Source organism: Ornithodoros turicata, unplaced genomic scaffold (genome assembly GCF_037126465.1).
Source record: "Ornithodoros turicata isolate Travis unplaced genomic scaffold, ASM3712646v1 Chromosome33, whole genome shotgun sequence".
In the NCBI taxonomy this organism is placed as follows: Eukaryota; Metazoa; Arthropoda; class Arachnida; order Ixodida; family Argasidae; genus Ornithodoros; species Ornithodoros turicata.
In genome coordinates, this window is record NW_026999359.1 from 929,946 (window position 1) to 1,002,034 (window position 72,089).

Consider the following 72,089-nt stretch of genomic DNA (forward strand, 5'->3'; position numbering starts at 1 on the left):
CTGACAGCGCACACTTTCACCCCTCCGAGACAGTGAACTCACCCGCTTCCGGCAGTCGTTAGGGTGTCGCACGGAAGAGAAAGAAAAAGCACGTCGCTCGCGTGTTCCGTAAACTTTTGTCCCAACCTGTGCAACCTACTTGAGAGTACAATTCGACATGTGTTCACTTCATTCATACTTGATTATTTATGCAGCCGTCGACGGATAACGAAAGTGACACGGCGCGTATCGCTTAGAGGCATAGTAATGTGCAACATATTTGAGAATCATAAGGCATTGAGAGATACAGACTGATAATAGTGAGCAGTATACCATGTGCTCTCGCAATGTTCCATGTTCAGTTTGTTAGGAAGATTTATTTGCAAGTACAGCTGTTCCAGATATTCAGAAACTGGAATACACACAATTACTTCTCAAAGGAAAAGGTTGCTTGCTCGTTATCTGCAGTTCCCCATGCAGAAAATTAAATATTTCTCACACCCCGAAGCTTCTTTTCGGCTGTCAACAGAAAGAGTGTCCTCTCACCCCGGCATTTGCTCGGAAAACTGCCCCACGGATGGTGACATGCGATTTAAGCAAATTCACTTACTAGTTGGTTCAGGCAGCGAGGCGTTGAGATGCCTGAGGCGGCGAGGAGATGCCTTGACATCTGTGTCGTTATCCTCAGGTGTATCCAATGCCCGCGTTACGTGACCTACTGTTGACTTCAATTGAGCCGCCGAATGAGCTGCCGGATGAGCATCGGTCGTAATGTGCTCCTCATTTCCGCGTACTTCTGTGCTTGTGGCAATCTCGTTCTTCGATAATATCTGTGATACTGATGACATTGAAAAAAATGAAATCAATATATGCCCATATATTTATATATTTATATCCCCATGAATTTAAGGACAGCAAAGGCATACAGTGTAACATCGCCCTTTAGAGTGACCTCGTTCTCTCTTCCTACGTGCTCCAATACGCTAAAACAGTTTGAACTGGCGCAAGGGAGAGTGAAGGGCTTGTAGAGACCACTTAAAGGAGCAGTCTAGAGGCCCACAACTTTTTTTCTGTTTTTGGTCAGTATGGAATGTTGGGCGGCCGAAAACAGTTTTCCCACAATTAGTGCAACCGTAGCTAAATTGGGACGCCTGCAATAGCTCCCCGAACCTCCCGCGCGCGAAACACCCTCCTTCGCCTTCACGATAGGCACGTGGTGAGCGCCACCACACACGTCACTATGTGACGCAAGTGGTGAGGACGCTCCTCATTGGACTTGGGATCACATGATCGAGGTGAGCAACATCGCCCAGGCCGGAGCGTCTGCTACCGCTTGGGAGACGCCATGCGTTCTCCGGCTTCGTGATGTCCGAAACGGAGGGTTTGAAAGCTGTCAACGACATAACCACGACTTTTTGGGACCGCAGGCACCACGGGAAGAACGAGTGGTGCAGCCCGAAATTAACTGCGTTTGTACAGCAAAAACCCCGAGCTTCTCGACAGTGTGCAGCCTGTCCGACAGTTTTCACCGTGCAGTTCGTTCAGTGGCTAACAGGTGGCGCCACAATACCGCTTCCACAATACCGCTTCGCAATAGCTTTCTGCTGCTGTGAATTCTGAGATTGCACAGAAGCCACGGATATATTACTCTTGTGATCGTAATCTTATTTTCTCAGGTTGCGTATATGCTTCTTCTTTTAAAGAAAACGTGATATAAATCATATAAATAATAGAAGTAAACAAGAAGCAGCTAGCAATGTTCGTAGCAGACGGTTTTTCCTACGAACGAATGAGGGGCTCTCAACCACGAACGTCACACTAGAGTGGGTGTGGTCTGCAGTTGGAGCGCTCCGGCCTGTCACCGCGGCAGCGATTTTCCAAATTAATTGCACCGTGGTGATACAACTTTGGCCAGAAATATTTTGTGGGAATGCTTTTCACATACTGCTTTACAAGATGACAGCAGTTTTGGGCCATGTTAGATACCACTTTAATGCTCCTTTAACCAAGTGTCTGTGCACTCACAAAGCAGAAATAATGGGGCATTTGAAGATCGTCGTGGATGTGCCCACGAAAGCGTGTGAATCTCACCCTGAGAAGATACAGTCTTGTTTGTGAAAGTGAAGAAGGACTTGGCTTCACGGCCAGTAGGGAAGAAAGGAAGCCCAAGGATCTGCGCCGTCAACTAGACAATTTGCATTCGCGTAACCGTAGGCCTTTTACGCAAGTTCGGAAGTATTCGTGCAAGTTCGTCGGCACAGACATGCCCCGTGATAGCGGTTACAGGGTTTCCAACATGCGTTATGTTGTTCCGTCAAGTTATATTTGTAATATTTACTATAGGCCTAGGCATCAGTAGGAGCACTAAGTCATTCACTGAGGCCGCAAACAAAAATCAATTCACCGTCGTAACAAAACACATTAGCTATTAAGATTTTGTGAACTAAGGTTTCTTACATGCTCTGAAGATTCCAGCCATGATGATGATGATGAGAATAGCGCCCACAATTTCTAAGAGTAGAGACTGCAATGCAAAGACAGAACAGAGAACAAAATAAAACATTTCACCTGCATCTCACACTATCTAAAATACCATACCATACTCTGTTCTGGGGCTTAAATTTATAAATCAGGGCGTAGTTTTTGAGCGTACAGGTGACATCTCCTTCAGTACGAGACGACACTAAAACAGCGGACATGATGGGGAACTCAAATTAACAGAATGGAATATTTATGATGAAAGGTGGAAGTCACTAAAAAGGTTAGCCAGCTGTAGAACTCGAACCTACATCTTCTGGATTACCCGTCCAGGGCTCTACCAATTGAGCCAAGCTAACACACCTCCCAAGCGACCTCTCTCTCTCTCTCATCCCTCTTCCACTCGTACATTTTTCTCCCTCATACACAGATTCATACGACGGGAATGACACCAGCGGCAACTGTTGAAGATGAGAGAACCGATGCTCTGAGGCTGGAACACGTACAAGGGGTGCTCAAGTTAAACCGGAACTTTTAACCTTTTTTTTAACTTTAACCTTAACCGGGAAACTTACATGTGAGAAATTAGTTTTATTTTTCAACGCAATCTTCAGCTGCACTAATGCACTTGTCCCAGCGTTTCATGAGGGCTTGGATGCCAGCAGAGTAGAAATCTTTACCGGTGCGTAGCATACATGATCTAACCGTAATCTTGACTTCGTTGACGCAGCTGAAGTGGCGACCCCCAAGGAACGCCTTCAGTGGACCGAAGAGATCGAAATCGATCGGGGCGAAGTCTGGAATTTGGAGGCTTTCGGAATGTCGAACGTAAAAAGGACATCCTCACCACTGGATCCCGGAAGCAAGTGCCAAAGAGCGGAGAGCGTGGACGAAGGTACAGACAAGCGGTTGGGGCACTATTACCTCTCTGGCGGAAAAAGGCCGGAACTAGCGTTCGCAACTGCCTGCATGAGTCAATTTAGCGACAATCCGAGCGGGGAGCACTGGAGTGGAATAGAACACATCCTTCGCTACATGAGGCAAACAATCAATCACGGGCTGCTTTACCGCCGAAGCCTTTCAGTGGATACGAAATCACGTTGGCAGGTTCTGCTATCTCATCGAGCAGGAAAAAGCAGCGAACTGCCGCCCTGTCAACGATTGAAGCGGAATACATGGCAATGTGCCATGCAGCAAGGGAGGTGCTATAGCTTCAGCATTTCGCAGAGGAAATGGGGTCCCAAGAATTGACATGGAAACCGCAAGTGTTCTTCGCCGACAACCAGGTAGCAATCTCTCTTAACAAAAACCAGATCACATCTGAACGGAGCAAGCATACAGTACTGAGATCAAAAACCAGTAATTACTAATATACAGACTCAATTATTAGATGATGGCATACCTTATACCAATTTTATATCACGTGTTTTTGTGAATCAAAGTTGAAGAAGATATCATTTTAGCGTCACTGACGGTCGGCTTGACGAGGATGTTGGCAATATACCACGGTCTGCAAATGGCAGACTGGAATTTGTAGATAGGGTAATGTTCCTAAGAAAAAACTTCGGAAATTGAAAGGTTCGGTGAGCTGAAATGGCGCGAAACTGGGAAATTTTTTTCCTTTTTTACTGTTTGTTTTCTTTCTCTCTCTCTTTTTTTTTTTTTTTTTTTGTCACGGCTGATGGGTGGTTAGTTTTAAAAGACGTTTTCGTCTGGCTTGGCAGCCGTTACACCGAATTAAGTAGACAACGTTAGAGGGGCTGTAGTATAGATGTGCTTTGATGTTTGACGGAAAAGTTGGAGTGTGTGTTCTTAACTGATTGAGCCGTTTGCATTAGTTTGCGAATCTGACATCTACGGCCGTTGCATGAATGGCAGCCAGATGGTGAATTCTCTTGTTCTGTTACTTGACAGCGAACTAAGCTATCTTGTAAGCTGCGTTTAGTTGGTGAAGATTCCTTCCCATGACATCATCGCTTGAGCAGATTTTCTTGTTGATGATGATGATGATTGGAGTTTTAATGGCGCATTAACTACATAGGTCATAATGCGCCAACACTGTGATTAAAATATGACTAGCAAGAAGTAGGTGCAGTACTTAAAAAAGAAGAGAAGTAACATCTAAAATACAAAACTAAAACTACACAAGACTTTTAATTCCCTTCTTAGAAAATTCAAAATTCTACTGAAGGGGATAATAGCCTCATCGCCAAGCAAGAGCGCTGTATGAAGAGGCAAAAAATGCGTATAAAACTCTCTGAAATGATGCTGACGATGGATTTCGTGGTGTGGGCAGGTGATAAGAATGTGGATGACAGAGAGGAGTTCGCCACAGTGCTCACACAGTGGCGGCTCTTCTCCACAGAGTAAAAATTTGTGCGTGAGGAAGGTGTGGCCTATCCGCAACCTTGTTCTCAGAACACTCAAGAGACGATTTTCCTGGCGATCTCCGTAACTTTGGATGTGTTGCCTAACTAAGTGTAGTTTGTTGTGTATCTGAGTGTTCCAGAAACTCTGCCATTTTGAATACAGTGATTTCCTAAGTGCTGACCTAATATCATGCATCGGTATCTCGAAAGAACTGATGTCTTTTGAAGCTGCAGCAGCAGCAGCGCGGTCAACAAACTCATTGCATTGTACGCCTGTGTGGCTAGGCACCCAGCATAAAATAACTGAATATCCCCTCTTTTGTGCCACACTCACTAAGGACTGTGCGCGCTGAATCAGAAAATTCTTTGGTTTGCGTATGCAGCAAATAGCATTTACAGAACTTAAAGAATCTGTATATATAACTGCAGACTTGATACATCCTTGAAGAATGTGCGTAAGTGCAAGGATGATTGCATAAATCTCTGCGGTAAAGATAGATGCTATATTGTTTAGACCATGTGACCTCACACATGTGCCAGAAGTCACGGCAGAGGTCACACCTGCACTAGACTTTGATCCGTCAGTGTAAATTTCTGTGTGAGTCCCAAAAGTATCCCTCAGGTGTGCAAATTCTTGCTGTAGTACATGTGTAGAGGTGTTGTGTTTGCTGTATTTAGTCAAAGAGGTATCATGCCTTGGAAGTGGTTCCCAAGGTGGGACCACCTTCCCATATTCAACAACTTGCCAATTATAGGAAGAAAAATTGTGATCCCCAATATCTCGTTCAATTCTCATTGAAAGAGGGGGGACTACTGAAGGCCTGTTAATAAACAGCTGTTTGAAACGTGTACTTTTAACAAGAGTCAGTGCAGGGTGTTGTGCATAACTCCTTACTCTTAGAGCATACGACACTCCAAGATAAAATCGTCTTCTATTCAATGAATATTCATGGGATTCACGTACAGACTTTCGACTGGAGATGTTCGGAACGCACCAAGGACAAGTCTGAGCCCTTGGTGATGAACAGGGTCTAGGGCTCTCAATACAGATTGGCGGGCTGAGCCGTAGACGATAGACCCATAATCTATCTTGGAGCGAATGCAGGCACTATATACACGGCGGAGTGTCTCCTCGTCTGCACCCCAAGATCTATGAGAGAGGAGTTTCAGTAGATTCAGTGACTTCTCACATTTTGCCTTCAGGTTTTGAACATGGGGCTTGAAGGTGAGCTTTGAATCGAACGTAATGCCAAGAAATTTGCATTCTGATTTCACAAGAATGTCGTGTTCATTAAGTTGCAGCGCAGGGGACGGAAACACTCCTTTGATTCTCGAGAAATGAACGCAGATTGTTTTTTCAGGAGAGAATTTAAACCTATTATGTGAGGACCATTTTGCCATTTTATTTATACAGAGTTGCATCTGTCGTTCACATCTGGGTTATCTTGCTGAACAACAAGATATCTGGATGTCATCCACATACAAGGAAAAAGATATAGAGGGTGGGATGACACTGGCTATAGAGTTGATTTTGATAAGGAATAATGTGACGCTCAAAACAGAGCCCTGCGGGACACCATTATCCTGCACGAACAAACGGGATAAGGTAGTTCCCAGCTGAACTCTGAATGTTCTGTGTTGTAGGAAATCAGCAATACATTTAAAGAGACGACCCCGTATACCGAACGAATGGAGATCCTGTAGGATGCCATATCGCCACGCAGTGTCGTATGCTTTCTCCAAGTCAAAGAAAACTGACAAGCAGTGTTGTCTCCTGACAAAAGCTCCACGGATGGTTGATTCTAGACGAACGAGGTGGTCCATGGTGGAGCACCCCATTCGAAACCCACACTGAAATTCTGATAGGCACTTATTCATTTGAAGAAAATAAACCAGTCGGTTATTCACCATTCGCTCGAAGGTTTTTCCTATGCAGCTTGTCAGCGCGATGGGACGATAACTGGCAGGACAAGAGGCTTCCTTTCCGGGTTCCAGGACGGGGATTATGGTGGCAATTTTCCATGCAGAAGGTAGTGTCCCCTGTATTCAAACGAGGTTGAAGAACTGAAGTAAACATTTTTTTGATATGTCAGACAAGTTCTGTAGCATTGAGTATGCAACACGGTCTGGGCCAGGAGCAGTCGCTTTTGCTGACAACAAGGAGCGTGACAATTCTACCATGGTGAAAGCCTGGTTATATCCAAAACAGTCTCCGCCATTTACTGGAATCTTTTGTTTTTCGAATCTTTGTTTAATTTTTAGAAATTCACTGCTATAATGGGAGGAACTTGAAATGCTTTGGAAGTGTTCCCCAAGTGCATTAGCCTGTTATTCGAAACTTTCACATAACTGACCATTAACTTCTAAAAGAGGGACTGAATGACTGATATGTTCTCCTCTCGGATTTTACAAAGTCTGTCCCATACGATTTTGGACGGGGTATTACAAGATAAAGAAGATACAAAAATTCGCCAAGAGGATCGTTTAGCCTGTTTTCGTGTCCACCTGGCCTTTGCTCTTGCCTTTTTGAAAAGTAAAAGATTATCTGAGGTGGGGTATCTCCGAAATGTACCCCATGCACGATTTTGAAGTTTGCGAGTTTCCTCGCATTCATTATTCCACCAGGGTTTAGGTCGCTTTGGGAGGCGACCAGATGTCTGGGGAATGGATACTGTTGCTGCATCAAGTATGATATTGCTGATAAGACAATTACCTTCTTGTATTGTTACACTATCAATAGGAATTAAAGATAGGTCACTTCTTTCTGAAAACTGCCTCCAGTCGGCCAGTTGGAGTTTCCATCTAGGGAGGCGTGTTGTCAGAGTGTTCACTGGCGTAAGATATTCTAACACCACTGGGAAGTGATCACTCCCAAGTGGATTTTGTTTTACAGTCCATTCTATCTCCTGAGACAAGGATGGACTGCAAAAAGACAGGTCTAAGGTTGAGAGAGACTGACTTGAAGAATGTATGTATGTAGGTGCCCCTGTGTTTAAAAGACAGGTGGATGTTGATAATAAGAACTTCTCTAACATTTTCCCTCGAGTGTCAGTCCTCGTACTGCCGCAAAGTGGATTGTGAGCATCAAAGTCACCTAGAAGTATAAAAGGACTTGGAAGTTGGCTGCATAAATCTTCTAATTCTTTTTGTGTAGTAGTGTCTGACGGTGGCAAATAGATTGAGCAGATGGTGACAATTCTGTCTAGACACATCCGCACAGCTACGGCTTCCAAGTCTGTAACTAGGTGTACTGCTTTGGTTGGGACAGATCCTCGTGTGACGATCGCAACACCACCAGATGCTCGGGTGGCGTCAGTCCGATCTTTTCGAAAGATATTGTGTCTTCGCAGTGGATTTTGTGTTTGTGTATTCAGATATGTTTCTTGAAGACAAAAACATGATGTGTTATACTTCTCGAAAAGATCGTTGATGTCATCTAGATTAGAGAGTAACCCTCGGCAATTCCATTTGAGGATCGTGTGTTGCATAATGATTGCAGTAAGAAGAAAGACGCCTGTCAAGAACTTTTGTCGACTAGGAAGAGCTTCCATTACCTATTTTTTTTTGTTGGGGGTGTGTCCCGCGGCCTTGTGGTTTTCTTTCCTGCAGTCGCAAGCTCCTTGTCAGATATGTCAGGGAGTGACCCGCTCCCCGACAGACTAGACCTATTCTTTTGGGGGGCTTGGGAGCTCGTGCTCGCAAAGGAGTGCTCAGAGCTGGTCTCGTCCTCGCAATCCATGGATCCAATCACAGTCCACGGAGGTGACCTCCGTGGACTCTGAAGACAGGAGTGGCGCCGGTGTTAGCGACGCCACAGGAATTTCGGGAGTTGGAGGTGGATCTGCACCTCCTTGGATCTGACTTGCGTTGGTCTGGGTGAATATTGACTGCTCGGTCTGGGTGTACTGTGTGACTAGTTTTACTTTCTGTTTTACAGCTGTGGCAAAAGATTTCTCGAAAAAGATGGGAGCTACTTTTTTCCTGGCTTCTGGGTAAGTGAGGTTATGCGTGACTTTAACATGCAAAACTTCCTTTTCATATTTCCATTTTGCACAGGATCTCGAGTAGGATGGGTGGTTAGAAGAGCAGTTGACACAACAGTCTGGCCCTTTGCATTCTTTTGTTTCGAGGTCAGACTTCCCACACCGTGCGCAACAGGCGGAGCCACGGCACGAGTCGGCAGCATGACCGAAAATGTTACAACGGAAGCAGCGCAACGGATTTGGGATGTATGGGCGAACTTCGACTGACAGATATCCTACTTTTAAATTTTCAGGCAGAGTAGGGCGATCAAAGGTAAGGATAATATTGCGGGTTGCAATGTACTTATTGTTCTTTCTTATTTTTATTTTTCGTACATCTATGACGTCCTGGTCTTTCAGGTTTAGAAGAATTTCCTCAACGGGCACGTCGATGAGTTCAGATAGGGCGATGACGCCTCGGCTGGTGTTCAGTGTCGTGTGTAAGGAAGCTGATATTCTTTTTCCCAACATTTCATTTGTGTTCAGAATGGCCTCACAGTCTGTTTCAGAAGTGCACTTTATTAACAAGTCGCCAGATCGCATGCGCTTGATCTCAGGTATATGTCTAGAAGAAGATGCCACCGCCTTCTCAATGAAGAACGGCGACATCTTACCCAGGGGGGCTATCTTTTCTTTGTCATTTCCTGTTGCTGAAAGCACTATCTATTTTGCTATGAAGTTGGTAGACATTCTTGTTTCAGATACTTCGGTCCGGGGACGTTTGCCGCCCCCGATCGTAGAGGAAGAAGAATTTTTAACCATGCGCGGTTTTAGGAAATGGACGCTCCTACGAGTCGCTCACGTTTCACGTCCATACGCGTGAGAAGGTCCCGGAGTTTTAAGGAAAACCCATCGGCCGAGGCTTGACCAAGACCCAGAACGCCACCGTTCAAGGCTTCTACCCTTCGCCTTTCATCCCCTCGGCACGGTACGGATAATACCTTGGTACTGGGGGCTAGGGTCCGTGGTGGCGCCACTCACCAAACATCAGCGTACGCTGATGCCCCCTGCGGGGAGATTTTCTTCTCTCGTAGAGCCTGGCAGTAGGGGATAGTCAATTTTCTTTGTCGTGGGTGGCAACTGTTGAATGACAAATACTGCTGGGGATCCGTAGGCTCACGATAAAAATCACTAGTAAAACACCATCAGTTATTTTATCTTGCACATCCAGGAAGGTAGCTGTGGTTGCTGGACAGGAAGGGGTGAACTTTATAGAGGGATGGGACAGGTTGAAATTGAAACTTACGAGACGTACTGTTCAACTGAAAGGTCACGAGGGAACAAAAATAATTTCTTGGCTGCAGGCCTTGCAAAAAAACCCCGCTGCAAAATTTGTCCCCTCATGTTGTCAGCACGGGATGTTACCAGCACCAGCACAAGCTTCAAATTCCACATCAATGGCATTTTTGACTGTGGGACACAAAACGTAATATACCTTCCACATTGCACCATATGCAAAGCTCAATGCATTGGACAAACTTGCACATCATTCAGAATCCGCTTCAACAACCACAAGTCCCACACCAAAAGAAAACCGGAGCTCCCGCTGTCTAGGCATATGGCCCTTCCAGAACATGCGATTGAGAGACTCTCTATTACCACATTACAATCCGGATTCAAGAGCGATAGGCATCGTGAAATGAAGGAATCATTTTTATTACATAAATTCAATCCGGCACTAAACGAACACCCGTGATCGCTGTCCACTGTGAAAAACATGAAGAAATAATAACGCCTACAACACAACAAAAAAGCTACACCCGTTTACGCGACGCAAACGAGTCCTTTCCGCACAAATACATCTTAGGGAAAGCCTCCCCCCTCAAAAACCCTCACCCACGTGCGAAACACACTCGGCAGGACCCCGCACACAGAATTTATGACCTCCCTTCGGCAACCTCAACGCACTGCGATTTCCCTTCCCCCGCCACTGTTGAAGCACACGAAAGTGAGTGTTTTCCTGTTTGACCAACCCATTATATCTTTTCAAAAAATATATTTTTCAAAAAGAACGGTCCGCCGTTCGAAACGTCGTGTCTGTGTAATTTCAAAATGAATTAAATGGAGTCATCTCAAAATATTCCTTTAGTCGTGCTCCGTGCGAACTTATTTCTTCTGTGCATTAATACGGCGCCGTCTGAATCTTCAAGGCCTTCAAGAATATATATATATATACTCATGGAACGATGCGACAGCACCAGAGGACACGTGTTTCGCCGTGTTTGCGGCTCGTCAGCCCTGGGTAGCTGCGCATCGTTCGGGATTGGCAAACCAGGGGTCTCTCAGCGAGCGATATACACCTGGGAGGGCGACTGAGCACTCCTCAATGCCACAGTGCAAGCCAGTGCATTATAAAGAGGGGAACAAACCATTAAAGAAATAAATAAATGACGCTAGACGTGTTTGAAATTCAAACTTACAGATTAAGATGGCTTCTATGGCTGCACGTAGAGAAACAGATACTCATGGAACGATGCGACAGCACCAGAGGACACGTGTTTCGCCGTGTTTGCGGCTCGTCAGCCCTGGGTAGCTGCGCATCGTTCGGGATTGGCAAACCAGGTTCCACTCAGCGAGCGATATACACCAAGGTATATTTAAACAGGTAGCGCAACTCCCATAGGCCCCTGTGTCTTCAGAATGACGCCATGATTGAGACGGTCAGCGCCATCCATCCGTTGCGCGGACTACTACAATTGTAAATAAATGCCGTCAGAGATGACGTCACTAGTATGAATAATGATTAGTGCATAATTAGCCATGCACATTAGTTTACATTGGCCCACTTCGCTTGCTCTGTATTCCCTTTTCCGCGCCCAGTCATCAATACCAGACGAGAACACAGAAAAATAAAGCATATCAGGTTTAATGAATCATCAATTCCAAATACATACGGTTATCACAGATTTTGACAACTCCAAACAGAAAGGCATCGTGATGACCATACAGAAATTAGGAAGGCTCACATAAGGCCCATTTCTCACCCAGAGCTATACGAACACCTAGTGATTAGACATTTGCATTTATTCAATGAGTGGCCGTTATAGGTTCATTGCAACAAAACACGACATCGTTGGTGCACAGTTGGTTCCTGCTAACACTCACACTATCATGGCCGCTCGTCCCATGACGAAATCTTTTTATTCGCGGGCCCAGCAACAGGGGATGCATTGTATTCACCTGTTCACACGTGTTAACCTTGGTCTACAGCACGGAGATGCGAACGTCGCTTCCTGTTTGACCCAAAGAGTGTACGAACTCCGTATTACAATGCACGGACACACGGTACAGATACAGAGACGCACGGATAAACACCCCCAACTGTGACACATGCGCAAAAAAGCAGGATACGGAAATCTACTGAGTGGTAGATGACCTCGCACATGTGCACGAGCGGGGCAACAGAAAGTTTTTTCTACATTGAAATTATGAATAACCTATTAGTACACACACAAGCGACGCCCATGTCACAAAGTTTTTCTGCTTACAACCGTACCTCTACTGTCAACACCCAGGATCGCTCGCGCCTCTTGCTGGTAGCCTTGCCGATGGGTCTGATTTGGTATTTTCGCTAGTTTTCGCTACCAGTTTAGATATACCTTGTATACACCTGGGAGAGTGACTGAGCACTCCTCAATGCCACAGTGCAAGCCAGTGAATTATAAAGAGGGGAAAAAGCCATTAAAGAAATAAATAAATGACGCTAGACGTGTTTGAAATTCAAACTTACAGATTAAGATGGCTTCTATAGCTGCACGTAGAGAAACAGATACTCATGGAACGATGCGACAGCACTAGAGGACACGTGTTTCGCCGTGTTCGTCTATTTTCCATTTGTATATGTAGTTGCTGACTTGCACAGGGCAGCCTCCACAGGTGGCGCCGTCACCGTGGAACATTGATGCCTCGCCGAGGCACACTATCAGTGCCGATCCAAGATCGTGTCATTTCCCCACGCCGGGCTGAAGATCCTCGGCTGAGAGTGCACCATCAAATTACAAACATATGCTCAACGTGAAGGTAGAGAGCTCTGTTTTCCATTTGTATATGCCCAAGCAGCACGCCAATATTTGTCCAATATTGGACTCATGTGGGCTGCCAGGATTGCCAATATTGGTATAATATGGGCAGCCCATATTGGCAAGCCCATTTTGCGCCAATATCGCCAATATTACTGTAATAACGCCAACGGGGAATCCGTTTATAATAATAAGGCATTATGCTGTATAATATTCACCACTGATCTTACTTCTGTCTGATTTTTGCTTTTTTATTTCTGCGAATGTAATTGATCCAAGTTCACATGTTTAAAAAAAACAAAAGAAAAACACGGCATTGCCCAAAAAACGAAAAACAGGTGCTGCGCCCGCCTTGCTGAAGGACATAAGCAGTCCCACGAAACTGCCAATGTCAAAGATCTAAGAAAAGATCTTCCCGGAACAGCACCGCAAGCGGTACTGCCCCGACGACCTTGTTATCGGCCGCGCGTTCAAAGACACGACCCACCCAGGGGCGGATCCAAACATGTATTGGCATCGAGGCGGAAGACCAGTCACAAGGACTGGCTCCCATATAACTATCTCAACAAGCTAGGACGAAAACTATAACTAGTGCAATGCCAACTCCTGCTTGTGAAATCACGTCACGTTAAGGATTGCCGTTCGTGCTTGTCGTCGCCATGCAACACACCAAGACTGCGGAGAGTTGCGTACGGGATAACGGCACGAAGGAAAGTAATGCTTAGTAGTGAACAACGTACCTTCCATGCGTTTCTTCGAATAGCTAGCACAGACGAAGTTAGCCAGCGTCTTCCGAACTCCATAGCACCAAGGACTGCTCTCTCCCTCTGTAAAACTCTGCGAACACCCGCTCGAACGAGGCTTAGAACGTGTGACGGCCCCCGAGCGCGACCGCCGTGTACTGCTATGCAGCGCGCAATCCACACTTGGTAATTTATCTCTACGGCTAAGAGAATGAACTGCCGATCCAAAGATCCTTCAGAGGCCTTCATTGGGATCAGTATATTCTGTGAACTAACAATTACCAACCCTCTCCGAGAATACAAAGGAGCGAAACACTTTTGAGACGGTGACGGACATACGCCAGAGCAATTTACACTGCTTGCAGCAACTTGAAATCACCTAACTTTACAGACTAACCATCCATTCCTATCACACATTGTGTTTTTTACTTGACCTGCCGCAATTTCGTTAGCATTGTTCAGCAACCAGCGACATTTTAGCCCTATGAAACGTCCGTTCGAGCAGTCGCGCATCCGCATTAGTTGTAGGACGCAAGATTTCGCTCAAACAACCCGCTTGCTCTCAGTCGGCTCGACCGATTGGCATTGGCATCGCGAAGGAAAATGGCGGCGACTTTCGAGACGTGGAATGTTGAGTTGTCGAATTCTAGCGAACGTTACGTTAGGATTGCCACGTAGATTGACTGTTTTGAACAATGTGTATCACATGCAGGAAGCTGTTGGATGTAACGATGAAGGGAATTGAGTATTTCACACGCTTCAACGTACAATATTGCAGTGCTGCTTGGGATCAATTAGGTCCGCAGAAATAAAAAAACAAAAATCAGACAAAAGTAATGTCAGTGAATATTATACAACATAATACTTTATTATTATACACGGGCTCCCCGTTGGCGTTATCACAGAAATATTGGCAATATTGGTGCAAAATGGGCTTGCCAATATCGGCAGCCTATATTGGTCCAATATGGAGCCTGGTTGCACTCCCCATATTGGACCAATATCGGCAATCCTGGCAGCCCACATGGGTCCAATATTGGACCGATATTGGCGTGCTGCATGGGTACGTATTCCGTCAATATGGGGTGTGCGCGGGCAATATGGGGCACATATTGCCAGGATTTTCCCCATATTGGCTGAAACTGGGCAATATCGACATATCTACATTATCTACTGGGCAATATCTACATTAACGACCTTCCTAAATCGTTCTGCTGCTCCGTTCGCATGTGTGTGTGTCGCGATGACTGTGTAATATAGCAGGAAATAACTAGCGCCTCTGACTCTCTCTGCCTGCAATCCGATCTTCATAAATTATCAAGCTGGTGTTCTACTTGGCACATGGAAATAAATTTAGAAAAATGTAAGCACCTCAGGGTGGCTCGTAGTAACAACACTTGTCCGTCCTACACAATCGATAACATCGAAGTAGAAAGGGTTTCCTCTTACAAATAGGCGTGTATGTATCAACTAACCTGTCATGGGGCCACCACATCGAATACATTACTAATAACGCCACTCGCACTTTGGGCTACATTAGACGTAATTTCAGCCTCGCACCAATTAATATAAAACTCACACTTTATCGAACATTAGTACTTCCGAAACTGGAATATGCCGCATCCGTGTGGGACCCTGGACAATCATCGCTCATTGGTCAACTGGAAAGACTGCAAAGCCGTTCTGCTCGTTTTATTCTCGGTAACTATACTCGCACAGCCAGTGTGACCCTGATGAAGTCAACTCTTAATCTATCCCCCTTATCACATCGCCGTCAAACAGCTCGTCTGTGGTTGTTCCACAAAATATATTACCACAATCAGGCTTTAAAACGTTTATTACTTACAAGTCCATCGTACACATCATCGAGAGTGGATCATCGACAAAAGGTCGGCGTCCCCATTTGCGCTAAGAAAACCTATTTTGACTCATTTGTGCCAAAGACATCACAACAATGGAACCATCTTCCTAGTCATATCACCTCCATCACTGATAGCGCACAGTTTAGAAAATCGTTGTTTGATCACTTTAATGTAACATAACTTGCATACCGGGTTTCCAGTAGAGCAGTGGTGATATTTGTTCATTCAATATTATTGTTAATTCCTTTTTCTCATTTTTTTCCCCTTTTCTTGAACTTGTTTCTGTTCCACTAGTGTTTACCCGCTTTGTATTATCCTGCTCCCCTCTTTAATGCTGTAAAGCACTGAGGGTACTCAAATAAATAAATAAATAAATATTGGGCCCATATTGCCCATTTTCAGCCAATATGGGAAAAATCTTGGCGAAACGGGTCCCATATTGGACCCGTATCGCCAATGACCAGCCAATTTGGGCCCAATATTGTGTGCTGCTTGGGTGTAGTTGCTGGCTTGCACAGGGTGGCCTCCACACGTGGCGCCGTCACTGTGGAACACTGATGCCTCGTCGAGGCACACTATCAGGGCGATCAGACCGTGTCACTTCCCTACGCCGGGCTGGAGATCTCCAAGTGAAAAACTTCAGATGTAATGTTTAATATGATTGTATGAGTACGTGTAAAGTGTGCATATGTTGGAATGCATAAGTAGGAGCAAAGTGTACATATGCTGGAAGATATATATGTTCGATTATGTAATTTATTTGAAAGTGTAAATGATGTATAATTATGTTGAATAGTTGAATGACTTTCTTAGAACATAAGTGTGCAATTTTAACGCTGAAGTGTGGGATAATATAATGTAAAACGCATTTGGGATTATGAGAGGTAGGGTGATTTCACTGCATTTTCAATAAAGTCGAAACAGCTGTCCTCGGCTGAGAGTGCACGATCAAATTACAAACATATGCTCAACGTGAAGGTAGAGAGCTTCGGCTATTTTCCATTTGTATATGCGATTGCTGGCTTGCACTGGGCGGACTCCACAGGTGGCGCCGTCACCGTGGGGGATTTATGACTGGACCCAAGATCGTGTCACTTCGCTACGCCTTAATCTTTTTCGAGGACGCAACAGACGACAATGTGCTCTTTCGGCCCCCTGACACTGAGGGTGAAGGAATGATGTGTCCCGTAAGATGCGCAATGCACACTATAAAGAAAAAATGATGTTCTTTTACGATTTTTTTGCGGACGATCTGTCGAACGGATTTTTGTTCTGAAAACGGCTACGATATCAGGTGGCCGAAAGGAACACATGTTCTGATTTCAGCTTTGCAGCTTTTACTGACTTGTATTTCCTGCGAAACGGATAGAACACACAATTCACCCATGCAACTACGTCATCCATGACACCAATTGTATGACGTCATACACTGCAGCCACATGATTCTCACCTAAAATTCCGTGGGTCAAACAATTCTTCGTATCTGGGAGTACGGTGCGCTAAAGATAGAGACCTCCCTTTATTGGTTATTAATTCATAATAGCTCAGCTTGGGTCGTGCATATTTTTCCCGAGTGTGGAAGAAATATGCATAGAATGTAAATAATCGCGGATATAGAATTCAATGTGCATTGTTCTCACCCTAATGCCTTACTCACACTCTTGCTGTAGCACAAGTTGTTATAGTTAATTCTTCTTATTGCGTTATATATGGCTGGGAACAAACAAAAACAAGCGTCTTTGGATCGCAAGTAACAGCATACGCGGGGGGTCTGGCTAACCTGTGATGCACAAGTTTTGGAACGTTTTATGTGACATATAATGTATTATCCCTTGCAAAAACTAGCTTCTTAACTCACTTTATTGTTTCAGACGCCTCCAAGAAATATATCTTAGAGATATCAGCTAGCATCATCTGTGAAGGTGTTGAAGAAACTGTAGTGGTTGACTGGGCAGTAGCGTATTTCATCATGTGTGCGGCGCTCTGCTAGTTAACAGAAAGAGATCGTACAAGCAACGGGTTACTGTCCATTCTATCCATCTCTCAGCATATGCGCCCACTCCTGTTTGCGTTAGGGTGTCGCCCCGAGAAAAGTGCAACACCCCAGTGTTCGGCAGACTTTTGTCCCAAGCTGTACTTGAAGTGCAGAAGTGGCAAAATTGCACCGCGTGATATGCTTGAGGAACGGTAGCGATAGAAAATGTATCCAAACGGGATGCTCTGCTCGAGAAACACGGGAAAGACACGGACACGCTGTAGTCTCCACACCAAACTATATTAACGTCAATGACGACAATATCTACTGGAGATGCAGATCGGGAAACTTCCCCAATAGGAACTAAAAAAACATTTTAAAAAAATCATATACTTTCAACGCTGCAGACACCTGCCTTGTGATCAAGTGAGGCAGACGATAAGCACATGTGCCCATATTCCGGAACTGATGAACTTCCAACGTAGTATTTCGCGTGATTTACCCACGCTTTTATCGCTCATTGCTTACATGTTCTAACGATAGACCTTGCCCGTCAGCCGATTGTACGCCAGCTCCAATCCCAATTTTGGATGCTTCAGATAATACGTAGTTCAAGTGAAGAGAGAACCTTGAATCTTGAGAATCTCGAATCTGCGAAGAAAATTCTGCAGAATACGCTCCTTGTCTGGGAGCTTGTGAACCCGAATGAGCGCCTAACTAGTCTGAGATGTATTTCCGCTCGACCGGTCCTGGCACAATAGAGAGTTTTATTATATTGTACGCTATCGCATTTGCTGGGTAAGGGATAGAGTTGGCGGTTCTGCGCACGCGCAGTACATAAATAGAGCGTTGAGTATTGCGCACAACCACCATGCTATTGCGTACGTACGCAAACACACCAGCGTACAATATACTAAAACTCAGTATTGTTCTCGTACGCAGTAGAGCGTTCGTGTACGCTGTCCCCCGTCGCAGTGTTGTACTATGCAACGTGGATATACCAAACGGGCAAAAAACAAAACACGAAGCTGTTTTGCCGGGGAAGAAAACGAAACCGATCGTCTCAAGGTGCCCTAAAAACAAGGAGGTGTTCTGTAGTGTTCTGTCATGCGCCGTATACAGCGAACTACATGTAACTTCGAGGGAAGTACTGGCTGCCCCAGGTACCCGATGGTGGATGAAAAAATAGTTAACTTACATATATCTCCAGCCTTCTGACAGACACTGGTGATGGCGTCCAACTGTATCTAACGCGTCACTTCTTCAAGTGTCTCGTACTTTGTACGCCGTACCTGACGATATCAGGCCATTATCTCTATATAGCGATTGCGTCGTCTTTCCGCAAGCGATCAGAAGACAAGTTTCCTCTTGAACGCTCCATTTTGTACTGGGAGAGAAATATGAGATTGATTCTACCAGTAACCTCTGACAATTGTTTCACGAAAATCCATGGCATAATAATTCGTGAACAAGTGGCGCCATCGAAGAAATTTCTTTTTACGCTGTGCCGATAAGAGCCACCTAGCTCGAAACGGCCGTCCATAGCTGGGATTGTGTCACGCTTGACTTGTAAACATATGCCTTACGTGCAGTCATGGAGCTCTCGCTTATTTTTATAATTGCGTCTGTACCTACTGGCTTTGCACAGCGGCCTCCAGAGGTGTTGCTAACACCCTGGAATACTGATGTCTTGTAGAGGCACAGTGTTCGTGCCGACCCATGAGCCTGTCACATCCCTACGCTGTGCTGATGAGAGCCAACTAGCTCGAAACGGCCGTTCACAGCTGGGATTGTGGCATGCTTGAGTCCTAAACATATACCTCACGTGCAGTCATGGAGCATTGGCTTATTTTTATAATTGCGTCTGTACCTACTGGCTTTGCAAAGTGGCCTGCAGAGGTGTTGCTAACACCCTGGAATACTGATGTCTTGTAGAGGCACCAAAATGGCAGAATGGGCCTGTTGGTACATGACTGAATAAAACCGGAGCACGGAACGCGGACAAGAACACACATAGACGACACTTGCTCCACTATCAACAGATTTATTGCTGTCATTAAAGAATCTGTTGATAGTGGAGCAAGTGTCGTCTATGTGTGTTCTTGTCCGTGTTCCGTGCTCCGGTTTTATTCAGTTGTAGAGGCACAGTGTTCCTGCCAACCCATGAGCATGTCACCTCCCTACGCTGCGCCGATGAGAGCCAACTAGCTCGAAACGGCCGTCCGTAGCTGGGGTTGTGTCACGCTGACTTGTAAACATATGCCTCACGTGCAGTCATATAGCATTCGCTTATTTTTATAATTGTGTCTGTACCTACTGGCTTTGCAAAGCGACCTGCAGAGGTGTTGCTAACACCCTGGAATACTGATGTCTTGTAGAGGCACCAAAATGGCAGAATGGGCCTGTTGGTACATGACTGAATAAAACCGGAGCACGGAACGCGGACAAGAACACACATAGACGACACTTGCTCCACTATCAACAGATTTATTGCTGTCATTAAAGAATCTGTTGATAGTGGAGCAAGTGTCGTCTATGTGTGTTCTTGTCCGTGTTCCGTGCTCCGGTTTTATTCAGTTGTAGAGGCACAGTGTTCCTGCCAACCCATAAGCATGTCACCTCCCTACGCTGCGCCGATGAGAGCCAACTAGCTCGAAACGGCCGTCCGTAGCTGGGGTTGTGTCACGCTGACTTGTAAACATATGCCTCACGTGCAGTCATATAGCATTCGCTTATTTTTATAATTGTGTCTGTACCTACTGGCTTTGCAAAGCGGCCTGCAGAGGTGTTGCTAACACCCTGGAATACTGATGTCTTGTAGAGGCACCAAAATGGCAGAATGGGCCTGTTGGTACATGACTGAATAAAACCGGAGCACGGAACGCGGACAAGAACACACATAGACGACACTTGCTCCACTATCAACAGATTTATTGCTGTCATTAAAGAATCTGTTGATAGTGGAGCAAGTGTCGTCTATGTGTGTTCTTGTCCGTGTTCCGTGCTCCGGTTTTATTCAGTTGTAGAGGCACAGTGTTCCTGCCAACCCATGAGCATGTCACCTCCCTACGCTGCGCCGATGAGAGCCAACTAGCTCGAAACGGCCGTCCGTAGCTGGGGTTGTGTCACGCTGACTTGTAAACATATGCCTCACGTGCAGTCATATAGCATTCGCTTATTTTTATAATTGTGTCTGTAGCTACTGGCTTTGCAAAGCGGCCTGCAGAGGTGTTGCTAACACCCTGGAATACTGATGTCTTGTAGAGGCACCAAAATGGCAGAATGGGCCTGTTGGTACATGACTGAATAAAACCGGAGCACGGAACGCGGACAAGAACACACATAGACGACACTTGCTCCACTATCAACAGATTTATTGCTGTCATTAAAGAATCTGTTGATAGTGGAGCAAGTGTCGTCTATGTGTGTTCTTGTCCGTGTTCCGTGCTCCGGTTTTATTCAGTTGTAGAGGCACAGTGTTCCTGCCAACCCATGAGCATGTCACCTCCCTACGCTGCGCCGATGAGAGCCAACTAGCTCGAAACGGCCGTCCGTAGCTGGGGTTGTGTCACGCTGACTTGTAAACATATGCCTCACGTGCAGTCATATAGCATTCGCTTATTTTTATAATTGTGTCTGTACCTACTGGCTTTGCAAAGCGGCCTGCAGAGGTGTTGCTAACACCCTGGAATACTGATGTCTTGTAGAGGCACCAAAATGGCAGAATGGGCCTGTTGGTACATGACTGAATAAAACCGGAGCACGGAACGCGGACAAGAACACACATAGACGACACTTGCTCCACTATCAACAGATTTATTGCTGTCATTAAAGAATCTGTTGATAGTGGAGCAAGTGTCGTCTATGTGTGTTCTTGTCCGTGTTCCGTGCTCCGGTTTTATTCAGTTGTAGAGGCACAGTGTTCCTGCCAACCCATGAGCATGTCACCTCCCTACGCTGCGCCGATGAGAGCCAACTAGCTCGAAACGGCCGTCCGTAGCTGGGGTTGTGTCACGCTGACTTGTAAACATATGCCTCACGTGCAGTCATATAGCATTCGCTTATTTTTATAATTGTGTCTGTACCTACTGGCTTTGCAAAGCGGCCTGCAGAGGTGTTGCTAACACCCTGGAATACTGATGTCTTGTAGAGGCACCAAAATGGCAGAATGGGCCTGTTGGTACATGACTGAATAAAACCGGAGCACGGAACGCGGACAAGAACACACATAGACGACACTTGCTCCACTATCAACAGATTTATTGCTGTCATTAAAGAATCTGTTGATAGTGGAGCAAGTGTCGTCTATGTGTGTTCTTGTCCGTGTTCCGTGCTCCGGTTTTATTCAGTTGTAGAGGCACAGTGTTCCTGCCAACCCATGAGCATGTCACCTCCCTACGCTGCGCCGATGAGAGCCAACTAGCTCGAAACGGCCGTCCGTAGCTGAGATTGTGTCACGCTTGACTTGTAAACATATGCCTCACGTGCAGTCATAGTGCATTCGCTTATTTTTATAATTGTGTCTGTACCAACTGGCTTTGCAAAGCGGCCTGCAGAGGTGTTGCTAACACCTTGGAATACTGATGTCTTGTTGAGGCACAGTGTTCCTGCCAACCCGTGAGCGTGTCACCTCCCTACGCTGTGTCGATGAGAGCCAGCTTACTCGAAACGGCCGTCCATAGCTGGGATTGTGGCACGCTTGACTCGTAAACATATGCCTCACGTGCAGTCATAGAACATTCGCTCATTTTTATCTGTACCTGCTGGCTTTGCACAGCGGCGTGGTCACGTCCGTGACCTTCCGGCTCCACTCGCTCAAACGCCGCCCACCTACGAATTGCTGATGAAGGCCCAATAAGGCCAAAACAGCTGTCCAATGCTGGTGTGGCGACATTTGGGACTTATAAACACACACACACACACACACACACACATATATATATATATATATAGACACGGCGAAACACGTGTCGTCTGGTGCTGTCGCATTGTTTCATGAGTATCTGTTTCTCTGCGTGCAGCCATAGAAGCCACATTAATCTGTTATTTTGAATTTCAAACACGAGTAGTGTCATTTACTTGTTTCTTTAATGTCTTTTTTTTTTCTACATTACTATTCACTGGCTTGCAATGTGGCATTGAGGAGTACTCAGTCACCCTCCCAGGTGTATATAGCTCGCTGAGTGACCCCTGGTGTGCCAATTCCGAACGATGTGCAGCTACCCAGAGCTGACGAGGCGCAAACACTGCGAAACATGTGTCCTCTGGTGCTGTCGCATCGTTCCATGAGTATCTGTTTCTCTGCGTGCAGCCATAGAAACCATGAATTTCAAGCCACGTCTACACTCTTAGAAAAACGTTAGTAGGAGTTACTACATTTGAGGTAGCAATTTGCTGTCACAACTTTTACTAACATGTTAGTAATGGGAGGTAGTAATTTAACAGGTAGTAATGGTTTACTACCTTGCACTTACTACCTTTTGGTTGCTACCTTTTGTAAAAGTAGCAAAACCTACTATGTGTCGTTACTACCCTAGATTGAAACAGAGGACATATATACAGAAACAACTACAGTGTTTATTATGCGTGAGCATTACATTTTTGTACTTATTTGGTCTTCAATGCTGTTAGCACTCTCAGTGTTTGAGGTGATAGCGAACTTTCGCGCAGTCCACAAAGGTGTTCAAGTAACGCAAACGTCTTTTTGTTTCTCGGTGAGTGAACTACATCAAAGACCCAGTAAAGCTCTATGACAAGCGCTGTTGCCGAGATAATGTCCACTGCGTCGACTTCAATACTTTCAAAAACAACTTTCACATCATCTGCACAGTGCAGCTTTCCTGGGGGAATCGTGACAGACGGGTGTATGTCCTACAAGATAGAAAAATTTATTACAATACCTCAAAGGTCCTAATGAAGGGCATTACAACAGGGCACAAAGAATGGCAATGGTGGTAAGACACAACAATACCGAAATAGGTGTATGTACAATGGATATACAATACATATGCAATACACATAGGCATATGTGCATACAAGCAAACAGTTTTTATGCACACCGTAGGGCTTTACAGATTCCATGTTGTGAAGTAAGAAAAATTTGTTAGATTGAAGAAACTCAGATGTGTTAGAGAAAATATTCTGTTCAAGAATTTTACATACTTCATATGTTAAATATTCCATATAAATATTTCTGTATGTGTCAAAATACTACATAATTTCAATTTGTCACTGACCACTTCGTACACACGGTGGATATTGCTCCAGTTTTGTATTTCCAGAGGTAGGAATGTGAACGCTAAAGAAGACAAAACAAATACTCACAGGTCCTTTTAAGAAATCTGCTTTTTCTTTCATCAGCTGTGGCATGATGCGCAGTACACCCACCGCGAAACAATCTGAAAAGAAATAAAAAAAAACAATGGGAATATAAGAAACACAAAGCAAGGTGGATTGCTGGCAATTGAACTACTCGAAACGGAGAAAGAGTCAAAACGTACATTTCTTCATCTCTCCTTGTAAACTTGCAAGGTCTTCTTGCAGCTCTCGCAATGTCTCTTTTGCACAGTGTTTTTTCTGTGCAAGGGCAAGGCAATTGTCCCCTACTTCATTTATAGCCCGAAGCAATTTCTCATCCATGTTTATTGCTGTCATCTGCATGAACTCCTGGTGAATCTGGAAAATCATGTCGATATTGTTGTCGATTTTTCTGCTCCAACAGAAAAGTAAAAGAAGGTGTCTGCGTACCATGTCTTGAAGGGTCAGTGCAGGATACTCTTCTAGTACTTCGGCTGTAGTTGGGCCTGCTGTTGTTATCCACTTCCTTCTAACAGCAAATGTTTTCTTCAGAGCATCAGATATCTTTGCAATATCTGGCACCACTTTACGCATCTCTTTCTTAATGATGGCTTTGTAAGCTTCCGTAGATGCTTATCTTCTATGTCAAGAGGTACTGTGACCTGGCAAATGGAAAACTAATGGCACACAGTTCACATGTATGTGCGCAGTCAAGCTGACGATTGACTGTGATCACATCATTATCATTGCCCACTGCGGGGCGTGGATGACGATGATGTTATCACACATGCACACCATCGTCAGTTTTGCTGCTGCACTACAAACGGTATGTCCTGATACACTCACAGAATGACGAGGTCTTCTCTGTAAAACAGACTGATGTGCTGAGACCTTCTTGGCACCAAATCTTTTTCGTGCGTCTTCAATCGACTGGTCACCGCTGACCTTTTTCCGCATGTAACCGAATCTGTACTTCAATCGTACCTGCCATGAGTCCTGGACAGATGCAACATGGTGATTAAAATTGGTGTACAGGGACTCATTACAGGAGAAACATGGCGCAATAGACATACATAGCCTGTGCCAATACTGTCTCGAAGCTGGGGATATTTCATTACCAGTGCTCTGGCAGCATCAGCGTACATGTTCCCCGGGTAGCTGCAAATAGGAAATGCACTTGAAGGTGAACATATCTGATATAAATATGTCTGGTTGGGCTATCTATAAGGCAGAACATAGTTTCCAGCCAAGGGCTAATCTGGAAGGAGAAGGTCCTGACATTTCTAAGCTGATTTAGCTCCTTCATCAGACCTGCATTCTGATGAAGGAACTCTTATGAAGGAGCCGAGAAAGCTTCGAAATGTCGGGATCCCCTCCCGTTGGATGAACCTTCGGTTGGAGTCAATTTCCGCCTTTGAAAATGCACTTCTTATCCAGCGTATGATTTTCGAACAAATGGGATACAAATCTAAGCGTTTAGTTACCTGTTGAGTTACCCTGCAAAAGATTACTGCATGGGCACTTACGGTCCATATGTTTGAAGATCCATTGTTATCCATTTCACAATTCTTGATTGAAGGCTACTTGTGACTTCCCCAAATTCACATTTTGCCAAGGCAAGTTCGATGTCGAATGGCACTCTTGGAAGTTCATACGCTCTAGATGGTTCGCGGCGTAGAAACGACGTAGACGTTGGTGCTCCAGGGATGACTGTTATGGTGTTGCTTGAGGCCGCTTCGCATCTGTTTTAACATAGAGACGCGCGGATGTGGAGCCATGAGTGAAAAATAGCAAACAAGCTCACCTTGTGGAAGGTGAGCTCTCTTGGTCCAGTTTAACAGCGATGAGTTTGATTTTGTCACCGTTGCCAAAGGAATATTCTTCGGAAGTGTCGACATAGCTCTGAAATTGCTCGTTCCACACCTGCCAATAATCGGACATGGATTGAAAGCACAAATGGTGAGAGTCATCTTTCACTGCAACAGGAAAGTCGGTCGGAGCAGGCAGATATAATATTTTGGATGGTTGTGATTGGAGGCATGAACTCGAAACATGAATACGCAGAATAAAGCAGACAGTATCTCACGGAAATGTCGGCCATATTGCTCGGGGCTACACATCCAACGAAGTAATATACTGATGCTTAAATCGTCCTCCTCTAACAGCGACTTGTGTGGTTAAAGTGACTGCCGAAGATACAACCTTATTAATGGTGCGTTTTTTATTACGGTTGGGGTACACGACCCAATGGTCGGGACAGGAATTTAACGTCTACGAAGTGCGTGAGAGGAGAACCAACAGTCGACTCATCATAGCCACGCTGATACTCGAGAGCTAGATTAGCATCGATCTGGAAGGGCAGTGAAGACGCCACCGCGCTACTAAGATTTTACTTAAATGAGGTGGATAAAATAGGCAACAATATCACGATATGGCGCCAGGTTGTCTGGGTGTGGCTCGAGACAGACGACACCGTACGTCGTGGAGACGCGGGAGATCTAAATGGCTCAGATTGCAGACACGTAATCGGAACGCAACTACATAGGATATACGTAGAACATCTCACATAAACGTTGGTTGTACTGTTCCGGTCTGCACATCAAACCATATAAATTATATCAATAGAGCTTACCTCAAGACGCGCAGTCTCTACGACGTCCCGGAAATCAGTGCTTTTCAAAGCTTCCAGAACGTCTTGAATGGCACACTGTCCATTATTACCAGCCACTTTCAACACTTTTTTCCGGTCATTACACTCAACAAGACACTGAATATAGTCCTTACAAGCCGCAGACATTTCTCTGAGTGCGAATATCCCGCGCAACGCGTCTGCCACCCGAAACCGCCACAACACGTTCAAAAGAAAAGAAAAGCAAACGCATGCGCGTTGCGCAGGAGAAAGAAGCACACGTTTGTTGACCGTCCTACATAGCCAAGCCTAGCCGAGGGTAGTTATACTACGTAACGCAACACATTATGTGCTATGTCTAGTATATATCGTGGCTTTTTCATATGTATGTATACCTTTTACATTTGGGCGTTCTGCGTACAACTATAGCAGACGTACTGTGATGATATTAGTTTCCGTTTCCGGCTAACATTTCTTTGCGCAACATGGCGGCGCACATGGCTCCACTGTGAATGTGGTAAACGCGGACGCCTTCGACCGTTTCTCAGCTCACGCGCGCAGAACATCGTGCTATCATGGTTCACAGCTGCCCACAATGCCACAAAAGTTTTGTAAGTTTCACGAAACTCGTATCCCACATCGGCTACGACCATCGCAACACTGCACTGACAGTCATGTGTGGGGCTAACGGATGTGCAAAGACGTTCCGGCAGTTTGAATCTTATCGAAGGCATCTGTATCGCTCTCACCGAGAACTAACGGGACTTGACGAAGAAGAGTGTATAGGGAACGAGAACCAAAATGAAATACGCGCCGAAGATGTCACAAGCGACGACGGCGATGCAGACATGGATGACGATAATAACATGCAAAGAGACGGCGACGACCTTCCACGCAGGAGCACGTACGATTTTGTCGAAGAACTAAAAAAGAAGATGTGCATGTTCTTCTTTCGAGTGGCAGAAATGCACCGGGTTCCGCACTCCGTCGCAGAAATCATATTTGCGGATTTCAGGCTCATTATTCAAGAGATGTTTACCTTGTTCGCTGCTGAAGTGAAGCAGAAAATAAGCATAACAGTGCATCAGGAACTTGAAAGCTTGCTCACATGCAGTTTTCTGGATGAATTGTTTTCGAGTACACTTTCAAAGCACCAGCGAGAGAAGTTTGCGAAGCGTCATCTTCCATATGTGAAGCCACAGTAGCATACCTTGAGTGACGGTACCAAATTTCAGTACATTTCCATCGCCGATGTGCTGACAAATCTGGTGGCATCAGACAACTTCCGCAGCCAACTCGTGCAGTACGGCTCCGAACATGAATGTCCACCTGTGCTGTGCACTTTTGGCGATGGCCTGTTTTACAAGGAGAGAATTTCATCTCTCATCCCAGATGGCTCCCAGTTCACTGTTTTTCTCATTGTGTACAGTGACGAACTTGAAGTGACGAATCCACTTGGGGCGAAACGGGGTGTGCACAAACTTTTTGTTGTGTATTTCAGTGTGATCAACATTCATGCTCGATTCAGGTCACAACTGAATATGATACATGTGGCTTTGGTTGCAAGGTACTGTGATGTACAAAGGAACAACATTGACACAGTTCTCCAGCCCCTTCTTCAGGACATTCAAAGGTTGTGCACGGATGGTGTTACTGTGCAGACGGGTAATGCAGCCGTGAAAGTTACAGGCTTTGTGGCTGCATTTTGTGGTGACAACTTGTCCATGAACAGGCTTGGTGGTTTCAATTGTTGTTTTAGTAAGGGCAGGCCATGTCGGTTCTGCACTGCATCAGTGCCTGAGTTCAGCAATGCTTTCCATGAAAATGATGTCAGGATAAGGACACTTGCATTGCATAAATCTCATGTTGAAGGAATTGAGGCTAACCCCTCCATACGGTCGCGTTTGTATGGTGTGAAGGAAAGGTCACCCTTACTAGATATAAAATATTTTGACATGACAATACAACTGCCACCCGATCTTATGCATGACATGCTGGAGGGAGCAATACGTCTCGTGCTGCGGGAAGTTTTGTATGGTTTGATTTCCAGTGGTGTTATGTCATATTCAGATTTAGATACGGTCGTTACATTTCCGTATGGCCGGCATGACAGACCTAATAAACCAGAGGCTTTGTCTAAAAGCTTTGTTCAGGGTGAAGCAAACTACAAAGGAACAGCATCACAAACCTGGTGCTTGTTCTATCTGTTTCCGATAATGTTCGGAGATGCCATACCAGAAGGCAATGAGTACTGGACACTGTGCCTCCATCTCAGGAAAATAGTGGATTTGTTGTTTTCGCCTCACATTCCTCATGACCACTTAGCATATTTGCAGGAGGAGATAAAATTTTTCCTAACATCGTTTGCACACACATTTCCAGGTAAGATGACGGCCAAGTTGCATTTTATGATACACTACCCACGCTTTATAAGCCAACTTGGGCCGTTACGACAGTATTGGTGCATGAGATTTGAAGCCAAGCACCAATATTTGAAGTCTATAGCGATGCGCAACAAAAACTTCCGAAACATTTGTCGCTCTGTTGCCATGAGACATCAGCTACTCCAAAGTTTTGTCATTGCCAACTTGGACATGGGCAATAAAATTGAAACTACGAACGCAAAGATGGTTTCCACTCGCTTTCACCTGCCACAGTGTGTACAGCAGACATTTCGTGAGGATGTACCATTGTGGGAAGTCTCATCTGTAACCTGCAATAACTGCACGTACCGAGTAGTTGATGTTGTGGTGCTAGAAAGATGTATGCTGCCAAAATTTGGCCACGTCAAAACATTGTACATATACTGTGGTTCTGTATTTCTTTTAGTGGACAGCTTAGAAACAATGTCATTCAATGAACATTACTGGTCCTACATTGTGTCGCAGACAAATGAGCAAATGATAATGAGGCCATCTGATATTGTATCTCATCAAATACTGGATTTATATTTTGACAACATGCTTGTTTTAAGACCTGAGATAATGGCCGACTAAGTTCATGTGCCTTGCATTCCACATTCCACCTGTGCTGCCTTATGCAACACATGTCGCTTTATTTAATCATTGTAATTGCTTCATCTGTAGGAAATAAAATCACCTTCATTTAACTCATTTAATTAGATGATGAACTAATTATCTTAGCTCTGACAACCATCAAGACTTTGCGACAGATGTTCTGTTCAACGCCTTCAACAACATTTTAATGATGATAACTGGGAAGTTTCATCGCCAGGTGCGATACTCTATCCCACACACACATTGCAATGCTTTCTACAAAGTTGCAGTCTCCAATCACTTATACATGGTCAATATTGCTACCTAGCCATGACGTAGTAACTGACATGTTAGTAAATCGTGAAATTACTACCACATGTAGTAAATAACCAGGATTCCTACCCCAAAGGTAGCAACCGTCTTAGAAACGTAGTAACTCATAGATTTTGCTACCCTTTTACTAACTTTTTTCTAAGAGTGTAGTGTAAAGTGGCATTTACTTTAATGGGTTTTTTCTGCATTATATATATATATATATATATATATATATATATATCTGGGTACAGATGGACGCGAAAAAATAGAATAGAAGTCATGAAGAGACTTGGGAGGCCGTAGAAAAGTTAAAAACGGTTGCTACTTTTATTACATTAATAATTAAGGGGGTACTAGGAATTGATTTATAGTTACGGGTCGACGTTTCGGCAGTCAGCGCTGCCTTCAACAGGACTAAACCTGGAAATAGGTGACAAGGGCTTGTATACAAGGGAAAGGGTGAAATGAGTGGGGAACAGTGCACGTGGAGCGGCGTTGGTGATGTTGCAGGAGCTTTGTTGCTGGCCGTCCACTGAGTGCTTGCAGGGTGTTGGCTGTCTTCCAGGAGAGTTGTCCTTGGTCGTTTGATAAACCTGAAATTATAAAAGGAGAGGCGGCAGAAAGAACGAAAGACGGTCGTCGACTTGGTCTACGAGCTAAGGCTGCGAACTGTACACAACACTCCGTGGTTTATCGTGGACTGGAATTTGTGGATTAGGAATGATTCACGCTGTTGCCTGCTACGGTCTTAGGGGAAAACAGATTGTAAGATGTACACGGCGGATGTCCTTGAATGAATGGCCGGTTTGATTGAAATGACGCGACACAGGGAGATTTGGTTTCTTTGTAATGTCGGATCTGTGACTATTAAAACAAATTCGGAAGGATGTTGTAGTTTGTCCAACATACTGTGCTTTGCATTCGTTGCATTCCAATAGATATATTACGTTAGATGAGTTGCAGTCAGAAGCACTTTTGATTTTTACTTGGAAGTTGCTGTTTGTGCTTCCTACCCTGTCTGCAGTCTGCATTACACTACAAATTTGGCATCTTCGTCCGTTGCATTGGAGGCAGCCTTCGGTTGTAGGAGGTAACTTATTGACTTTTACGCTGACTAAGTGGTCTTGAAGATTCCTTGCACAACGATATGCTATGTGAGGCGGTTCTGGGAATATTTCTCCAAAGCGCTCCGACTGTTTTAAAATTGGGTGATGACGTTTTAGTATGTTTTAAGGTTAACGATCGCGCCATTGAAGGTAACTGTAAGATTAACAAGCTTGAGGCGTCTGGGGCGTGTTGAGTTTTTTAGAAGTTCACTGCGATTAGTACGTCGGGCTCTACATATGGCGTCCTTCACAAGATCCTCGGGGGAAGTTTCGGCTGACCAGCGTATTTTGAGGATCGTTAAGGCTTTCGTCCAGTTCGTCATCTTGGGAACAAATGCACCGGTAACGGAGGGCCTGACTGTAGGGGATGGCCAATTTAGTATGTCGGGGATGGCAGCTGTGAAACGATAGGTACTGTTGGGAGTCAGTCGGTTCTCGGTACAGGTTTGTTACAAGAGTGCAATTGGAGATGCTTATATGGACGTCTAGAAAATCTATGCTCTCTCTAGAATAGGCGTGAGGGAATTTTATAGTGGGGTGCACGTTACCGAAGTTTTCAATAAACTACAGAAGGGAGTATTCGGTATGTGGCCAAAGAACGAATATGTCGTCCAAAAAGCGCTTAAAAATTTTAAGGTTAGAATTTTAAGGTAAAAATTGAGGTTTAAGTTGACAAGTGCCAAGTTACCGTCCTTCTAGATCACCCATGAATATATTTGCGTAATTTGGGGCCGTCCTTGCTCCCGTGGCCGTGCAGTTAACCGTTAACTTGAATGTAATGCCTGTTGTTAAATTCAAAATTATTACACGTGCGTATTAGAGAAATTAGTGTTTCTACGACAGCAGGGTTGCGCGGTTTTGACCCGTACGGTACCCGTTGTCGTACGGTAAAATGACCCCACTAATGACATTAGCACCGAGATCACAACTATTCAAGTACGTCCTACCACACGACCCCAAGCCAGGCCGATTTTACATGCTCCCTAAAATTCATAAGCCAGGAAATCCCAGTCGCCCCATAGTATTTTCCAATGGCACATCAACCGAAAAGATCTCCACGTTCGTTGACCACCTCCTCAACGACATGCCCCTGAAATTCCCGTCATGCACGAAGGATACGAACCATTTCCTGCCAATAATTTCTGATATCGAAGTTCCGACCGGTTCCCTACTTGTAACCCTCGATGTTACCTCACCACCAATATTCCTCACGATGACGGCATCCGTGCCACTGTCGTAGCATATCAAAAATTTTCCGAAAAACGGTACGACTCTGCTGTAGAAGAAACACTAATTTCTCTAACACTCACGTGTAAAACATTTTGAACTTAACAACAGGCATTACTTCAAAGTTAACGGCACGGCCATGTACACAAGAATGGCCCGAAATTACGCAACTATATTCATGGGTGAATCCGGAAAAAATGGCCCCGGAAAAAATGGTCCCCGGTCGCTGGGGAGGAAAAAATGGTCCCGAAAGAAAAAAATGAGGTGATTGCAGATAATGAATGAAACACAGCCTCATGCTGCAGATAGCGTGCCCGATCACCATCTTGAACAACATCGTTCGCTATCAAAAACAGTCCAAATGCCGGCAACAGTCTTTTTTTTTTTTTTTTTTTTGTAAAAGAGTATACACCGGCCCACACAACATTTTAAAGTGTTGTAAATGTATTGTGTACCGGTGTGTATCTTACGCGATAAATATCTTTCGCTATCCTCGTTTTTGAAAGCAAAAGGGACGTCTTTGTCTTTGGAGACTCAAGTCAAGAAAGGCATAGTTGGATGAAATGTTTATTGCCTCAGCAGAGCTTTCAACATGACTACATTCCCAAGAGAATAGTATGACCAATCCCGCGCAGAAAGCTCTCCAGCGTCCTCGCTCATTGTGCGTACTCTAGGCAGATACGTTGAAGTCTCTCTTGGAGCTGCAAGGTTGTCGATTTTCTTCTTTTTGATGCGGGAGCACCCGCTACCAACTGCGCTCGCCATACGGTTGGATGAGAATGACCCACCAAGGTTCCGTACCTCCTATTCCATGCCTCCGCATAATTGTTTGTCCTATCCCTGCAGTGTCACATCATGCACATTCGATATCTCAGTCGGGAACAATGGAGGTGTACGCCGAATGCGGGGATTTTTGTTCACTCTTCCCACCTGTCGGTATGTCCCGCTGACGTAGGTCTCATCAAAGTACTGGTACCGGTTCAGCACCTTCCGGGATTTGACTCTTCAGGACTGCCATTGCAGCTGTGACGTTGACCACGGGAAGGAACGCCAAGCCATCTAGCATTCCGATGAAGTGTCGAAACACGTCCTCCTCTTTGTACCTCGCGGTTAGTCCTTACTGCTGTGCTTTTGCCCATGTGAAAGAAACGGCCCCTGGTTTGAACGTCCTCCCCGATAATGGCTTTAACGGCGTTCATGGCACCTTTTTCGTTACAACAACGTCCGGTGCAGGCGTCATGTCTCTGGTACTACATTCCGCAAGCACGGCACGAAGGAGTTCTTCGTAGGCTTCCTGCGTCTTCGACGTCATCGACGCGTACACAACAGGAACTGCCCCTTCGCCAAGAGGGACCATGATGAAATACATCTGTTTGAAGAGCTTCGGTGCTACACTAAAGTTGCCATCCATGAACCACGTTGTACTGTCGCTCAGGAGCTCGAGCCCACTATGTGCCGCAAAAACAATCGTTCGGTTATCCGCATCGACGCCACTGTCAAAATTAGAAAGCGTTGTGGGTTTGGCCAAACACGTTAGTGTCCACTCGCCGTCTATCACAAGCCCGCGGTGCGAGGCGGGTTGAGGAGGATACGTAGACGCCCTCTGCACACGGATACAGCGCTTCAAACTGTCTTCACCTTTCAGTGCTACCTTTTCTTAAGGAGTAACACACGAAATTGTTTCGGCCACAATCGCTGCAGGCTTTTCTGTTGTCGAAGTTGCTAGCCGTTTCATTGCGTTCCGCGCCTTCGTCACGTTGATGGTGCTGGTGTTCGGTGGATGGGTGTGGGAGACGCTTAGTTAGTGCTTCCCGTCTCCGCATATCAGGGCTCCCTTACAGCCTTGTGCTCTTCTGATGCAGCGCCAACGGGTCCCTGAGGGCACAGGTTTGTGTTTCGTGTACATGTACCCATCGGCACACAGTTTTTCGCCTCCTTTGATGGATTTTATGATTTCAATGTTGAGATCGGCAAATTTTAAGAAAATGGTATATGGCCAAAAACGCGGAGAAATGAGGGAAACAATGAACTTTCTAAGAACAGCAACGGGCATTCGCACCACGAATGAAGCGTGCTGTATACAATGTTTGTTTGTTTTTTGTGTAGTATATGGAATAACGCTTACCGAATCGATTCAGCAAGGTGAAACGTGACAGTTTTCGAAGTCTTTAGTGACGCTCGCATCGAGAGTTCCAAGCTACACCAATTAGGGGCGAATATATACTCCTAGAACACAAGGCCGGGTTCATCGAACTCTGTTTCTGGTGAAGTCAGCTGGTCATGCGCCCACCGGAAAAAAGGCCTAACAGATGCCAGTGTTATTACTCACTCCAAAAGGAGAATGCCGCTATCTCCGGAAAAGCCACATTCATGCTTGAAGTAATACTTCTTTAAAATGTTGGCTTTGTAGCTTTCACACATAACGCATCCACAGTGCGGTGCATATGTACCAGGAGAGACATGCCCCGGAGATCGTTAAGTTCATGACCTTTAGTAGACTCCTGGCAAAAGACGTCAGGAGACTGTGCCCAAAACCCTTCTAACGGAAGAAAGCCGGACCATTTTTTCCTCTCTAGCGAGCGGTGTAACATTTCTCCCGGGACCATTTTTTCCTACACCACTTCATGGGTGATCTAGAAGGACGGTTCCTTCGCACCTGTCAACTTAAACCTCTAATTTTTAAGCGGTTTTTGGACGACATATTCATTCTGTGGCCACATTCCGAAGACTCCCTTTTGTCGTTTATTGAAAACATTGGTAACGTGCATCCCACTATAAAATTCACTCACGCCTATTCTAGAAAGAGCATAGATTTTCTAGATGTACATATAACCATCTCCAATGGCAGCCTCGTAACAAATCTGTACCGAAAACCGACTGACTCCCAACAGTACCTATCGTTTCACAGCTGCCATCCCCGACATACTAAATTGGCCATCCCCTACAGTCACGCCCTTCGTTACCGGCGCATTTCTTCCCAAGATGACGGGCTGGACGCAAACCTTAACAATCTTGAAAACACGCTGGTCAGCCGAAACTTCCCCCAGGATCTTATGAAGGACGCCAATTTTGAGCCCTCCGTACTAATCGCAGTGAACTTCTAAAAAACTCAATACGCCCCGAACGCCCCAAGCTTGTTAATCTTACAGTCACCTTCTATGGCGCGATTCCTAACCTTGAAAACATACTGAAACGTCATCGCCCAATTTTAACACAGTCGGAGTGCCTTGGAGAAATATTCCCAGAACCGCCTCGCATAGCATATCGTCGTGCAAAGAATCTTCAAGACCACTTAGTCAGCGTAAAAGTCAATAAGTCACCTCCTACAACCGAAGGCTGCCTCCAATGCAACGGACGAAGATGCCACATTTGTACTGTAATGCAGACTGCAGACAGAGTACGCAGCACAAACAGCAACTTCCAAGTAAAAATCAAAAGTGCTTCTGACTGCAACTCATCTAACGTTATATATCTATTGGAATGCAACGCATGCAAAGCACAGTATGTTGGCCAAACTAGAACATCATTCCGAATTCGTTTTAATAATCACAGATCCGATGTTACAAACAAACCAAATCTCCCTGTGTCGCGTCATTTCAATCAAACCGGCCACTCATTCAAGGACATCCGCGTGTACATCTTACAATCTGGTTTCCCCTCAGACAGTAGCAGACAACAGCGTGAATCATTCCAAATCCACAAATTCCAGTCCACGATAAACGAAGACCACGGAGGACACGCCAGTCTCTCACTGGCTTCATAACTAAGGACACTATACCGCCGGAAGCCCCCTGGTCTCTACCGGTACCGCCCACTTTTGTACGCCTCCCAAACCTTCTGGAAAGAAGAGATCAGGTCCCCCCTCAAGTCCTCCGAGCCCATTTTCATGCTCTGGTAGACGCGCAGTTTTCTACGTTTACGGCAGCATATACTGATGGAGCGTCCCGAAACAACAAGTCCGCCTCAGCCTTCGTCATTCCATCCGAAGGCGTCGTGCACGGAAGACGCCTCTCACATCCAACCTCCTCCACAGCTGCGGAACTCTATGCCATCCTTTTCTTTCTACAACACATCGCTGATTTTCCACCCGGGAATGGGCAGTCTTTACAGACTCCAAATCTGCCCATCAAGCAATTGAAAATTCCGGCATACGAGGCCCGTCCGCACCCCTAGTCACAGACGTGCTAATGGCTTACCACACTATCTACGCCGCAGGCCACAGGTTAGTTCTCCAGTGGGTTCCAGCCCATTGTGGTGTCGTGGGGAACGAGCAGGCCGACAGCGCCGCAGAAGCAGCCTTCTCGTATCGGAAACGAACCCGTATTGTTCTGCTGAGAGGAGACCGCCGTTCCATTCTGCGACGCCTAGTGACACCCCTGGCTTCCCGCCAACGGACAACCGACATTCTTCCCCCCTCTATGTTGAACAGAGTTGATCCCACGCTCGCTTTCCGCATGCCACGAAACACCTCTCGTCAAGATGCTGCATTAATCCACCGAATGCGCCTCGATGTGGCCTTTACAGCTCAGTGGCGTTACCGCCTGAGACAAGTTGACTCTCCCACCTGCTGCCACTGTGGTGCCCTTGAGGATCTGGAGCACATTCTTCTTCATTGCCCTCACTACGAACCTTCCCGAACCACACTCTCCGAGTCTCTTCGTCAGCTGGACTCTCGCCCTTTCTTCCTATCGAAATTGCTTGGTCCCTGGCCCAATCCAGCCCAGCAACGGTCTGCGCTCAAAGCTCTTCTGAAATTTCTGGACACCATCGGACAACGATCCTTATTGTGAAGGGGCTCGTTATTTTATTCCCCCATTCCATCCAGCAATGGGGTAGAGTATCGCCTGTGGCGATGAAATTCCCCACTCTCCATGGTCGAAAATAAAGTTGTTGTTGTTGACCACGGAGTATTGTCTACAGTTCGCAGCCTTAACTCGTAGACCAAGTCGCCCGACCGTCTTTCGTTCTTTCTGCCACCTCACTTGTTATTATTTCAGTTTTATCAAACGACAAAGGACAACTCTCCTGGAAGACAGCCAACACTCTGCAAGTACTGAATGGACGACCAGCAACAACTTTTGATACAGCAGCAGAGCCGAGCTCATGAAGCTGGCGTTTCTTTCGGAAAACTTCGTTATTGTCTTCTACAACGAGGAAACAGCGAGCACGCTCCGCGTAGCTGCAACTTCGTGACTGAATCTCAACGACGAGTTGCGCGCGTTTCAGACTCTGTCGCTTTTGTACATATGGATACTCAACTACTTGCCCGAAGACAACAGGGTATTGTGATGCTGTGTCTTACGCGGGTACGTAGCGTGTCCTTATGTGCGCGTTTGTGCAGCATGGAGTCGCGATGGAATTACTACAGGACTCTCTGCTTAGCTGCTGGGTCTGTAACTGAGTAAAATTATTTGAGCACCTGTGACACCTTTTGTGTCCCTTGAGTAAAATATCAGATCTACTTTCGTACAAAAGGTAAGCGAATACACACCATTAGAGATGGAGGTCATGTGGGGCTGACAGTTCACACAAAAAGAAAGAGGGAGAGCCCATTTCTTGGAGACACCGAAAACCAGATTTTCTTGATGGTTTGACGATTTCATTGCATGTTATAGTGTTTTTCTTTATGATGCAGAGGCAACAGAGCACCAGGAGCACGTTCCTTCCAGCTTCCACTGGCGCGCATCCCGCAGTGATTCGACGCACCGACAGCTCGCGTGGCTTAGTGGTTAAAATGATTGTCTTGCACACCGAGATGAATACGGGTTACAGTCCCGCTATCGGCTATACTGTGTGAGGTTTTCCCTCGGTTTTCAGTTTCCTGACAAGTGACGGCACGGTTCCCCTAGAAGTCGACCGAGGACTCCTTCTAACTCCCAGTCTCCTACTACCTTCCTGCTTCATTCATAGCCACAGTTGCTTAGCGGCTCTAACAGGGAATTCGAAAAAACGACCTCCCTGAACCCTTCCACTCTGGTTACGGCTTTTCACGTACCTTCTATGTCCTGATATTCGACACTTCACAGCTTTCTTGTATAGCGGGACTCGATGCAAGTGTGAAAACTCCACGTGGCGGGTATGCTTCTGACGTTCGTCGCCTGCTTCACTCCTGTCGTGGGGAAGACAGTTTTAATAAGGTAATATTTGGGCTGGTTGGTAGGTTTCCATTGTGAGCGACGGGAGGTTGACGTACTCCGAAGATGAAACAAATGCCAATAATCGTTTGATAGTGCGACTATGCCATAGTGCGCCATAGTGCGACTGTCCTTTTCGTCCTCCGTCTTCGTCTACCTTCCGTCGCTTCACAACGAAACAATAACAACACCAAATATTTTATTGTGAGATGATGAATAGGGGGATTCATCGCCAGGGTCGATACTCTATCCCATTGGTGGTGATGATGCGGGGAATGAAATAATGAGCCTCTTCACAAATAAGGATGGAAGTCCAAAAAGGTCAAAAGAGCTTTGAGTGTATAGACCGTTGGTCACCTCTTATAATGTGGTAATCAGATTGAATCACAGGAATACCCGCAGCTACCTTGTTAATGCACTTTGTACTTCACAAACTAATCTAATGTACACGACTCCTTTTCTTGTTTTATTGCCTTTTGAAGCGCCAGTGCAGGTTCTGCCTTCAGTACCCGACAGCCGACACTCATTAAAAAAAAAAAAAAAAACTGTACTAAACTACTACTGTAAAACTGGGTGTACTTTAGCTCATTTTTCTTGTCACATATATCACTCCCTTTTGGAGAGTGCAATTACTCTCAAAAAGGAGTCTCCTCACTCCCTGAAGGGAGTAACATTACTCCCTGAAGGGAGTAGTATTACACTCCAGCAGGGAGTTAAACGGTAGCCGATGAGACCACTTTTTTTAGAGTAACTGCACTCTCCAAAAGGAAGTGATACATGTGGCAAGAAAAATGAGTTAAAGTACACCCTTTTTTTTAAAGAGTGTATGCGTACGATTTTTTTAGTATCTAGTGGTCGTCAAAAAATTCAATAGGTTTCATAGCTTCGCGTTACTTGTCTTACCATGTGGATGCAATGTCAGTGCAAAGTACAGTATAATTAGCGCACGAAATTTAACCACATATTTCGTGGTGCGCGCCAATAACCGAATAATAACGCAGAAATGTTAAGCTGGTGTGTGTGTGTGGGGGGGGGGGGGCACGATTCTGTGAAACATTGCATCGAGCCAGGACGGCTTCCTTTGCCACGAACCTGTTAATAAGTCTGTTTGGAACAGAGATAAACCCTAAAAGCTATATGTGACAGTAATGTTGTATAATTGCGAGCCTATGTTACACCTGGCGGCTCGTTGCAAAATAAATTTCGGGCATTTTTAACAATGAAATCTTGCCGGAAGCAGCCCCGTAAAGGCAAGCTTTTAAGAACACGTTTTTAAGAAGAAGGTTTTAAGAATTTGTTGGAACATCACCACAAGCGATACCGCGCTGTCGACCTCGTCAGGTAATGTACTGTATTGCCAGCAGTGGGCAAATAATATATTGACATCAAGGTTGGGCGCATGTGTCTCCTAGATGGCAAGTGTATTGTCATCAAGCAGGAGAACTACCTGTGGAAGTCGTCCCTTAACCCTAACTTTAATCTTGCAGCCTCTGAGTTCCAGCCCCAGTAGCAGGATTATAGTTCTTGCACGAGGCCGTCCCACGTCGTCAGGCTTCTTCGAGCAAATTCCGGAGCAATACTAATGTCATGTCGCTTGCGTTACTGCAATCAAGGTGTCTGTGTGTGTCGCTTATATAAATATATACTTCCCAAATCAAAATATTTAAAGCGACAAAAACAGGCGAGCATCCGTCGTTTTCGCTGCAGCTTCCACTGCATTGGAACAAACGCGAAACGAAAAACAACGAAAGAGAGAAACGAGAAAACGATAAAAGCAAAGCGGAACGGAGGAGAGTAAAGCGAGAGAAACGCGCTACGTAATTCAACGTAATTCAACGTCATTGGCTATATAAGCAGAAGAAGGGAAAAAAAAAAGAAAGTGAACGGGTAGCTAGTCGTCAGTCATTGGTCAACGCCGGAGGTCACGTGAGTTGTCCGCTACACACCCTTTCCGCACAGTTCCCCTAGAAGTCGGCCCAGGACGCACATTTACCCAGGGCGTCAGTTGTGACGTTGCCCACATGCGTGAGGCCGACAACGGCAAGCCTTTTCACCATCACCACCACCACCACCACCATCCGCTACAATAGGCTTCGATTGTAGCTTCGTTAAGCTGCCGCCAGCAACCTGAATCTAAGGAAGCCCGAAAGGATTGTTTGGCTGCAAATGCTGTCTTGAGTTAGCATTGCGTAAGGTCGTTATGAAGGGTTGTGTAGCGTTTGCGAAGGTGGTTCCGAAAGCGATTTTCAACTGTGTGTGTATGTGTGTGTGGGGGGGGAGGGGGTCGAGGTAGTTTGCCGTTGTAGGCCGCACTCAAGTGGGCATCGTCACGACTAGATTGTAAATCTGGTACCTTCTAGTAATGGGTAAAAATTTCAAAATATTTACCGTCTATATCAGAAGTTACCCTGTCACCTATGGGCAATGCCCTCTACACACGTTACACTGATGACCTATAAATAGAGGTTACTGTCTCCTCACCGCCACACCGACGTAAAAGTTACAGTTTCGCCAGTCATGGCTGTCTCCTCTTCAGATGTCCGCCTCTTCACAGGCACTACAGAACAAATGGCGCTCAAAATGAGCTCTCATCAGTGCAGAACGCATACTCGCAACTTAGAGCGACAATATACGTAATCCATCTAAATGCATCCAGTGGCGAAGAGCGAGTGATCGCTACATTTACAGATTCATATGCACAACAAATGAAAGAAAGAAATAATTGCAATTGAAGCATATGTGTTATTTAACTGGCAAACCTGGAACTACAGCTGAGGCGAGAGCACGAGGACGTGTACTGTACCAACGCTTCAGCTGTGGTGAACGACAGTCAGTTTCCAGGAGGCATACTCCTTACAGTCGTCACGTTGTTGCAACTCCCTCTCCAGTACGCCGAAAGCATTTCAATTCCTTTCTGATATGTCAGAATGGAATTAGCGACGCGGTTATGGTTAATATCAAGCACACGAAGAAGTAAAACACAAGGATAACAAAGGACTAAGCAAATAACGGACGTATAGCACACACACGTACACACTGTGTTGAACCCTTAAACCGTGTTGAACAGACAGAAAGAAACGGACTGCGATTAGTGTTCCTAGACTGTCCAGCAAAAGCGTAACTACGTAAACGTTGTAGTGAACATACCGTAGAAATGCCCTAATAAAGTTCCATCACTTCAACCTTGCGCTTTTTTCACAATTCTGAACACGATCCGCATAGATCGTACAGACGCAGAGACAATAACGTAACACGCACCGATCCGAAACTCTCGTACTGAATTGTTTTATTTAATTAATTTATTACTATTTATATATTTAATATTACGTGAGGCCACGACAATCTGCCCGCTGGGACATTCCATCATCGCCGGTCAGGACACATGTAGAGGAAGACCATCGTCCTCTTCATTCGGTGGCCCGGACAACGAACACCATGTTCGGCGTAATTCGGTCATGCAACATCCTAAATTTTTCGGCGGCAAACCAGCAGCGGACCACCTTCTAGCAGGCAAGGCGTACCGGTACCACTGTTCCACCGCGGATCCGCAGGGAGGCCACACTAAGCTGACTTTCCGGCCTCCACCTTCTTCATGATGGTCCTCCCCGGCACTTCTCTGGCGGCAACCGGCATTCACGTTGTCGTACCGGTCGCGATACTGTCGCCCGCTCATCAACGCACTCACCCAGCAATAATCAGCACTCAACAACTAAATCACTCATCAACAATCAACGCTCGGCAGCAAGCTCTCAGCAAGCTCTCAGCGCAGTCAACAAGGGCTCAACGCACTCGGCAGCAATCTCTCAGCAAGCACTGAGCGCAGTCAACAAGGGCTCAACGCACTCAGCAGACAATCAGCAACCACTCAAGCACCCAACCACTCAACCAATCGGCATTGACATCTCATCACTGGAACCCGCGCGGATCGCAGCGCTCTTCTTCCCGCCATCCCGCTGCTGCTGCATCAACAGCCGCAAGTACAAGCCGTATGCCCAGCCGTCCACCATCTACGAGCCGTCATCATTCTCTTCGTGGTATCGACGTGAACCTCAACCGCATGCACTGCTCCGCGTCTGAGGCGGGGGGAGTGATGTGGCGGCCCGTGGACGACGATGACGACGTGCCTCTACTGCCACGCCCTAATGCGCTGGCACGGCAGTTCTACCGGCACCGTCCTAGCGTGAGGCCACGACCATCTGCCCGCTGTGACATTCCATCATCACCGGTCAGAACTCATGTAGAGGGACGCCACCTCCTCTACAGTCTGAAAGCGTCTGAGGAAAGCCCTGGAAAAATCCCAGACAACACAGCCGGCACCCTTCGTGCACTTTTCGTGAACGCAGTTTTCAAGTTGCTAACGCATTTCCGTCGGATCCACAAACGAATAGACTGTTTTTTTTTGTTTTTTTTTCTCTTTGCATCTGAGACGCGCGACGATTTTTTCCCCTCAGATACTGTTCCTCAGTGGTGACCAATGATCATGTAAAATGTCGTGGCTGTGTGGCCTTCTTATAAGGATCGGTGTGAAGATGTGTATAAAACAAAAGGTTCCCTGTAAAGAGAGCTTATGGGAGTGACACATGTTGGACAGAAGGCAAATATTTGCATCAGCACAGCTCGCATTGGGACGACGCGTTTTCAAAGCCGGCACTTCCGCTCCTTGGCCTTCAGCGCCTCTTGCGAGAATTATGTGCAAACATTTCCTGTTGCGTGCCGTTTCGTTGGTATGGTTCACATATGTTTGCGCGTTGGTAGGCGCGTTGCAGGGTGTTCCTAGGTAGGTTATTGCAACTTTTCAAGCACCGATATCGAAAAGGCAAGGATATTACTGGCGTCCGGGGACGTTTATAATGCGAAAGACAAAGCTTCGGGTCAGACGTAGCGATCTCAGGCAAAAGCGTGGCACAGACAAGCAGCTATAAATGTCAGCTACACAAACTGCAGCTGCTACAGTATATTAACACTCACTATGCCTACTCAGCTAAGCAGCAGGTGGACATTTCGCTAGGAAAGGACGAACATTTGCTCGACAAACTTGTGTACAGACTGTACATTCGCATCGGCTTGTCTAAATTGAGCAGCATACATATTGTTATGTTAGATGCTTTAGCTTTATTGAACTCGAAAACATAATTATGAAGAGAGTGTTGCGTGGAGGAAATAGCCTCATCTGCATCAACATCGTCATCACTCTTGCAACTTTCATCCCTGCCTGCGTCCCTCGTGAATTATTTGCTTGACGAGCCTTTAAAGCCTTGAATCCGAATGTCAACCTAACAAAACTGCTATTATATGTTGCAAATTGCATTGTATTGTGGCTTGGAATCATCTGCCGTCGTATCTGCACTTTATTCTCGATAAGTAGATCCTGGATGTGTAACCATCTATGGCTTCACACAGATCGACCGCAATCCATGTCGTACATGCCATTTCCAATTTTCATTGTTCTCCAAAACCATCATTGCTTGGAACAACCTTCCTGAGCCTATCGTAGCCGACTTTTTAGTTTTTCGCAGCCAGCTAGCTGACAGTATTGGTATATAATTTCCTTGTCATCATCTCATATTTCAACTCAAAACGATTTCACAATGTTTTTTTGTTGCCCCCTCGAGGGCACTTGAGGTATCAACATAAATAAATGAATAAATAAATAAATATACCTCTACCCGAGGAACGTTATCATGACGTTGACAAACAGACTGAAGCAGAAACAAATCAGAATGGGAAGGGCTGGGCTGTACTAAACTGCTTCCAATTGAAAGACAAGTAGGAGCGGAGGTCGCGTCCCCTTTGGGGATCATTGTAATCCTCTCGACACCATGGCTTTCGAGCGCGACCTTGTTCGCCCTTGGCTTGCAGCGTAGTTCAACTCTACAAATTGGTGGCGCTGTCGAACACTATGACGTCATTTGTTTACAAGCAGGGAGAAGTCCATAGCGATAATTTACCAACGGTTAATGATTTCATTTCATACTGAGCCAATTTTAATAGTTTATAATGTACAGCTTCCGTCAACCTCAATAATAACACTTGAAAGAAAATCACATTTCCGAGCGTGATAACAGCCACCCTTGGGACACTGGGGAGAATATTAAGTGAGGAAAATCCTTGCGTTAAAGTAACAGAATATTTTTGTTAAATTATCGTGGTCCCAATGGTTGCTGTAATCACGCTTGGAAACAAGACGATATTCTTTCCAGTGTTATTAGTTTGCTTTTTGAGTCTTAAGTTTGGCCCCATATTATCATTGACGAGAGTTTACTTGTTGGTGTTGTCGTCGTTGATTTACTTGATGTCGTTGTGCAAACTTGAACGTTGGTCTCCATTATAAAAGATTCAACGAGAATACCACTTTCGAGTGGAATTGCACGTGATGGCTCCGTGCGTTCTTATCGCCTTATCAGTTGGTTTCGAGCCGACGGCGTTCAAGAGGAGACTTTATCTTGACGAGGCCGTTCATGAAATATACCGTTTGCAACAGGTTCTGCGAATAGAATCACGATCATTGCATTGAGCACTTTGGAAGCTGCCGTGTTATTTTTTTTTATTCTTTCCTCCCAACTCCAAAGACAACCGTTGTCATTACGGGGAATAGACCGTGACAACTAGATAGGAGGACTGCACAGTTTATCAGGTTTTATCTAGAGAGAGGACAGTAGGACTGGCTAGAATGTCTGCTTTGTTTATTAATATATCTGCATCGTCGAAGACTTTAGAGAAGGGAGGAAGATATTTACGAAACAAAAGGGAACACATCTTACACGCACATGACATGAGTGCATGGAGATATAAATGGATGCAGGTAAACAAACACTAGTCGCACCACAGCGTTCCTTCGCAGAAAAGAGAGCTATTCGAATCACAGACAACATTCTTTGACAAACTCTTCCACCGTGAAATAAGTCTAGTTGAACGAAGACATCTCTTCTGCACACTCTAAATCCTGTGACGGACATGTGCAAGTTAAAAAACGTTCCCTCAGAAAGTGCAGCCGGTACACAGCAGTAACCGTCTGGAAGCAGCCGTAACGGTTATCAAATAGCAAGCACAGCGATACTCATCGCCGAATTTCAGCAGGTACAAAGCGGGGGATCACTCTGGTTTACACTTCGCAAAATAAACTTCGAGAATAAACTCCTCGAAATAAATCACGAAAAAATCCACGGTGTAAAGATAAAGCCGTAAAAATCAACTTTTGCGATACAAACGCTTCAGATTCAAACTGTCAAAATAAATCGTCTCTGATTGGTCGACAGGCACGACAGCCTTAGAGCAGCGAAGGCTTTTGGCTCCCGCGTCTCAAAATAGTTCCCCGCAGGGTGTGGCTCTTTGTGGTGGGCTGCGAACGAGAATACCGTGTCTGGACGAATCGTTTACTGTATTCTTCGCCGGCTATCAGGATTCTGTTGACACTGCAGTTAGTGCTTTGTTCTGCTGCTCGCCTGTTAAATTGGAGTATGTCGGACTCTGAATTTGTGTCGCGAGTCACCAAATGAGTTCCCGGCGTTGGTTCCAGCTATGTGGACACCTGCTATATTATGAACATTGTCGCGAACATCGCCATCCTCCTGCAGGGCTGCCTTGGTTTTGAAATCGTAGAGTTGAAAAGTGACGATCGACGAAAAAGCCTGATGCCGATACCGTGTAGATGTGTTGTGTTTGTCCCTCTGTATGTGTGTGTGTGTTCCAGCCTGAGAACCGTGGAATCGTGTAACCTCCCTGTGTCCTTTCCTGCCTGTGGTTTTCCTTGAGAGCCTACGTTCTCATAAATGCAGGGAACAGGTACTGAACAGACTCTCGAAATGCATTTCTGCAAATACGTTGCATATGAATGTGAAGAAATTGTTTGTTTGTTTGCAAGAAAAAACTGTTTTCTCTCGGATGAATAACTTGAGTCAGCAGAGGTGCCTTAATTTTTTGTAACCAGCATACGGTAATCTCAAAGTGTAACGAAATAAGATTCTAATTTCAGAATCATCCACATTGATTCGCGCACATTCGTAGACAACGATTTGCCATGCAAAAGCTGCAAGACATGTATCTAGACATAATACTTCAAGCACTTTGTTCTCATTGGTCTTTGAATACCTTGGAACCTAAGAATGCCATTTTCAAGGTATTAAAAACCATAAAATTTTATCACACAAATTTCTGCATCTTTTTTATTCGCGTGGATATACAGTGCAAATTCTGGTTATCAGATGTCGTAACTGAAGAAAACCAAGCGCAATAAGTAACTGCAATCAGAAGTGTGAGAAATGAATGGCACCATCTGTTGTATTTGTTTGCCTTCCTTTCTCTCCTATGATCTTCACATTCAGAAATCCCCAAGTACGTTTACTAGCATGTCACTCTTTATGCTAAGCACCCACGCCAAGAAGAGGTCTAAAATTCACGGCACCAGCTACTTCATTGTATGGTACCCTTGCACTTATTTTTACAGCTTATAAATATTGTGCTGAAATATGAAAACGCTATAAAACTTTACATTAAAGCGACATTACATTAAATGTGCTGTTTGCAGTTCTGCAGCGTTGTTTCTTCCTCACGTTCTAGTGAAAAGGCAAAAAGAACGCTCCGGGACTTACTCTCACACAACCATTATTTCGGGGCCATGTCCTCGCACTAAATGGTCACGAGCAGACTTTTGAAAACTATAGCGGCACATAGGGAAACCGACGTTGCATTTGCACCGACCTTCTATTTCCAATAATTAAACGAGACCTAATTAGTACATCCACTTCGCATGTAGATTATGTTGTCATCCCTTATAACTGCAAAAATATGATTTCTCTAAGAATAAAAAAATCAGTCCATGGACACGCTATATACACCGCCCCTACTAGAAATTAACCAGTGCTTGCTGAAAATATGCTGGTATTTGTGTTTGATGTGATGTATGGCCCACATTTTCTTTTTGACCAGCTATGCCAGTGTGAGAGCTCCTACGCCAGACTAGCTAATTCCTCCTCTTTGTCCTCCATGCGGCCACATATATGTTACGCTACAAGGAAGCTAACTGGTACCACAGTACCAAACAGGTGGATTAACATGAACACTATCACATAGCAGAGTGAATAACAACAACCATTATTGACTTAGTTTGCTTGGTCGATGGCAACTGAAGGTGGCATATTTCTTTCCTCACAATTTTTTATTGGTTTGTTCCAGCTAAAAACAGGAGCCATACACTGAGCGGCAGGGCATAATAAACCCCCCCATAAGCATCACTTTGCCTCTTTGGCTTTGGCAAGCGTGGCTTTGCCTCCACAAGCATGACTTTGACATAATTGCTTTGTGCCGTGATAAAGGGTACTATGACTGTGTTCGCAGTACCATTTAAAACATTGGCACCTATAGGGCTAGATTGCAGCCCCCTATTATGTGCAGATATTCTGATGCCTGCAGAGCTGTAAGCTGTTCTTCCGGGTGAAATAAAGCTTGAAGACTGCATACGTTGTGGCTCACTGCCAAAGAGATACGGTTGGAGAAGAAATTACTGGACATAAAGCACAGTGAGGCATGCTCCACCCAGGCCACAAAAAGGTACAATTAATTTGAGCCACCTTCTGTTAATGCAGCAAAAACACCTATTTCCATTAAAAGAAAGACTGTGGGCTTTTTTTTTTTCTGTTGTGGTTGAAGGGCACACGAGATCATAATAAATTGTTTCCAAAAGCTGTTACGTCGCATTTTGACATGATCTGAGCCAATATGGTCAGCTGATGCTATAAGATCTACAGAAAACACATGCCAGCAGATTCTGAACATGCTATAGGAGAGGGTATGCCCTTGAAATGATGAGATTTGTTCACTTTCCAGATGACTTCAGGTATGTGAAAACAATCATAAATGTTAACAAAGCTGTTATGAAGCAGCGACTGCAATTAATCTGTAGAACTGGGCAGAACAGTTGAATGCAGAATTTGTTCAAAGTGTGCTAAAGCGTCATACAGATGGGATATGAATGAGCTGACGAAACATTTATCTTGCGTAAGAACAAATACACCTGTAGGTTCTCAAAATGGAAACGCAGAGCTTCGATTTTCGCAGGAGAGAGGCATCTTTTTTTTTTTTTTGCTTCCTAGGTGGCTTGAACTGACGAACAAGCTGCACCACATTATGGTGACATTCTTTTTATTTTTTTAAAGAAAAATAAACCTGTAGATTTTCAATATGTTGCAGGAGGGGACCAGTTATACAAATAAGGGAAGATTTCTTTTAGACGACCTATATGTGAATATACATCTGAAAAAAAGTAGATTTTTGCAAGTGCTTGATATTCTCAAACACATGGTTAAACAATGAATATAGATCAGCTTGGTATTTTTATGCGAAGCTAATCACAAGCAATCAGTTACAAGCATAAATAATCTGGGGCTCCTTCAAGAATGCTAATTTGTTGTATGTTTGTTTATTGTACATTTGTTGAATGAAATTTATTGTAAACTTGACCCCAAATGTGCTCCGTTCTTGAGTTCTCACCACATCACCAGATTTATTCTCGTTCTACATACCCTTTGGAATGGCAGAGCCGTGCTTCCCCTCTAACACCAGGCAAGGAAATCGCACAAATGATGTATATGTAGATGTCAGAAGGAAGCTCGTAAGGGACAACTTCATATTTCGGCACAGTTTAATGCGTCCCATTGTTCAAGAAAGCAAAATGATGATTTCCATTCGATATATGCATCTTCTAAAAAATGCACACAATTGTTTCAGTGATATTTAAGAGAGTCAATCTACATCTCTGGCTGGTTTTGGCTGGAATAGCCCAGATTGACAGTTACACAAGCTGATGTATGTCAGCATTGAAAATATAAAGGAAAAAAGGCAATTTAAAATGCCTCACTCAATTTAGTACTTTTCATAGCTTACACCTTGACAGGTGTTTTTTATCCTAAAATGGTTTCATTGCCAAAATCAACGAGAATGACCGTCATCACATTAACAAGTTTCAACTGTATACCAAGTAATAACAAACATGTGCTTACTTTTTCTGCAATCAAGATGTGAATTACATCATTGAGTTGCAGGCTTCAGTGAAAAATCACTGCTTGTGATGTCAGTGCTGAGTGAGTACGGCACTGCTAGTGACGCAACATGTGATTCCAGTGTCTTTCACCCCACCCCACGTTATTTTGTGAGCAATTAGCATCAGAATCAATCAGCTTGCATGATGCACTTATGAAGGGTAATTTCATGTGTGCCGATAAAGATGCTGCAGTGCTAAATTACAATGTAGTTTGTGGCTTTGGAGCACACTCATATTCAGTATGCCATGTGAACTAGAGGAGCATTTTCTGCCATAAACATTAGATGAGCGAAGACCCCCAAAAATGTAAGCACTGTTTACGTGCATTTGACAACCTGCATTTTTATTACTGAGAGGCTCTCTTCGTAGCTAGAGGAAAAGGGTGCTGGCAATGTGGCACATGTTCATAAGATGTAGAACTAGAGACACAGCAAAAAATTGACAGCATATCATGATCTCAATCATGTTATTGTGTCCGTGTTTCTGTCTCCTGTTCTGCATTTGTTAATCTTTTTGTGTAGTTGCTGGATTTTAGCCCAATAGCAGGGGTCCGCAGTTAGAGAACATCCAGAACATGCAAGGTATACATTTCCGCATTCCTCATTCAAGTAACGTTGAAGAAGCAACCATGCGAAGAAACAATACAACAGTCAAGCTGGCTTCAGTACACTACAACATGTCACATGTAACAATATACAGTATGCCTCAGTGTTTCCCAAACCGTGTGTCAGGACCCCCATTGAGGCTGCGATAGCACAAACGGGGCCCAAGAGAAAGCAGATGAAGTGAGGGCAATATGCCACAAAACCAAGGAAACTATCTATCTACGACTGCACTATATTGAAGTTGTTTTACAAAAATGCAAGTTTTGTTCAACGCGAAATCAGTCGGGAAACAAGATAACTCGCAGCAATGCTTTCAATCAAGTGTGTCGCAGTATTCGTCACTGTATCATGACGAGACCGTGGACCTACATCAGACGCTACTTGCACGCACTAGTATAACATTCATATTTATCTATTTATTTATTTCGAGAACCCCAAGGGTCCGGAGGACATTACATGGGGGATGGGAACTGGAGCGTAAGATACATTTACAGCAACTTGATAGAAACAAACAACCAAGCAAAAAAGAACAACACAATTAGCAGTAAGTAAACAGGAAAATAAAGAAACGACGACAGTACAAACTTATATGAAAACAAGTATTAAAGCGTGAAGCAGGGAGTTCGTTCACATAGGTACAGATAATTAACAAATATGATAAGGGGAGGTGAAAAATTCCAAAGTAACTGACATACAAGCGTGGTGGTCTTGTGAGTGGAGTGAACGGGAGAGGGTGTTACAAAATACTGTATGCTTGATAATAGTTGTGAGAGGTGATGGGAGGTTGTTCCATTCGATGGCAGTTGAACAAAAGAATGATCTGGATACGTGTGACCTTATTAGTGTGGTCGATGCGAGGAAAAATGACACTCGGGCAGGTGATGGGCAATTCGTGCGGTGGCAAGATGAAAAAGAACCAATGGAAGAGGGCTAACTTGGCAAGACGGCGACGATGTTCAAGTGAGTCGAGATTAAGATTTGATTTTAATGCGGTTACAGTGGTATCGAATTAGTAGTTGTTGGAAATGAAACGGGCAGCCCGATTCTGGATGGCTTCTATGGCGTCGCAGAGATACTTTTGGGGAGGGTCCCAAATAGGTGATGCATATTCCAGCTTGCTTTGTACAAGAGCCGTGAAGGTTAGGAGCTTAAGAGAGAGGCCGCCAACCTGAGGGTGTGTCTAACAAAGCCTAGGGAGCGAGAAGCGTTAGTTATTATGTGGTTGATGTGCTCGTTCCAAGTTAGGTTGGAGGAAAGGTGGATTCCAAGATATTTGTAAGAATCTGCTCGGGTTAATGTGATATCACTTAGAATGTAGGGCAAGGGAGGAAGACAGGAGACCCGTCTTCGAGAAAACGACAAAGTGCGACACTTTGCAATGTTCAGAGGCATTTGCCACTCATTGCACCAACGCCGGATTAGTGAAAGGTCGCTTTGTAAGGTTAGTTGGTCAGAAGGAGAGAGGATTTGCCTGTACACTACACAGTCGTCAGCAAAGAGACGAATCGTGGAAGATATGCCTTAAGGAAGGTCATTTATATAGATATGGAAAAGGAGAGGGCCGAGGACTGAACCCTGAGGGGCACCAGAAAGCACAGGTACATCTGGGGATAGGCGGTTGTTGCAAGTAACAAATAACGTGCGATTAGTCAGAAATTGAGCTATCCAACGGACGACATACGGGTCGAGGTTAAGCAGATAGAGTTTGTATAGAAGCTGAGAGTGCGGCACCATATCGAAGGCCTTGCGAAAGTCTAAGAAAGCGGCGTCAGTCTGATGATTATTGTCCGCATGGAGAAAGATGTCGTGAACAAAACTGGCTACTTGAGTTTCACACGAAAAGAGCTTTCGAAACCCGTGCTGCAAGGGATAGAAGAAGCATTTTTCTTCAAGGTACTTAACTACGTTGGAGTATGCGTTCGAGAATTTTACATACTATAGAAGTGAGTGAAATGGGGCGGTAGTTATTAACGATGTGGCAGCTGCCTGATTTGTGAATTGGTCACAATCTTCGCCGTCTTCCAGTCCTGCGGTAAAGCAGAATCCTGGAGTGACTGAGTAAATATGCAACATAGAATCTTGCTGGAAATAGATCTCGCGTTGTATAGAACCTTCGAGTTAATAGAGTCCAGACCAGAACTGACGACAGCTTAAGTGACCCAATGATTTTACAAATGCCATGTGTGCTGATATGAATGGGGACCATAGGTGAGGAGGCGATTACTGATAATGGAGTTTGGGTGTACCCGTTATCGGTGTTGAAAACAGATGAAAACAGGGAAGCGAAAACGTTGGCGCAGTCGCTGTCGGCGGGTGTCAGTTAGACTGATAAGGTGGGATTTTGGCGGAGATAAAATTTTCCAAAATTGTTTTGGTTTATTTGTCAAGAGAGACGGGAGGTCGATGGTAAAAAACTTATGTGTCACTTCCTTGATCGAGCGCCTGTATTCCCGTTCACAGCAGTGAAATTTAGCCCGTGATACGTCGTCGCCAAGACGCTTTGCCTTCCTGAATAAACGCTTTTTCTTGGTTAGCAAGATTGTAAGACTTTTCGTGAACCAAGGATTGTGATCATAAGATTTCACTCTTATCTTTGCAACATTGTACTCGGTAAGGTAGTTTATGTTGTCACGAAAGAGGGACCAGTTATCCTCAATGGAGTGAGGCGAGGTGCCATGAAAGGAATTTTCATACACAGCTTCAAGACCTTCGTTGATGGCTTGGAAGTTAGCTCGAGCGTAGTCGTATATGGTTTTATCGTTGAATTTATAAACATTTGGACGACTTGAGGAGATATCGAAGAAAATGGCCTTGTGGTCACTGAGACCATCAGTGACATGCAAAGAAGTGATGTGCTGAGGATGGGAGGTTAAAACCAGGTCAAGGGTTGACTGCGTGGCATGAGTTATTCGGGTAGGATGTGGAACGACATGCGATAAATTAAATGTAAGGCATAAATCCGCAAACAGTGTATCTGGTGAACTCCAGGAAAGATTGCAGTGGAGCAAGTCCCAATTTATTGACCGTATATGTATCAGCGTATATTGAAGGTATATATTACTCTATATGTATCAGGGCAGATTTCAAGCTTCCTGAGCGCGCACACACGGTGATCTCAGTTGTCTCGCGACGTAACAGACGGAGAAAGACGCCGGCTGTCACACACACAGCCATCCCGAAGGCTATGCCCATCGTTGTTGATGCACCCATGAATCCACAGGAAGACTGCCGAAGCTCTCCCACTGGTATTAAGTACCTGTAGCTTGAACTACAAACAGTTTGGTGCACACTCCCCAAAACGAGAACAGCTGATTGCTGATATCATGGGCGCGGCCATGCGAGCCGAGAAGGACAGTTCAACAGAGGAGCAATTTTAGGTAAGTTCGAACGTGGCGCCAGCCGTCGGTGCAACAATTTCCAGAGTGAACCGAGCTCGATCAGCTCAGATAACGCTTTCTTCATTCTTTTTCTTTTTGGTATTATTTATTATTATTTTTGATTCATTTCCAATTCGAATTCCAATTCCAGCTCAACCGCTCAGCACGCTGACACTAGTGCAACGTAGAGTCAATAAATCTCTCGCTTCCCTAAGGAGAAGAGTACTTGAAGTATATTCGTGTTTTGTGATTCCTTTTTCCCTCTCTACGTTCCCGAAACATACGGTTTCTGAGCCAAGACAATATAGTTGCGAGCGCAGTTGACATACAGAAGTGACCCGTACCGTGAGGACCACCACCCCCACCACCCCAAACGTGCACTCTTAAAAATGAACTTCACCACATAGCACGATCCTAGCCAGCCATCATCCCAAGTGACATCGTTCTCTCCCCTGATTTGTTGAAAACGGGAGGCGTACGCCTTTTTGTGACACTTATGTAAAAATGTTAATAAGTGTCTCAAAAAGGCGTACGCCTCCCGTTTTCCACTAATCAGGGGAGAGAACGATGTCACTCGGGATGATGTTTGGCTAGGAGCGTGCTATGTGGTGAAGTTCATTTTTAAGAGTGTGGTTGCCACGGTTTCGGTTTTGGCCCATTTGCCTGTCAAAATTCAGGGATGGATATTTTACTACACGTACGTGTTTCAAAATTTTTAAATGTGGCGTGGATTTTAACTAGGACAGTCTCCCATATCGGTATCTGGCTTATGTTCAAGACGTCCTTATTAGAGTTAATTAATGAATTTAATTGATTAGTCATCCTTATTAGTCATTATAGTCTTTCTTGGAAAAGATACGCGTCCGTATGCTCTCGTGACTTTTTTTATAAAAATTTGTCCAAGCTGAAACACACAAAATAAACGGGGTGCCACAAACGCATACTTCGTGGTCGTAGCCATTTTTAATAGAGATTTTTTAAAATAAAACAACTAGGACTACGTGTACATTAGTTTCGCATTTACGCGTATGCGAGTGGTGGAAAACCTTATCTGCAAGGTATTTTGGCATTCTAATTTCCATAATTCACTAAGATGTATTTTTTTAAATTTTTTTATGAAGCTGTTTTTCTTTCTTTCGAGAAACAGAAAGAGCAGAATTGCTGGCAATCGTTTTAGATATCAGATGAATCCTTCATCTGTATGCTTCAAATTATTATCCACAGCGGTGACATTTGTTTTTAGTCCACCGTTTCAGGCTTTCCATTATGGAGATACCTCGCTCGCACTAACTCGGAAGTCGGCAAGGGGGAGCGAGCCCTAACCTAACCTAACCCAACCTAATCTAACCTAACCTGGAGGAGGGCACTGCGGTACATGGAGTTAGAGTTTGAGAAGTACGGCATATACAAAGAGGTCCTCGGAGAGAAAATGCGGGGGAAAGGGGGGGGAGGGGGCAGAGCCAGCACCGTGAAAACTCGAGGAGCGATGGACTGTTCCCCATGTCCCCACATTCCGATTTATACCGAAACTAAACAGGAGCAGCTTTCCAAGCTAGGGCTCCGAAACGAACCGACAACAGTAAAAAACAATAAAGAAAAAAGAAAAACCAAAGAAAAGAGAGGAAGGAAGCACAAAAAGGTATATTCACTTGAACCGCAACGGGCCAAAAAACATTGCAAACACGTTTTTCTTGGGCCGTCCATCGGCATTTAGCAGCCTTTCTGAACCCTGATGTGGATTACAGGCCCAAATAATGACAAATGAGCAAGCAAGCATCCTCGCTGCTCATCTGTTGGTGTTTTACGTCGTTTGAAGTGCAAATTGTTGCGACTACCACTAGCGCCACATTCGCGTTCAAATTGCTCCTTTGTTGAACTGTCCTTGTCGGCTCGCATGGCCGCGCCCATGAAATCAGCAATCAGCTGTTCTCGGTTTCTGGAGTGTCCACCAAACTGTTCACAACTCAAGGTACAGATACTTAATCCGAGTGGGAAAGCCTCGGCGGTCTTCTTGTGGATTCGTGGGTGCATCAACGAAGATGGGCATAGTTTTCGGGATGGCTGTGTGTGCGACAGCTGATATCTGTGCGCTGAACTGAACTTCTATTTTTTTAAAACAACTTAAGTATATTGCAGTTGTAGCGAGATAGTTTCCTTGGTTTTGTCGCATATTGCGTTCACCTCATCTGCTTTTTCTTTTCGCCAAGTGGTGTAACACCCGCTTTGACTATTGCGGCCTCCCTAAGGTTTATGTGTCAGTTTTGGAAACACTGATATTGTTACATGTGACACATTGTAGTGTACTGCAGCCAGCTTCACTGTTTGACTGATAATTTGCACGGTTACTTCTTTAATATTACTTGAATTACTTTCATCTGATACTGTACCATTAAATAGGATAGGAATCTATTATGGTTTAGAATTATTTTTCCTTTCCAATGTTCCCACACTGATCTTGGTGACAAGTTGTCTCTCATTAAATTCCTTTTGAGTTGTATTTCACACTGCTTACAGCATAATGTGAGAATGAGAAAATGTACCATTCTCAGCATTCTCTACAGCAACTGCTCCTGGGCTTAAAATCCAGAAACTACACAAGAAAACAAAAAAAGAAAAACAAAAAGCAAATGTAGAACAGACAACACATCAAAAAGGCACGACAAAATGATTGGGACTGTGTTATGCTATACATTTTTTTTTGTGTGTGTGTGTCTCTCTGGTTCTGCATTTTTGTGAACATGTGCCATGCTGCCGGCACCCTGGCCCTCTTGACACAAAAACACCCTCATACATAAAAATGCAGACAAAAAAGTAGAGAACTCCAACTTAACATAACAAGAGTGGGGACACAGGAAGCTTCTAGAGTCTTGGCAAGTACGCAGTCACCCCTCAGTTTATAACAAAAACCGTGGCCCATCCCCGAACAATACTCCCATTTCCCAATCTCTCATTCAGTTTGGCACTGATGATGTCCGTCGCATGACCGATGAAACGTCTGAGTAAACCTTGTTATTTTGTTATGTTAAGTCGGAGTTCTCTACTTTTTTGTCTAGTTATGTCGTCTCCTGGCTTTTTGAGTATTTTTGCATAAAGATGCAGGTTGTGAGAGGCACATAAACACTGCTTACATTGCTAACCTGTCTGTCACAAGACTTGTGAAAGGACTGCCAAATTAAAATTCAATTACACAAAAATGATTCTGAAATACAGAATTCCAATAGAAGGGAGAGTAAACATTGGAATAACAGGTAAAGGTAAAGCACTAAAGGGTTGGCATTCTTCTGATGTGTATGATATACTGCTCTATTTAACCCATGACATATACAGGGTGTCCCATAATACGTGTCACTGAATTATAATAAAAGACTACACCAGCTAGAGTCATGCGGTTAACGGCATTTGTTCTTACTGGGTTTTTGCCACCACCTCATGTGAATGTCGTGTAACGTAAGTATAATTATGTAAATTTTTGCGAGCTTAAGTCGGAAATTTGCCTAGCAAAGGTCACTTTTTTACCCCACCAATGTGAAGAGCGTGTCTAATTTAGTCAAATTAATGATAATTGACAGGGATATTCAGAAGGTATCCCATCGTAAAAAATAGCCGAACATCACGCTCTACAGAGGTCGCACAGAATACCGCACGAGGAATTTTTCAGCGCAATCTTTGTCAGTCCGACGAAAGGAGGTTGGAAACCCAGCCCTCCCCGACATCGCAGAAAGAGATAAAACATGCACAGCTTATTGTTCGCTGGGATAATGCTTTCCCACTCCCAATTTTAGGAACTGTTACTTTTTCTACTATCACTCTGTGGACTGGCTTCGGAACCTCCTTTCGTCGCAGTGAGAGCGATTGCGCTCAAAAAGTCATCGCGCGCTATGGTCCGGTGCTCCTAAAAGCATGATATTCGGCTATTTTTTCAGATGGTATAGCTCGTGAGTATCACTGTGAATTATCATGAATTCGAGTCAATTCGGCACGCTCTTCATATTGGTGGAGTAAAAAAGTTACCTTTACTTGGCAAATTTCCGGGTTTAGTTCGCAAATTTTTACGTAATTAAACTTTTGGTACATGACATTCACATTAAGAGGCGGCAAAAACCTAATAAGAACAAATGCTGTTGACCGCATGATTCTAGGTGGCCTAGTTTTTTTATTACAATTCATTGACACGTTTTCAGGGGCACCCTGTATGTTGTCAAACATTAACTTATTGCATTCAACATCAAGATGCTATACCTATTCCATCTAAGCGACTCGTCTCTACACGGACACGTGGCACACCATTTTGGCACAAAGATTTGATATCTCTGCTTGTTGGACATATAAAGCAAATACTGTGCCAAAATTGTGTTACCTACATGACATACTGCATCTGCTGAGATATGTTACGGGAGAAATACTCCTGAAGCGATTAAAGGAAGTGCATACGAGTACATATGCTTTGCAAAGTTGTTCCAAAGTTTCAAGTAGTTGTTACAAAGTATGTTCGTGTTGAATTGGCAAATCATTAGTCATCTCATAAAAGAAACTAGTGAGAAATGCGAAGCCGCACTGTTGCATGGCCATGTTCACAATGGGCAATGACGCTTTTCACTTTGCGTACCGCGGACTGACTATGCTCAATGAGTGGTTTGCAGTGTTTATGATTGATGTAGGCAATGGCAACTACCGATGAACTTTGCAGAGTGTGCTATGATATCTTTTGTGAACGAGACAAACCTCAATATATTCCCGCATAATTTTGATCCTACAATTAATTGAGTTGAGGGTTTCAGGTATTTAGGTGTGCACCTCTCTTCTGATATTTAGTGGAAATTACACAGTAGTTACGCATCCTCTAAGCCTCTTTAAAAAATTGTCTTCTTGAAGTGGACACGAAAACTACCTTTCGCAGACAGTACACTGCTGGCATACAAAGCCCTTGTACAAAGTGCCTTAGAAACGGTACAAATGACACCATACTGTTCATCATAAAAACAAATGACATCGCACTGTTCAACAGAGCCACCAATTTGGTACAGCTGAGCTACGCTCAAAGCTAGGGGGGACGAGTTCGCATCAAAAAGGCAGTCTTGAGGGAATTACGGTGGTCTCTGAGAGAGCACGCGACTTTTGGTCCTACTTTTCTTTCAAGAGGAGGCAGCGAACAAGTGCACATTCGTGAAACCCAGCCCTCCCCTTCCGATTTGTTTCGGTATCAGTCTATACCAATGTCATGATGACATTTATATTATGTTGAGTTTCTTACGTGCTGTCCGAGACATGTATGTAGGTAGGTATGCCAATAATTTTTTTTATTATTAACCTTTTTTGTAGTTTGAATCCCTCGAAAAACCGTTGCACAGCACCAGAACACAAAGGCTACATAATGACCCAGTTTCACCAACCTTTTCAGCATCTGAACTAAGATGAACGGTCATTAAACTATCTGCTTCACTAAACGAGTTATTACTGAAATATTCACCACATCACCGATGAAAAAAAAAGAAGTGCCTGTTAAGTTCAAGAATTGGCAACCATTGATATTGGTTCAGTTAACCAGAGTTGGTGAAACCGGGCCTATGGAAGTCACCGAAACATTGATCACAACACAAACCAAAGTTTGTAAAAAGAATTAAGTGCTAGCATGAAATTTTGGCAATTATGAGTAGCATTTGAACTGCTGGCTATGTAGCTGCAGCATAATTACGAGTAATTCAGAAAAAGTAGTACAAAATTTGAGGGTACTCTACTCTATCTTCCTCTGCATGGTACTAAAAACTGTGACGATTCCAAGTGCTCATCGTCTTGGCCCAGGTTCTGCAGCAGATTTATCAGCCATTTGTGTTCCTATTTGTGGTACTGTGGCAAACTAGCCACTCCACCCACATACCAGCATTGCTAGGTTACACATAACATGTAGTTGAAGTGTATACGAAGAGGGGAGTCAAGTCCTGTAGATCACATAAACAACATACAGAAACCGACACTGAAGATTTTTGTTTAAGTTTAATTTGTACAAGCTTTCGCGTGGAGGTTCACGCTTCCTCAGGTAGGACCTGAGGAAGCGTGGACCTCCAAGCGAAAGCTTCTACAAATTAAACTTAAACAAAAATCTTCAGTGTCGGTTTCTGTATTTTGTTCATGTAACATGTAGTTATAACAGTGCTTTAAACCACCTCGCAGAAGTTGCAGATGTTGTTCATTAACTTTATTTTGAGATGGACAGGGAGTTTCATTGCCTGGGGCGATACTCTACCCCATAACTGCTTGTGGTGTGAGGAAGGAAATAATGTCCCATGGAGTCCACAATTGCCAAAAGAGCTTTGAAAGCAGGCATTCGTGGGCTCGATTTAGCCACAAGCCAAGCAATTTTATCTGAAAATGGCAGTTTGGAAAGCTTGGTAGTGTGGGCAGTGACACAGAATATACTCTGGGTCTTCTACAGCACTGCAGTGACAGTATCTGAGACAGTCAACTTGCCTCAGATGGTAATGACACTGAGCTGTAAATGCCCCATTGAGTCACAGACCATGAGTCACAGTGTACCATCTTGGCGAGAAGTGTTTTGTGGCTTCCAAAAACCAAGCTCTGGGTCAACATTGCTCGGTATAGACGGGAGGAAAATTTCAGTTGTCCATTGACAGGAAGACTATTTATACAATCCATTAATGTGTTGGTGAACGAGATCTGCTGTCTACATGACAACTAACAGTCCTTTGCTATCTTTCACTGATTTAATTGAACACCTCCCTGATGTGACGGTATTCCCGGCACAGTTTTACCTTGCTGAACCACTTTTCGCGGCTCTTATTAAACATAACATTAGCGGTTCTTCGTAGGCTGAGGCCGAGGAACGCAAAAAACGTTTACATGATGTTCACGTTTACCGTCGTGACAAATGGTCGATCGACCATTTGTCACGACGGTAATCACGTAAGCACTCTCTCTCTCTCTCTTAAGCACTGATTTTCTCACGTAAAACCATGCTTAACGATGGACTGCATAGGCCCATTGTGCTTTATTTTGACAGCTTGAATTCCAAAGGATTAGAATTTGAAGGGTGGATTTCTTAGCCTGGATTTCAAAAGTTTTATTATTAAGAGTGGGTAACAGGGTACACCTGGGGTGCGCTCGAACTCGGACTGTGTACGGCGCTGCCTCGTCATCCTTGTGAACTTGATGTTCGCATGCCGCGTCGCCCTGAGGACTCTCCTGAAGATCGAAGTGCGGGCTCTGGGTCGCGAGGAATTTCGTCGTCGGTGGACGAACCACCACAACGTCATCCTGCTCGCGCGGGATGAAGTCGTGGTCAAGTTCTGAACAGGCAGTGGCTTAATGACAGCTGCGACGATGTAAATGTGTGCACAGCAGAGGTGTAGAGCAGAGGATCGTATGAAGGCCTGTCTTCATACACTGTTGGAAAAATTTATACCTTTTGGGGTATAAACGGCTTGTCCCAGGGCGCATACCTTTTGGGGTATAAACGGCTTGTCCCAGGGCGCATACCTTTTGAGGTATAAACGTTATACCTTCCACAAGGTATACTATCTCTATACCTCCACGAAGATATATTATTTGCACCTCAGGGTATAAACATATACCTCCTAGAGGGTATATTTTGAAGACCTTGTGGTATAATTGAAGAAAACGGTAATATTCGATGTTCTTCAGCGTCATATCCAAGTGGCGGCTTCCCAGCGCAGCTTTCCACAAATATTGAAAAAAAAAAAGGACCAAATGAACGATAACAAAAAAAGAAAATACCTGGAGACACTCGCGCACAAACTCACATGGATGTGAATCAGAGGGGAAATAAATTAAGTAACAACTAGCATTAAATTGGAAACCAAGATGCAACACAAGCAAATACTAGGAAAATATTTCCAGGAGCAGTTGGCATTTGCTGGAGAACAGATACATATACAACACACCGCGGCTACACATGGTGGAGACCATCCTTCGCCCGGGAAGGAACTCAAGAAGTGAGGGCGTATAAATTTATTTATTTTGGGATCAAACCATAGGCTTCCAGATGTCACTACCCAATATAATTAGAATGCTACTGTATTACTGCCTATGTTTTTAAATTAACTTATTGTTTAACTGAGATGATATTGTCGCCGTCACAAATTAATGTGATCCCAGATGTTGCGGAAGAAAAATTATACAAAACGCTGGAGGTATAAACGTAATATAGAAGTACTTTATTATACCCTCAGCTGCCGTGGAAGGTATAGAATCAGTGATCTATACCTTACACATGGTTTAAACAGGGTATAGACAGTGGTGATGAGGTATAAATGTCGTACTGTAGACCTTATTTATACCTTTCTTATACCTTTTATATACCTTTTCTTCTAACAGTGTACGATCATCTTTTGAACAATGTATAATGTGTGATACCATGTCTTGTAACCTGAAGAAGTGCAGTCTTGTGCACGAGAGTCTCGTCATCATGTGTAAATAAACAAGTTCCTTCTACCGTTTAATATCACTCTTTGAGTTACTCAAAACCGGCAATTTGACATCGCCTATTTTTCTGCTTTCGTATCTACTATTCCGCTGGTAAGCTTCTATGTAGCGAACAATGACTTTCATATTTCGTGGGACTTCTCCTGTCGTTCTGCACTAAGTCACGCAGCAATCAGAACGTTAGTTTTCTCTGACCTTTATTTTCGTGGGAATTATTAGAAGTTGGACTGTTCATTACACCCTTCTACGTGGAAAATCCCGTACGTCATTCATGGTTCCTGACGTCCAAGTAAATTATCTATTAAGCGGGAAAGAAAAAAAAATATATTTTTACAAGTGGCAGACGCATGGCAAAATGTAATTGCAAATGCCAGAACGGAGTAAATCTTCCTTTTGGTTCTATCGTTGTACAGAGTCGTAGCGCAATGTCGAAAACAGAAAACAACAACACAAGTCCACTCCAATTGCCGGGTTACATGCTTGACGCTTGGCTGTCAACGACGTGGGCCCGTAACGGATACAGCACGCTGGATGCAAGTAATAGTTCGAGAGGATACTCGAATAACTGCAGGACTTGACAAGTCGAGAAGCTTAAAGATATCTTTGAGTGGACGAGGAACCTGCTAGTAAACAGGAACTTGTATGAATTCCGTTTAAGCGCTGTAATGCACAACTAAATGGGACGCTCAATTTTCCGCCGCTTTGAGCGCGTTGTTGTGGCTGAGACAATGTGTACCCCACAGAGAAGAGGATCATTCTAGTTCCCGCAGTGTAAAGATATTATAATGATATCTGTGCGTTGCTGAAACAGGGGAAGTACTAAATTTATCCCAAGGCATACAGCGCGCGGTTGTCTCCTTTTGCAATGCCATTTACGTTGGGAATCCAAAAATATATCAAGAAAAACCCATTTAGTAAGTAAGTAAGTCCCGTTTAGTTATGGAGGATGCCTATTGGATGAGTTACATTTTTTTTTCCTAAACGCTATAAGAACAACGCAGATATCGTTTCTGCATTTGAGTTATACGCCCATGCTGTCATCCTTTCGAAGAGAGTATGTAACAACATGATGAATAGTTGCTAAAATCCAGCAATCAACTATCTGCAAGTCCTGAGCAAGTTTCTGCTGGTCCGCCGAGAGCAAGCGTGTCGTATTGCCAGATTAAGAACAGTGGTGAAATTTTCCAATCTGAGCTTTGGAGTGACCTCCAAGCCAAAGTCGCTGCAAGTAGCAACCCAGACTACTCCGCCAAAACAGGCAGATTCAACTGGAGCTATCCGTGACGTATCACTTGTCGCTAGCAGTTCCCATCCCCTGTGTCTCCTGCTCTCAAATGGCCCCTTCGCAGTGCATCTCCCCCGTGACTGATGTTTAGTCTGAATGGAGAAATGGAGAATGGAGAAGTGAATGCAAGGACGATGACTGGGAAGTCGCTGTCGCTTGTAAACGTTCCCTGGATGACATGTTTTTCAGTCATTGAGGTAGATAGTCATTCACATGTGTGCAGGTAGCGGGACGAGAAATATTACTTTGTTAAGTTTAGCTTCCCATGCAGAATCCCTAAACATATTTGTGTTAAAGATGAAAGATGGAAGTCATTGAAGAGGTTTGCCAGATGTAGGACTCTAAGCCACATCTTCCAGGGCTCTGCCAATTGAGCTAAGCTAACACGTCTCCCTAGCGACTTTCAAGGGCGCGTCCATCTGAAGAGACAAATCAATCACCCTCTCTCACTGATCCTCCTTTCACTCTTACATTTTTCTCACTCATACACATTGTCATACGACGGGATCCACGCAAGCGGCCACTGTTGAACATCGGATAAGTGATGTTCTGAGGCCGCAACACATAGAAAGGACAAACACATACAAAGCCCCAAGTGCCTCAGAAAGTGCCAAGTTGAGGAGTCCTACAGCTGGCGAACTCTTTCAGTGGCTTCCACCTACACCGTTAATTTCACCGTATGTTTTTCGGACAGCTCCTAGGACATGATTGACATTTTGTTCTGAAATAACGGGACGCTCCAGAGTAAAACTCTCTGCCTCCAAAAAGGAGGACTGCCTATGACACATGGAGCATTTATCGTGGAAAGGATGAATCATGGACTCTGTCGCACTTCTGACACCATGTAGGATGGTGCATGAAAGAATGAATCTTTATTGTCGTCGTCGTCTACACAACAGTCTGACTTCCTCTTCGTCAGTCGTAACCCATGTTACACTTTTGACTTGTGTTACCTCAACCGGTAACAACCCAAGCTGCACACAGTATTGGGCCCATATTGGCTGGTCATTGGCGATACCGGTCCAATATGGGACCCGTATGGCCAAGATTTTCCCCATATTGGCTGAAAATGGGCAATATGGGCCCCACTTTGCCCCATGGGCCCCAATATTGCCCACTTTGAGCCAATATTGGGAAAATCCTGGCTATATGGGCCTCATATTGCCCGCGTACACCCCATTGCCTAAAACACAGAAAATGCTACGTACCCGTGTTGCACAAATGCCCAAGTAGCACGGCAAGATTGAACGTTGAACAGTGTGAAATACCCAATTCAGGACATCGTTTCATCCAGCAACTTCCCGCAGATGGTACACATTGTTCGAAACAGTCAACGTACTTGGCAATCCGAATGTAAGGTTCGCTAGAATTCGACAACTCAACATTCCACGTTCTGGAAATAGCCGCCACCTTCCTTCGCGATGCCAATGCCAATCGGTCGCGCCGACTGAGATCGAGCGGGTTGTTTGAGCGAAATCACGCGTCCTACAGCTAATGCGCATGCGCGACAGCTCGAACGGACGTTTTATAGGGCTAAAATGTCGCTGGTTGCTGTAATGATAACGGAATTGCGGCAGGTTCTAGTAAAAAACACAATGTTTGATAGGAAGGGATGGCTCTTCTGTAAAATTGGGTGATTTCAAGTTGCTGTAACATACGTCGAAAAGGGCAAAAAAAGGAAAAAGAAAGAGAAACACTGTCAAGGAGCCCACGAAGAGGGAATCACACACGTTACATGAAAAACGGTTAGGAGCAACTAAGATTTATTTGAACAAGAACTTTCGTGCAAGAGACTGCACTTCTTCAGGTTACACAACTAAGTGCGACACAAGCATATATACCAGGAGAACAGATACAATAAAACAGGTTTCCAGAACTAAGTAAACAACCAGACAGTAATACAATGCATCACGTGAGCAACCGTCACATAAGAATCAGGAAAGAGAAAGTGTACGGGTAAATGAGACATTCGGAGAATTGGGGTTCAAAAGATTTGGTGGTGACAAAACGGGGGCACAGGTGGATGTCTAGCCGCGTACGAGGAGAACACAGCTTTTGTTGAACTGCGTGGGAAGGTCCGGGTGACCTTATGGGCTGAAGGGAAAATGGAGCTAAGAATGCTAAGAACAGAAGGTGAATGAAGTAGCTTAGCTGGATGATGGGTTGAACAACTGCAGAGGACCGCCATGAAGGTTTAGTCCCCGTGGTTTTAAAGAAGAAAATTTAGAAATGAAGAAGGACTCGCGATTTTTGCGTTTGCAATCGGTGGTGTAGCCAGATTCCAGAATTGCAATAGACAGGTGTGTATACATGTCGTGCCCGGGAAGATTAAAATGTATAGCAACGGGAGTGGGGCGATTATTGACAATGTCGGATTTATGAGCGTAAAACCTCTGACGCATGGTGTTAGAGGTTTCACCAATGTACTGAACATTGCATTTCATACATGTTATTAGATAACAAATGTTAAAGGAGTTACAGTGCAAAGATTGTTTAATTTGAAAGGTGTAGTTGTTTATGCTACTGGAGACCAAGGTGCAGGTAGAAATAAGAGTACAAATTTGGCAGCGTGTGCCATTGCAGGGACACGAACCAGGTGTTGTAGTACGGCGCAAACGCGAAGAAGTAAGGATATTCCGGATATTCCTTGAACTGCGGAATGTGACAATGGGGGCAGAAGGAAATAGTTCTTTCAGTTTTTCGTCACTGTGTAGAATGTTAAGATGGCGCTGAAAAATAGTTTTCGTGTTACGAAGGGATTTGTTGTAGGTGGTTACGAATGTAATATTTCTGTGTTCCTCGTTAGGTTGGCTGGAAAGAAGTGCCTCTCTGTCCAGCGAGCATGATTTGGTGAAAGCATTTTCAATTAGATTGCTGGGATAGTTACGCTTCCTGAAATCAGCAGACATTTCGTGACCGCGTCTGTGGAAATCGTCGGTATTGGAACATATGCGCTTGAGTCGTGTGAATTGCCCAAAAGGAATATTTCTTTTCTGGACATTGGGGTGATAACTATTAAAATGAAGATACTGGCGTCTATCGGTTGGTTTCTTATAAAGGTCGGTGACTAGTTGGACCAGACCGAATGGAGACAGTGACATCAAAAAAATTGATTGAAACATTGGAATAGTTGCAGGTGAATTGGATAGTACTATGCAAGGAGTTGAAGTGTTCAAAGAAAGACAACAAGGAAGAGTTGTAACCTGGCCACACAACAAAAATGTCGTCGATGTATCTCAGGAAAATGAGCGGCTGTACGGGAAAGGATTCAAGGGCCCTCTTTTCAAATTGACCCATGAAGAGGTTTGCATAGTTAGGTGACACGCGGGATCCCATCGCTGCGCCATGTACTTGGACAAAATGTCTGCCATTAAACTCAAAGTTATTATACTTTAGGACCAATTCAAGTAGTGGGATGACCGCAGAAGTGTGGAGGATGTCGGAGGGAAAAGAAAGGAGAAAGGATTCCACTGCGTTCAGGCCCTCATCGTGGGGGATGTTGGTATACAATGATTTTACGTCCATGGTTACCAGTGTGATATTGGTCAGATCTGAGAACTGGTTGTTGATAGAATTAATTTTAAGGAGAAAATCATTTGTGTCTTTGACGTATGAAGGAAGTAGCGGAGGTACATGTTTTATACAATGGTCTATCAGAAGGGAAATCTTTTCTGTTGGTGTGTGAAAGCCTGATATTATAGGTCTGCCAGGGTTATTTTCCTTGTGGACTTTTATAAGGAGATAAAATGAACCAGGATTAACGTTTTTAGGCTTGATGAATTCTGCTATGTGGCGTGGAATTAAATTGTCACTGACGAGTGCGGAAATCTTTTTGTTGATTATTTGACAAAATAAGGGTGTAGGATCATTATCAAGAACCCTGTAGAAAGTAGTGTTGTTGAAATGTTTATTGGCCTCATTAATATAGTCGGAAGTGTCCATGACCACAATTCCCCCTCCTTTATCCGCAGGCCTGATCACTATGTCATCCCGTGTTTTAAGATTACGTAAAGCAATTCTCAGCTTTGGATAAGTTAGGATTTTCAACGTTAATTGACTCACTCGCTTATTGAATGTCGTTATAGACCGCCTTGATGTAGTTGTCGATCATGGGACTAGTTTGTGATGCGTCAGGGGTCCAAATGGAGGGCTTCTTAAAAGGGTTCGTGTTGGTAATTGCGCTGCCATGAAAAAATGTCTGCAAATGCATCCTCCTACCTAAGCTTTGTAAATCATTGAGTATGTCGAACTCATCAATAGAAGGTGGGGTGGGGACAAAGCTAAGACCCTTAGACAAAACACTAATATCAGCTTTATTGAGCGTGACACTGGACAAATTAAAAACTATGTCATTTGAGCATGCCGTGGGATATGTAATATCAACTAAAATATTGCAGATATTCAGATCATTAACGGGTGTGAGGTCTAGCTTGTCACGTGTAGCTTTCTTGGATTTTACAGATTGTAGTTTGGAGGAGCTTATCAGACGCAAAGATTCTCAGTTCCGTAACTTCGTTGGGCCGTAGTGTTAGTGCTAGTTGCCGGAGTTGGTTGTCAATATCCTTAATTCGGTATGAACTCTCAGTACGCAAAATTTTTAACAATTCTATGGATGCATGCTTCAATGAGCTAGACCATCTTCTAGAGCTTCGAGGAGAGCGGAATGTAAATGCTGGGGACGCATGAACAAGCAAACCTTTGGGAACAATATTCTGTGCTATGCAGTCGGAATAGTAATGAAGATGACACACAAATCGAGCTTTCTTATCGATTAATTTACGTGCTTTGAGGAAGGAAGCAGACCTGTTATTGTCCATGTCCAGTCACCGAGAGCTCCTGGTGTTATACCTCCTGGTGACGTTCCGAAGTTTCTTGGTGGGTTGTCTACGCGCACTTAGAGCCGATGTGGTTCTGGAGGTGATGGTGGCCTCAACTGAGTTCACTGAAGCGTTCACACTGTTTTGCGGCACTGTGACGTTGTCGTCCACGGATTGGTGTCTGTGATCATGTTGATGTTCTTCGGGGGAACTGGCCGTTCCAGGTGAGCTGATGGGACCGAGGCGGTCACTGTGACCACAAACGAGAAGCGCAGGACATGACGAAGGATGAGGTACTTGGTTAGGTGGGGAGAACCGGGGTGAGGGTAGCACAGGTGATTCAGTCGGTCGGCGCGCCGCTGTCGAGTTGCGAAGTTTTAACCTTTCCGTTTGCATTGCTCCCTGCATTTTCCAGACCTTTGTAGCAAACTGTAGCTTCGGCCACAGGATGACGCTCAAAAATGGAAGATCAGCGACTACGTGGCTTCACAAACACAGAGGAAAATCGGAGGTTTAAAATATGTGTTTGTGTGTCATATCCTGCCCATACTCTATCGTTGGGTGGGAAACGTGTTCTGAAATGTTTCAGAAATAAACAAGATATTTACATTTAAAAAAATTATATTTATCAAATGAGGGAACTGGAAGTCATTTTCTTTGGTGTTACGGGTACAGAGGCGGCGTTTACGACAAATACAATATTTTGAGTCAACTGGACGATTTTGCTGTGAGACGTAGCCCTTCCAAATCCGTAATGTTTAATGTCCAAATAAGCACTCAGTAGATCTCAACTCACCCAAAAGTAGTGTTTTTGTTTTTCTTTTATGAAAACGACAGGAGAAGTGTCATATGTCTGACAGGAGCAGGCAGTTTCGGTTTCGCTGTACCAATTTGTTTACCCTCTAAAATGGTACTGCTCGCGCTGAAAACACCCTCATGGTATAGTATATCCCTTCTTTCGACCCCATGCTTCAGTGGTTTTGACAAACTCCCTGCAAAAAGCAAGAACGCGGGTGAGAATCGGCAAGTTATGTTTTCCACTTAGGTTGCTTGACAGGGAAAATGTCTCCACGGAAGAAATGCTGGTGCTACCTGTGACTATAAGTGTGTGTTAAAGTTACAATAGGTTGCCTGCTGTTACGCAAAAATAAATATAGAAAGAAAACAGTTCAATAATAAAATAAAAGTCTACCCCACATGTCAGGTCGTGTGCGTATCCAATTGATGCATGAGCAACCTTACTGTCCGGCCCCAGTTCTGCCAGAATTCTCGGGTAACTGTCAATCATTAAAATAAATAAATACAAACAACAACAACAATATGGGATCTTCGTCCGCAGGTGATTATGTGCTCGTAAAAGATCAATACTTATTTCACTTATAAGGTGATGTTGGCTTAACGCCAAATTGCATGCCAAGTTTTTGTCAAGTGTGCCAGGTGCAAGGACCGCTATAATTAAAAATGCGAAAGATCCCGCTGTCTGAAAATGTTTTTGTTTCTTCTTTTGTTTTAACGTGCTCCGTTCAGGTCCCTTCCGTTGTTTTTTAAGAAGAGTGATCTACTTTCCGTCACAGGTATAATAATTGCATAAAATAGGCATTGTTGTTCGTGACGGAAGGGAGATATTTATTGCGGGAATCTACCTTGTAGACATCTGTGGGTGGGAAAAAAAGACAAAGAGGCTAGAATGAGTATGAATGGGCTTAGGTATTCTTACGTTGTATCAATTCAGGGTTGGCACCTGTCCGGGTTTCACCGGTACAGCTCGGAAATTAATAGCTTGCGTTCGGTGTCATGGTGACGGTGTAATCCGGACATAAAATGCCCGTCAATTTGGCCAAGTCGTATAAAAACATTACGGCTTCGAGTTCTTCGTTTGCGTGACCGTCATCAAAGATTGAACGATAGCTACATTGAGCAATCAAAGCTGCGTTGATACCGTAGATACACGAAGGTACCGTAATGAGCCTATTATCAGAACCCTCTGTGCCCAGTGCTCATTTTTTCCAGATCAAATAATATTCAATACTAAATATTATGAATATATAATATATAATAATGTAAATAAATAATACTAAATAATTAATACAATCCTTCACAATTCACTTCGTCCAATTCATGGCGGGGCAAAAAAATGCAGTACGGCTTTGGTAATAACAGCTCCCCATGGAACACATAGTTTGAGACAGTTCACACAGCACTGGGCACAACGCAAACAGAATGAACAGGACGAATAAAAATGCAACGCAATGCGGCATACCAGCTGTCCAGTCAGGGGTCTTCCTGCTTATCTCGCCTTTCAGTGTGACCGGGCTAGCTGCCGTCGACTTCTACTCGTTTTTCGCATGACGCCCAGATATTTGTATTGCTAGCTAACTAAAGCAGCGTTTGTCTTAAGAAGGAAAGCTCTTCAGACGCAGTATTGATTTCAAAAGGCCTACATACAGAGAGTCCGTTGCGTTGGTACCGCTCCGGGCACCGTCTCAACGCGAAAATCGTCTTTTGTTCCGATTCTTGTTCTATGTTCCAAAGAAAGGGGTATGTAAGTAAGGAGATCAAACAAAGAAGCAAACTGCGGATAACCATCGATGCAAAAGCGCGCGAAAACTGGAGTAACCCGGATCGCACGCGCGTACTAGTCTCTGGAGAGGGCGAGCCTACTGGCGCGTGCCAGAGGTGAAGGGGAAAAGATGCTCGATTTTCGCGGACTTCGTGGCGAGTAATGTGTCTGGCTCATTCTTTCAGAAAATGGTGTTGTCGTTACTTTCTGCAACTTTCTTCCAGTTCAGTACCACGAGGAATCTTGCTAGGGCTTTGAGGAATTGTTGATAGTACCTTCCCTTGTCTCTGCTTGCTATGAAATTCATTTGTGTCTGTGCGGCCAGTACTCACGATGAAAAGGTGTTGTGAACCACAAACAAAGTCAACGGATACATCCACTCACGGGTATGAGAGTAATTGCTGTTCACTACAGCACTTCTGTCACAAAATTATACATTTTAGTACGGATAAAATAACGGAATTACTTCAGAACTGGTTCGCATTAACTTACTGCCGCAGGAGTATTGTGGTTTCATTGAGGGTGTAACGCTGATAGACGTCTGTTCCTTGCTTTGGGATAGTGTGTGCATAGATTGAGAAATTACCCGCCAAAAATAACTCGTTACAAGTTAAGTTACCATGTGCAAAATATAACTAAGTTGATAACAAAGTTCTTCAGCCTAAAATGTAACTCGCAGTAAATGAATTACTTAAAAAAAAGAACGAGTTACTTCCAAGTTACTTCGGACACAAAATAGCATTACGCAGGTGCAGCGCGCGTGACCAGTTGAGTTAGACCTTGAGTTGGCTGTGCAGGAGTGCAACAGGCTTAGATCGTTTTCGTTTATGGCTGAGTTACAATACCCCGGTTAGTCGACTGCCTAGCGGTCTAACCGGAAGTGCCGCCATGTTCAGTCGGCTACCGCCTAGTGCGCGTCGATGCAGTCTAGTTATACGCCTGACCATCTGACAGCCGGGATGGCTGACAGCGGGAAACGCTAGTACCTGCTGCGCTCGCGCCGTACGCATTTCTTGCGTGAGCAACGAGATGGCGCCACAGGCGCCTCGGCTAGGCAAGCCTGTTCCAATAGTGACAAGCAAAGGGGTCTACTCAGCTGCCTCGTCAGGCGGCTTCGCGCGCGCGAGGTATTGGAACGCAGCCTATGTCCAACAGTAGTCCTCTCCCTGTATGTAAACAAATGACGTCATAGTGTTCGACAGCGCCACAAATTTGGTAGAATTGAAGTACGCTCGGAGCTAGAGGTGAACAAGATCGCGTCCGAAAGCCACGGTCTTGAAGGGATTACGATAGGCTCCCTTAAAGGGGTGAGACACTCGGTCCTGCTTTTCGTTCAGTGGGAGGCAACGAACAAGTGCCTGTACGTGGAACCCAGCCCTCTCCTTCCCCTTTTTGTTTCGATGACGTTTATGTGGTAGAGGTCTATCCGAACGCTTGGCATCTTACTCCATGTGGGCACACAATGGTTCAGCTTCATTTCAATGGCAGCGGTTCTTACTTCCCGAATAAAATACCGCCATTGATTGAATATCACTTTTTATGACAAAAAAAAAGCCATGAAGGAACCGGAGAGAAAGCAAGAAAATATGTAGACGTGAGTGAAAAGCAAGTTAAAAGTAACTTGGAACTTAAGTTACTCTGGCAAAGTTACCTAAAAAAAGAACGAGTTCCCCTGAAAGTAACTCGTTACTTGTAAAACTAGAACGTTTCCTAAAAAGTGGTAAAAATAAACGGTGTAACGCACTAGCGAATAATGGTTTGATTCGAAGAGGTTTTAGAACAGTTTCACACCGCCCAAAATG

The 72,089-nt window shown here is 44.5% G+C and overlaps 1 long non-coding RNA gene across 1 annotated transcript; it reads right to left on the reverse strand.

Moving 5' to 3' along the window:
• Positions 1–6,446: 6,446 nt before the first annotated feature.
• On the reverse strand, positions 6,447–18,709 carry LOC135373867 (uncharacterized). The gene is made up of 3 exons (XR_010416634.1): positions 18,646–18,709; positions 6,735–6,866; positions 6,447–6,685 (listed from the first exon to the last, which is right to left on the reverse strand). It is a non-coding gene; the product is annotated as an uncharacterized LOC135373867 (long non-coding RNA).
• Positions 18,710–72,089: the final 53,380 nt, after the last annotated feature.